Source organism: Manis javanica, chromosome 5, assembly GCF_040802235.1.
Source record: "Manis javanica isolate MJ-LG chromosome 5, MJ_LKY, whole genome shotgun sequence".
NCBI classification, from domain to species: domain Eukaryota; kingdom Metazoa; phylum Chordata; class Mammalia; order Pholidota; family Manidae; genus Manis; species Manis javanica.
In genome coordinates this window covers 125,917,983-125,990,071 of record NC_133160.1, presented here as the reverse complement: position 1 = coordinate 125,990,071, position 72,089 = coordinate 125,917,983, and positions in this window count along the sequence as shown.

The following is a 72,089-nucleotide window of genomic DNA, read 5'->3' as shown; positions in this document are numbered from 1 at the left end:
TTTTAGAAAAACATATGGCATAAAAATTAAGATCTCCTATATCATGAGTGAGAGGTAAATCTAAGTATATATATCAAGTTAAATAATTGGTAATAATAAAAATAAGACAATTATTTTATATGAAGTATACTTCCATAGGGAGGTCCAAAATAGATATTTATGTCTCTTTGTGGTATGACTTGCTCAATTTGGGGAAGTTTTCATTGTATAGAAGATTGGACTAAGAGATCTGATTTTATGGTTTTGTTAATAAATGATATAAGAAAACTCCAATTACAAAAAGACAACATATAAAAGAGATGAAAAGGGGTAGATCATAAAACTCTTTACCTAACAGCTTGGTTCACTGGAGAATTACTTCAAGCATTCTATTCACTTAAAATATATTATTCAGTTTATAAAATGAGACTCATGGAGAGCTCTATGAAACACACACGTTTCATAGAATGATCTTCTGTATACTAAAGATCCTTTTTGAATATAGACAGAAAGTGGCCCAAGGTAAACTTGTTGGCTATAAAAGGATATTTCAAAGGTCTACAATTGATTAATATTGGACATATGTAATTTGTAACCAAATACCTGTTTAGGGTTAAATACAGGTTATTCAAGTGTTTACACACTGTGTTTGGATTGCAAATACAGTTAAAGGGGAAAGAAATAACACTTAGAATCAATGGCTAGTTCAGTTAAAGGTCATGGAGTTTGTGTTACAAGTGGGGAACTGATACAATAGGCACATTCTTTGTGCAAGAACAACCTGTTGGTTAACAGAGCTGCTACATTTAGCTTTTCTATGAGGGTCTAAGACAATACAAGTTTAATTAATTTTTAAATACTTTGCACTTTCATTCATTTTATAAATTTGTGATAATTTGTGGTATTTGCCTCTTACTTCTTGAAAGGTTTGCATTTTCAAAAATTCCATTATAATGTCTCTTCATCAGTTTTCCTTTCAAGTACTTCAAATGTTATTTCTGTTCCTTTAAAACCTTACATTTCCTGGGGCTTTTTAGACTATTCATCTCTATTACTGGTAAAGTTCATAAACCTAATGTAAGTCTATCTTAATCTCCCAGAAACTGCTTATTCTTCTGACATCAACACCAACAGCCATATTTGATTCTTCCCACTCTCTGGTGATCCTAAGTAGTTACAAAATGCTACAAATTCCACCAAAACAATGTCCTTAAAGCCAATCTGTATTAACCACCTTGTTCTAATAGACCCACATTATTAGAATTGCTTTCTAAATAAACCTGTAATCTCCCTGTGATAATTCTGTCTTCACATAACAAACATATTTAGCCTACATATAATTTATAAATAAAATTATTTTTATCCATATGAAAATACAAGACTATATTTCATTAGAGGTTAGTATTCTAATTTAAAAAATGCCTATTTTAAAATATTGAGTCCTATTTCCCTGCCTAGTATTATTAAAGCAGAATCTGTGGGTGAGGAACCTGGAAATTGTTTTCTACCAGTTTTTCAGGTGATTGTCATGAACAATGACCTCTGAGAAATAACATTAGAGTTCAGAACCCTGCTCATTGGAATCACCAGGCAGGTTAGTTAGCAGGCAGATTACCATACCCCAGTGTAGGAAATTCTGACTCAGGAAGTCTTGGGATACTTCTGAGGATATATAACCCCGGTTACTCCGGTGCAGTGTGTTGGGAGCCTGACACTTGGGAATTCTTCATCTTCAGGATTTACTCCATATTTTGAAGGTAAATACTCAGTTTCTTCATCGGGGTTGCCTAAGCATGTTGATGCTGTGCTCAGAAACTAACGATTATTCAGTGCTGTCTGATGTATTATTAGAGCTCTTTTCCAGGATTTCTAAATCTCCATAGTGTTCCCCAATTCAAAGCAGCACAGTCTTCATGTGGATAGCAGACATCAACTGACATGTTTTTGTCTTTAGAAGCAATAATATTAATAATAACAGCTGACACTTAATAACTAAATACCAGAGTGTTTGTGCATTTTACATGCATAACTTATTTTAATTCTCCTAAGAAGACCATGAAGGAACTGAGGCACAGAATGTTAAATGATTTGCCCAAAATACTAAAGCTAGGAAGTGGGGGAGCCATGTTTGAACCCACTAAGTTTGCTTAGTTTGCTGACCCATCCTGGTAGTTTCTGCCTATTGTGTAATTATATTAAAGCAAGTTCCTTTCATACGAATTTATTCAGAGATTTTAATGTGCTATTGAAAAGTATGAGTGTCCATAAAATAATAACTGACTGCTAGGCAAAAAGTTTAAAAACTCTTATGTGGTTTTTGCAATGAAATACACAGAATGTATGATCAAATATTTTAGTTGAAAGAGCAACTGATACTGTTTCTAAGAATACAGTACAAAATTACAAATGAGTGGAAAGTGACAAAGAAAAGTTTAAAGATGTGGCAGGTGAAGCCAGAAATGTTAACAATTCGTATCTTTGGATTTCTAAATAGGGAAAAGTGAAAACATTGACAAAAATATAGAATCAGTAAAATATTAAAGATAATTTCGCACACCTGAAGACAAAACATAGTATTCAGATTTAAACAACCAACAATAAGAAGTAAGAATAATAAAGAACGGTATCATTCAGATATATCCTTTAAAAAAAAATCTAGAGGTATGGAGAAAACTAAAAGCTTCCAGCATAAATGAGCAGATTAATTCCATAGGAGGATCTTACTGGCATTATACTTTACAATGAAAACACTTTTGATGCTGCACTTTTGCAAATGTGCAAAGAAACATTTAATTATGAAAATAAAATAGACGTTTTGTTTTTGTTTAATATTATGGGCAATAGGCTGCAAATGGAAATATTTAAAAATAATTGCTAGAGGGAAATTCCCATTTTTTAAACTTTTATTAAAAAGTAACAAAAGAATGCAATAACACAAACCATAAGTCAATTATTTTTAATATACATATAAACACTATGTTGAAACATTTTCAAATTAAATTCATGAGTATTTTAAAAGAATATTACATTTTAATGAGAAATTCAAGATTGCAAGATTAGATCTACATCAGGAAAGCTATTCACTATTATCAGAGCAGCAGCAAAAACTGTTTTTTTGCTGTAGTTTTGAGAAACCTAACTGATAAACACAATAATCATTCCTTTTAAGCCACAGCAAGCCAAGAATGAAACAGAAGTCATTGTGAGGATCTCAGGTATTTCCTAAATATCTAATACAAATATTAAACTTCTTTGGTAAAAAGCTAGAAATATTCTTATTAAATTCCAAGATAACAGAAAGATATCTGTTATCACTGTAAGTTTCAATTCTTTTCATTTGCCAAATAATTTTGGAAACATATCAGCAGTATTCTATCCCACAGTAAACTCAAGAAAAATAAACAGTTGAAAGTGTACATACTTGCATACAAACACAAAAATGTCTAAAGAAAGCTAACCAAATTGTTAAGTCTAGTTACCCCCAGAGATGGGAGGAAATACTGAGTTAGTTTAATATTTACCAAGAAGACATCTTTTTGTAATTTAAAAAGATGTTAAGTAGCTATTTTAACCAAAGAAAAATGCTCTTTTAAAAATGCAAATGTGAAAACTATACACAAGTCTAGACAACAATGTTGCTTTCTATTTTCTTAGCAGCAATTTTGGGGGATTCTTAATCTAAGTTTTCATCATGTTGTCTTACTTAGAAAGAAAAGGAATCTATGTTACTAACTCACACTGACCTGATTTCTGTGTTCTAGAAGGAGCCATTAGAGTAAATTTAATAACCAACAGAAAGTGTGCAGCTTCATATAGCTAATGGGAGAAAAAAAAAATTCTTTATAAAAATGATGTAAAATGTTATTAAAATGTAATTTGCATGTAATATTAAACATAAAACATCTAAAATTTAAGTAGAATGAAGTATCATTGTAAGATGGAAAGGATATAAGGAATGGAAAGAAATAATTAATATATATAATTCTGAGTAATTATAAAAATCTCAGATTTGAGAAAGCTAATCTGACACAACAGTGAAAGAAACTGGGAGAAGAAAAAAATACAAATGCAAAAAAATATTTTCCATTCATAAAAAAGCACAAAAATCTTTAAAATTATTCTGAATTGACTGTCAGATAACCATACATGAAAAAAATAAGCCCAAGTCCTCCAGCTTCACCAATATGATCAATTATTTTTTAGAGGTAAACTATTTCTAAATATTTGATTTTATTTTGGCACTTTTTTTAAAGAAGTATTTACCAAACTTCCCTAAATGGTGTGTATCATCTGGGCACTTTGTTATAAATATAGCTTCTGCAGATTCCTTCTTACCTAGGATTTATGAGGCCTAGGATTTCTCCCAGCTATTATTTTTAGTAAGTTACCCAGGCAATTCCTATTTTTAGGGAATTTTAAGAAATATTGTTTAAAAACAGTTTTGCAATTAGTCAAATGAAGCAACATATGCAGTTAAAACAATAAAGAAAAAAATGTCAAAAATTCAACTCTCCTCCCTCCAAAGTAGAGTCAAGGTCACAAAAAACTAGCCAGTCAAGGTCACAAAAACTAGCTCTAAGTCAAATAAATGAGTCTTAATACTTTTAGGTGACAACCTAAATCTACTTTTCCTACTTTAAAATATTTGAAAGCTCAGAGGTAGGAATGTTGACCTTTATTTTCTAGAATTTTGTTTCATATTTTAATACTCAATTTAAAATTTTCTTCTAGATATTATTCCAGTTATGGAAGCTAAAGATTAAAATATATCTAAAGTAACTTTTTGTCTGGTACAGACAACATTCCTTCCGAAATATCTCTCTGGAATATATAAACGTTAAGAGAGCACTGAATTGAAAGTCTGCTTAAAAGAAAAATAATTCAGATTTTTACTGATCAACATAGCTTAATTAATCTCTAAAAACCTACCTGGTAAATAGCTTTGACAGGGTATTCAACCTATTTCCAATCTTTGGGGAATCTGCTTCAAAGCTGCCATCCTAAAAGAGTGTCTACTCCTAACTTCAGAAGTTTCCAGAAAAAAATTGCATAGTCCTTCAATAACTCATACTAACAGGCAGCAACTTTTCCTCCAGAAAAAATGATCTTTGCCCAATTTTTACTTCTCTTCACGACTCTCCTATGATTCCTTTCCAAAATCCACACGGAACATCCACAGTCACCTGATTGGGCCTATACTTAGCGCCCTAGTGTGGTAGGCAGGGTTTGGCTCCCGTGATGTACACCGGCGAATATATTATGCAACTTGGCAAGAGGATTTTGTAGACAGAGTGAAGAATGCTAATAAGCTGACATTAACATAGAAGTTTGTTTTGCGTTGTTGAGGTGGGCCCAATCCCAACACATGGATGCTTAAATGCAGAAGAGGAAGGCAGCACAGTCAGCTGTGGTGTAAGCAGCGGATCCCTCAGAGAACAAATAGCTCAGGCTGGCTGGAACCTTGGTTTTTGACCTTGTGGGTACTGGCACATAGAAATAAGCTGAGCCTACAGGACTTCTGAGCTATAGAACTGTGAGGTTATATGTTTGTGTTGTTTTAAGCAGCAAAGTTCAAGGTGATTTGTTATGGCAACAGTTCATATTCCTAGTAGGGTCTAATCAACCAATGGTTATTTACTGATCAACTCCTATAAATCTTAAAAATAGCAGTTCAAGTTTAAGAAATATACCCGGCTCACAGAGACTATTGGATGAGACCCATAATATGTGCTCCAGTTCTTTGCACCAAAGAATTTTCCAACTCTTTTTTTACTGAAGTTCAAGTTAGCTAAGCTGATGACCATATTTCTCTAGGTATGTATATGAAGTGTCCGATATTTTACCTTACTTACAAGCTAATTAGTTATTCTGTCATAGTTTCATGGACGCTGGCAGAATATACAGACACAAACACTTGGGTTAGAGACCAAGACAGTTTATTACTTACAGCTGTCAAAGTAGCCAATGTTCCAATTCCCACAGGGTGATGTGAAGGAAGGCAGGTGGTGTCTACCCAACTGGGAATTGTGTTACAGGAGAGCATCAATCATAGGAAATTTGAATCTTTTATGGTGATAAGCCTGCTTGATTTTTGTCTTGGAGGGAGAAAGTATACTTATTGTACTGCATAGTCAATATACCTGCCCTTTGCCCCATAGAAAGACAGTATCTCTATCTTCTAAAGCTGTTTTCCATACAAACATCCTTGAAAGGGTAATCTGAATAAGAAAGACAGGCTTCCACTCATTTGCAGTCACCTTGGTCAGCATCTTTTTCTCCCCACTCTTTAGTGAATTTGTTTCATACATTTGTAATATAGTTAGATTGCTTTGTCACATTCTGCATTTTTATCCTGGCATTTCCCCAATCTCCTAAATGATATTTTTATTAGCATAAATTAAAATCCTCTCTATGTGCTATGAAGTTTTATACCTAATGTCATGGATCCACCATTGCAGGGTCATATAGAATAGTTTCACTGTCTCCAAAATTCTCTGCATCACTATTCAACCTTCCACCCCACCTCCTTCAGCCTCTGAAAACTATTTATAAGTAATATGTTTCTAAGTATTATCTTTGCTAGAATGTCCCATAATTAGAGTCATACCATGTGCAGCCTCTTTAGACTAGCCACTTTCACACAGAAATATGTATTTAAGATCCAGCAGTATCTTTTTGTGGATTGATAGCTCTTTTTATCACTGAGTAATATTCCATCATATGAATGTCCACTGTTTCTTTATCCATGCATCTATTGAAGGACTTCCTGGTTGCTTCCTGGTTTATTCCAATCATGAATAAAGTTTCTGTAAACATTCACATGCAAGTTTTTTCTGAAGATATAAAATTTCAAATAAATTGGATAAAAATCTGGGAGTGTGATTGTTGGATCAAATGATAAGACTATGTTTAGTTTTGTAGAAAACTGCAATGTGACTCCATCAATTTGTATTCCCACCAGTGATGAATAAGATTTTCTGTTGCTTTTGTCTTTTTGTAAGCAATTATATTGTCCGGTTCTTTGTTGTTGTTGTTTTTTAATTCTAGCCATTTTACTGTGTGTTATGTCACATAACCATTTTAACTTGCATTTCCTAGTGACAAAGGATGTTGGTCATATTTTCATATGCTTATTTTGTCTTTCTATATATTCTTTGGTGAATGTTCATATCTTTTGCCATGTTTCAAGTTGGGTTGTTTTCTTATTATTGAGTTTAAAAATTCCATGTATGTTTTAGAAACCGTGTATTATTTGTTTCTGTAAATATATTCTCCAGTACTGTGGATTCACTTTTAATTCCCTCAAAAGTATCTTTAGCAAAGCAGAAATTTTTAATTTTAAAAAAGTTCAACCTACCCATTTTTTGTCTTTCATGGATCATGTTTTGGCATTAATTATATTTAAAAATCATCATTAAATCCAAGTTTACACAAATTTCCTCCTATATTTTCTTTTAGAAGTTTTATAGTCTTGCATTTTATACTTAAACATATCCATTTTGAGTGAATTTTGGTGAAAGATGTAAGGTCTGTGTCTAGATTCTTCTTTTTTGTATGTATGAATGCATATGGGTACCCCACTCTTCCAGTTCCACTTGTTGAAAGACTGTATTTTCTCCACTGAACTTCATTGGCTCCTGTGTCAAAAACCAATTGACTATAATTTAGAGGGTCTATTTCTGTGCTCTCAATTCTGGACCATTAGACTATATGGGTATTCTTACATCAGTACCATGCTGTCTTGCTTACTGTAGTTTCATAATCTAGAAATCATGTATTCTGAGTCACCCAACCTTTGTTTTCCTTCAGTTTTGTGTTGGCTATTGTAGCACTTTTGCCTTTCCATATGAACTTCAGAAACAATTTGTCAGTGCCTATAAATTGCTTTCTAGGATTTTGAATATGATTGCAATGAATCTGTAGATCAATATGGTAAGAACTGTCCTCTTAACAATTTTCCCATTCATACATGCAAAACATTTCTTTATATATTCAGATCTACTTTGGTTCCTTTCACCAGAGTTTTGAAGATCTCCCCATAAAGATTCTGTAGATATTTTGTTACATTTATAACTAAATATTTGGTGCTATGGTAAGTGCTACTTTTAAATTTTTAATTTCAATTGTTTTATCCTGGTACACAGAAAAGTGAGTGACTTAAATATCCTTGTCTTTGCTATACTTGTTATTCATTTTAAGAGTTTATTGTTGAGACTTCAAGATTTCTCCATAGTCATGTTGCATGTTATAGTTTCATTTCTTCTGTAAAACTTTGTTTACTCTTCTTGTCACAGTGCTTCAACTGAACTTCCAGTGTAATGTTGAATGGGAGTAGTTGGAGAGGGCATTCTTTTTCTTACTCCCAGTCTTAAAGTGACCAATTTCTCATTATTAAATGTCAGTTTAGTTACAGACTTTTGTAAATGTTCTTTATCATATGAAGGAAGTTCCCCCTATATAGCTGATATTTCTGATGGTTTTAATCCTGAATGGGTTTAGGGTTTTGTTAAATACTTTCTTCTATATTAATCGATATGATCATATGATTTTCTTCTTTAGGCTATTGATGTGGTACATTATATTATTTTTCAAATCTTGCAGTACCTTGCATACCTGAAATAAATCATACTTGTCTGTTGTATATAATTATTTTTATACATTATTAGATTTGATTTGTTGATATTTTGTTTAGAAATTTTGCACCTGTATCATTAAATTGATCTTCACTTTTTTCTTCTGGAGGTTCCATGATGTTGGTCTCCTAGAATGAGTTAGAAAGTGTTCACTTTTTATCTGTTTCCTGGAAGACATTGTAGATAATTGGAATAATTTCTTCCTTACATATTTAGGAAAATTCACCAGTGAGATCATCTGAGTATGGACATTTCTCTGTTGAGAGACTCAATTTCTTTAATATATGCCAACTCATAGTATATATTTCTCAGTGTTTAAGTTTTGGTAGTGTCCTCGAAGAAATTAGTCCATTTCACCTATGTTATCAAAGTTGTGACCACAGTTTTCTCCTCATGTTCCTTTATTGTTATAATACACATGGGATTGGTGGTGGTAATCCCTATTTAATTTCTTTTTTTTAATTAATTTTATTTTGGTATCATTAATCTACAACTACATGAAGGACATTATGTTTACTAGGCTCCCCCTTCACCAAGTCCCCCCCACAACCCCGTTCACAGTCACTGTCCATCAACAGAGTAAGATGCTGTAAAATCACTACTTGTCTTCTCTGTGTTGCACAGCCCGCCCTGTGCCCCCCCCACACTATACATGCTAATTGTAATGCCCCCCCTTTTTTTTCCCACCCTTATCCCTCCCTTCCCACCCATCCTCCCCAGTCCCTTTCCCTTTGGTTACTATTAGTCCATTCTTGGGTTCTGTGCTTCTGCTGCTGTTTTGTTCCTTCAGTTTTCTTTTGTTCTTATACTCCACATATGAGTGAAATCATTTGGTACTTGACTTTCTCCGCCTGGCTTATTTCACTGAGCATAATACCCTCTAGCTCCATCCATGTTGTTGCGAATGGTAGGATTTGTTTTTTTCTTATGGCTGAATAATTTTCCATTGTGTATATGTACCACATCTTCTTTATCCATTCATCTACTGATGGACATTTAGGTTGCTTCCGTATCTTGGCTATTGTAAATAGTGCAGCGAAAAACATAGGGGTGCATCTGTCTTTTTCAAACTTGAGTGCTGCATTCTTGGGGTTCATTCCTAGAAGTGGAATTCCTGGGTCAAATGGTATTTCTATTTTGAGCATTTTGAGGAACCTCCATACTGCTTTCCACAATGGATGAACTAATTTACATTCCCACCAGCAGTGTAGGAGGGTTCCCCTTTCTCCACAACCTCGCCAACATTTGTTGTTGTTTGTCTTTTGGATGGTAGCCATACTTACTGGTGTGAGATGATATCTTATTGTGGTTTTAATTGGCATTTCTCCAATGATAAGCAATGTGGAGCATCTTTTCATGTGTCTGTTGGCCATCTGAATTTCTTCTTTAAAGAACTGTCCAGCTCCTCTGTCCATTTTTTAATTGGATTATTTGCTTTTTGTTTGTTGAGGTGTGTGAGCTCTTTATATATTTTGGATGTCAACCCTTTATCGGATCTGTCATTTACAAATATATTCTTCCATACAGTAGGATACCTTCCTGTTCTATTGATGGTGTCCTTTGCTGTACAGAAGATTTTCAGCTTAATATAGTCCCACTTGTTCATTTTTACCTTTGTTTCCCTTGCCTGGGAAGATATGGTTCATGAAGAAGTCACTCATGTTTATGTCCATGAGATTTTTGCCTATGTTTTTTTCTAAGAGTTTTATGGTTTCATGACTTACATTCAGGTCTTTGATCCATTTCAAATTTACTTTTGTGTATGGGGTTAGACAGTGATCCAGTTTCATTCTCTTACATGTTGCTGTCCAGTTTTGCCAGCACCATCTGTTGAAGAGACTGTCATTTCCCCATTGTATGTCCATGGCCCCTTTATCGAATATTAGTTGACCATATATGTTAGGGTTAATGTTAGGAGTCTCTATTCTGTTCCATTGGTCTGTGGCTCTGTTCTTGTGCCTGTACCAAATTGTCTTGATTACTGTGGCTTTGTAGTAGAGCTTGAAGTTGGGGAGTGAGATCCCCCCCCACTTTATTCTTCCTTCTCAGGATTGCTTTAGCTATTCAGGGTCTTTGGTGTTTCCATGTGAATTTTTGAACTATTTGTTCCAGTTCATTGAAGAATGCTGTTGGTAGTTTGATAGGGATTGCATTGAATCTGTATAATGCTTTGGGCAGGATGGCCATTTTGACTATATTAATTCTTCCTAGTCAGGAGTATGGGATGAGTTTCCATTTGTTAGTGACCTCTCTAATTTCTCTTAAGAGTGTCTTATAGTTTTCAGGGTATAGATCTGTCAGTTCCTTGGTTAGGTTTATTCCTAGGTATTTTATTCTTTTTGATGCTATTGTGAATGGAATTGTCTTCCTGATTTCTCTTTCTATTAGTTTATTGTTAATGTATAGGAAAGCCACAGATTTCTGTGTGTTAATTTTGTATCCTGCAACTGTGCTGAATTCCGATATTAGCTCTACTGGTTTCAGAGTGGAGTTTTTAGGCTATTTTATGTACAATATTATGTCACCTGCAAATAGTGACAGTTTAACTTATTCTTTACCAATCTGGATTCCTTTTATTTCTTTGTTTTGTCTAAGTGACATGGCTAGGACCTCCAGTACTATGTTGAATAACAGTGGGGAGAGTGGGCATCCCTGTCTTGTTCCCAATCTCAGAGGAAAAGCTTTCAGCTTCTCACTGTTAAGTAGTATGTTGGCTGTGGGTTTATCATATATGGCCTTTATTATGTTGAGGTACTTGCCCTCTATACTCATTTTGTTGAGAGTTTTTATCATGAGTGGATGTTGAATTTTATCAAATTCTTTTTCAGCATCTATGGAGATGATCATGTGGTTTTCATCTTTCTTTTTCTTGATGTGGTGGATGATATTGATGGATTTTCGAATGTTGTACCACCCTTGCATCCCTGGGATGAATCCCACTTGGTCATGGTGTATGATCCTTTTGATGTATTTTTGAATTCGGTTTGCTAAAATTTCGTTGAGTATTTTTGCATCTACATTCATCAGGGATATTGGTTTGTAGTTTTCTTTTTTGGTGGGGTCTTTGCCTGGTTTTGGTATTAGGGTGATGTTGGCTTCATAAAATGAGTTTGGGAGTATTCCCTCCTCTTCTATTTTTTCGAAAACTTTAAGGAGAATGGGCATTATGTCTTCTCTGTATGTCTGATAATATTCCGATGTAAATCCATCTGGCCTGGGTGTTTTGTTCTTTGGTAGTTTTTTGATTACCGCTTCAATATCGTTGCTGGTAATTGGTCTGTTTAGATTTTCTGTTTCTTTCTGGGTCAGTCTTGGAAGGTTGTATTTTTCTAGGAAGTTGTGCATTTCTACTAGGCTTCCCAGCTTTTTAGCACATAGGTTTTCATAGTACTCTCTAATAATTCTTTGTTCTGTGGGGTCCGTCGTGATTTTTCCTTTCTTGTTTCTGTTTCTGTTATGTGTGTTGACTCTCTTTTCCTCTTAATAAGTCTGGCTAGAGACTTATCTATTTTGTTTATTTTCTCGGAGAACCAGCTCTTGGTCTCATTGATTTTTGTTATTGTTTTTTTCTTCTCAATTTTATTTATTTCTTCTCTGATCTTTATTATGTCCCTCCGTCTACTGACCTCAGGCCTCATTTGTTCTTCTTTTTTGAATTCAGATAATTGTGACATTAGACCATTCATTTGGGATTGTTCTTCCTTATTTAAATATGCCTGGATTGCTATATACTTTCCTCTTAAGACTGCTTTTGCTGTATACCATGGTAGTCGGGGCTTTGTGTTGTTGTTGTTGTTTGTTTCCATATATTGCTGGATCTCCACTTTGAATTGGTCATTGATCCATTGATTATTTAGGAGCGTGTTGTTAAGCCTCCATGTGTTTGTGAGTCTTTCTGCTTTCTTTGTACAGTTTATTTCTAGTTTCATGCCTTTGTGGTCTGAAAAGTTGGTTGGTAGGATTTCAATCTTTTGGAATTTACTGAGGCTCTTTTTGTGGTCTAGTATGTGTTCTATTCTGGAGAATGTTCCATGTGCACTTGAGAAGAATGTGTATCCTGTTGCTTTTGGATGTAGAGTTCTGTATATGTCTATTAGGTCCATCTGTTCTAGTGTGTTGTTCAGTGCCTCTGTGTCCTTATTTTCTGTCTGGTGGATCTGTCCTTTGGAGTGAGTGGTGTGTTGAAGTCTCCCAAAATGAATGCACTGCATTCTATTTCCTCCTTTAATTCTGTTAGTATTTGTTTCAGATATGTTGGTGCTCCTGTATTTGCTGCATATATATTGAGAATGGTTATATCTTCTTGTTGGACTGAGCCCTTTTTCATTACATAGTGTCCTTCTTTATCTCTTGTTACTTTCTTTGTTTTGAAGTCTATTTTGTCTGATATTAGTACTGCAACCCCTGCTTTCTTCTCACTGTTGTTTGCCTGAAATATGTTTTTCCATCCCTTGACTTTTAGTCTGTGCTTGTCTTTGGGTTTGAGGTGAGTCTCTTGTAAGCAGCATATAGATGGGTCTTGCTTTTTTATCCATTCTATTACTCTGTGTCTTTTGATTGGTGCATTCAGTCCATTTACATTTAGGGTGATTATTGAAAGGTATGTACTTATTGCCATTGCAGGCTTTAAGTTTGGTTACCAAAGGTTCAAGGTTAGCTTCTTTACTATCTTACTGTCTAACTTAACTTGCTTATTGAGCTATTATAAACATGGTCTGATGATTCTTTATTTCTCTCCCTTCTTATTCCTCCTCCTCCCTTCTTCATATGTTGGGTGTTTTGTTCTGTGCTCTTTTTAGGAGTGCTCCCATCTAGAGCATTCCCTGTAAGATGCCCTATAGAGGTGGTTTGTGGGAGGCAAATTCCCTCAATTTTTGCTTGTCTGGGAATTGTTTAATCCCTCCTTCATATTTAAATGATAATCGTGCTGGATACATTATTCTTGGTTCGAGGCTCTTCTGTTTCATTGCATTAAGTATAACTGTCCTGTAGTGTTTCTGTTGAGAAGTCTGATGATAGCCTGATGGGTTTTCCTTTGTAGGTGACCTTTTTTTTCTCTCCGGCTGCCTTTAATACTTTGTCCTTGTCTTTGATCTTTGTCATTTTAATTATTATATGTCTTGGTGTTGCCCTCCTTGGATCCCTTGTCATGGGAGTTCTGTGTACCTCTGTGGTCTGAGAGGCCATTTCCTCCCCTAGCTTGGGGAAGTTTTCAGCAATTATTTCTTCAAAGACACTTTGTATCCCTTTTTCTCTCTCTTCTTCTTCTGGTACCCCTATAATGTGGATATTGTTCCATTTCAATTGGTCACACAGTTTTCTTAGAATTCTTTCATTCCTGGAGATCCTTTTATCTCTCTCTGCATCAGGTTCTCTGCGTTCCTGTTTTCTGTTTTCTAGTCCATTAGTGGTCTCTTGCATCTCGTCCATTCTGTTTTGAAGTCCTTCCAGAGCTTGTTTTATTTCTGTATTCTCCCTCCTTAGAAGTCCCTAAGCATGGTTATGACTTTTGTTTTGAACTCTTTTTCAGGAAGACTAGTTAAATCTACTTCCCCAGGTTCCTTCTCAGGGGAAGATGTAGAAGATGCCGAAGCTGTCTGGGTTAGTCTTGTCTGGATCAAATTTTTTGGCTTTTTCATGTTGATAGGTGCAATGGTGAGCTATTGACTTGTCTGTCAGCTGGCAGAGCCAAGACTTTCCACTTGCTCCTGGCCTTTCTTTACTGGGACAACTGCGACCCCTAGTGGCTTGCGTTGGACAGTTGCGTGTAGACTGGGTCTCTGTATCTTGCCTGCCGGTATGGGAGAAGCTCCCTTGCTGTGGGCTTGGCCAGCCTCAGGCTGCTGCTCTGCTATGGCGGGGCCCCGGAGGGGTAATGGATGGGGGCTGTTTGGCTGTTTTCCTCCATGAGGGGTCTCAGAGCTGTTGCCCAGGGGGTTAGTGTGCCCGGAGTTCCCTGGAATTTCCAGCTTCTGGACTATGACCCTGGATGCTTCCATCCTGCTTTGAGGTCCCTGTCCCTTTAAGACTTCCAAAAAGCACTCACTTTTCTTTGTCACAGAGGCGCCGGCTTCGGGACCCACTCAAAGATCTTACTGTCCTGTTTCCCTAGTGTCCAGGACCCCACGCATACACTGTGTGTGCACTCTGGTGTTGATGGCTGGGGCTGGGTGTTTAGAAGTCCTGGGCTCCCTCTCCCTCCCCGCTCTGACTCCTCTCCTCCCGCTGGGAGCTGGGGTGAGGGGCGCTCGGGTCCCACTGGACTGCAGCTTGTATCTTACCCCTTTCACCAGGCACTGGGTTCTCGCAGGTGTGGATGTAGTCTGGCTGTTGTCCTGTGTCTTCTGGTCTCTCTTTTAGGGATAGTTGTATTTGTTGTATTTTCAAAAATATATATGTTTTTGGGAGGAGATTCCCACTGTCCTACTCACGCCACCATCTTGGCTCTGCCTCCTATTCAATTTCTAATATTGGTAATTTACATTTTCTCTTTTGTTCTTATTTGGCCTGTCTAGAAGTTTATCAATTTTGTTACTCTTTTCAAACACCCATCTTTTGTATCCATTGATTTCCCCCACCCCCCATTTTACAGTTTTCAACTTTATTAGGTTTTCTCTTATTACATTCTTTGATTTCTTATACTTGTTTTAGCCTTAAACTACCCTTCTTTCTCTAGTTCCCTAAGATGGAAGCACAGGTTATTAATTTTTACATTTTTTTGGATTCTAATATATAAATGCTGTAAATTTTCCTCCAGGTGTTATTTTTTGCTGCATTCAATAAATTTTGACAAGCTGCATTTTCATTTTCACTTAGTTAAAAATATTTTAAATTTATCCTGTGACTTCTCTCTTTATCTTCATGTTATATAGTAGTTTGTTTGATATCTAAATCTGGGATCAGTTGTTTTTCTTTCAATATTCCATTATGGTATGAGAATTTTGTATGGTCTGTATGCTTTCAATTTGTTAAGGTGTTATTTCTGGCACAGAATGTAGTATGTCCTGGGGATTGTTCCATGTCAGTTTAAGAATGTGCATTCTGCTGTCCTTAGAAGAAATGTTCTAGAAATGTCAATTAGATCAAGTTGATTTATTTGTTGTTCAGTCAACTGTATCTTTATGGACATTCTGCCTTCTTGATACAGCAATTACTGAAAGAGGTATGTTGAAGTCCCAAATTATATTTGTCTATTTCTATGTCAGTTTCATTGGTTTTTGCTTAATCTATTTTGATGCTCTGTTCTTAGGTGCATACAGATTTAGAATTATGTCTTGTTGGAGAGTTTGTCCCTTTATTATGTAATATCCCTCTTTATCTCTGATAATCTTACTTTTTTGGATATCTGCTTTATTTGAAATTAGTATAGCTAAATCTGCTCTCTTCATTCTAAATGATAGGTTTACTTGCATATAACACTATACCACTTTATGAGTACTGAAGGTATTTGATAATAGAGTATTCCCAATTCTTCTTCCCAACCTTTGTAAAATTGCTGTCATTCACTTCACTTATCCATGTCTATAATTATATGATACATGATTGTTACCTTAAAAAGTTATCTGTCACAGCAATTAAAAGTAAGAAAAAAAAATTTTTTATACAGGCTATTGTGCCAGGGAATAAAGAGATGTAGTATAAAGCTCAGGATTTGAGTAGAACAGATGATAACATTATTTTTAGAACCTTAAATAATAGAATATGTATGCTCTTTAAGGTATTAAATTTAAGACCCTCTTTTATTAATAGAAATTGTATTTATTGAAGGATAATTAATTTGGTTTAATTTTGTTTTCGTATAGATTCTGTTCTAATAGTTGTCAAAATGTTTTTATAAGGAATTAACTGGGTAATATATAGTAAAGTTCTCCAAGGAATTTAAATTTAAAATGTTACATGACTTTGTGTGTATGTGTATATACATATATATATGTGTGTGTGTGTGTGTGTGTGTGTGTATACACATAGATTTATATATATATATTAATGTAACACGTTAAGTATGTGTGTTGGTTTGGAAATATTCAAGGCTAGGACTTAGAGTCCCAAAGTACTATCAAGTGTCAGCTTTAATCAGAAGTTTTGTTACTTCAGTGACTAGGGTTTAACATTTGGTATTAATACCTTATTAGAATTTTTTTATTCTAGAAACTTCAATGTAGCATATATAAAGAATGTTGCAGGAATTACTGCCACTGCTGTTTCTATGGCAGTTACTGTCATATTCTTGATAAGCATGTAATTAAATGCTGTCACACTGTATCACTTAGAAATCAGGTACTTCAACCTTTGGAAAACACATGAACATGCAAATAGAATGCATAAAGTTAACTTCCTGATAGTGACCTGCTGCTAGATATTCAACAAAAGTCATCTTGCAGAGTTAAGACCTCAAGAGCATAAGGCATTAAAGAGCTTTTCTACTCAGCACATTGGAAAGCATAATTATTACCAAGCCTTTGCCATTAAAACATAACCAAATTATGTTTATAGAATATTTTTCACTGAGAACTTCATAGCTGTTTCCCAACAATATGCCTGACCATATTAGTGCACAGGGAATGCTAGTATTGACTTCTTCAAACTAATAAAAAACCAGTGTAATAAATTATGACCCTAGAGTGAACAAAATAACCCTTATTGGCCATATGATGTTAATGTAGCCATAAAAGATTTCCTCCCTACTCAGCAATAGATGCTAAACCGCAAACCATGAAGAAAATACAAGATAGGAATTCCTTTGTAGAATAAAACAGCACTAAAACATTGAAAAACACGGAAACCTTTTTTTTTTCTATGTTTCTGGTTACTAAGCATTTGCGCAAATGTTTTATAGATGTGTCTCTTAGAAAAGAATTACGAAAATAATGATTAAGTGATAATACAATTTCTGTGTCAGTCATTGTACATACTATTGACTTATTTATCACACCAAACCTTCAAGGAATGTATAAACAACCCATCTCCATCTTTTTAAAGATGAGAAAACTGAGGCTTAGAGTAAAAATATCACCTGTCTAAAGTCATATTGCTGGAAGTGAAAAAGCCAGTTTTGCCTTATATTTTTGGTTTAGTTAATTTATTGTTTTATTGTTGCTTTTATTGGATATTGTCTTGGAATTTTTCATCATTGTGCTTACTTGATACTGAATGTCTCATCTATTGTGACCTAAGAGAAGAAAGTTTGCAGAAAATTTGTACATTTAGGCTACTAACTTCTTAACCTTATTGTGTTTCAGAGAGGGTAAAAGAGCAAGGGAAGATAATTTAGGCTAAATTGGGTCTCCCAAAAGACATCTAGCTGGAAATGTGGAGGAGACAGGAATCTTAGTGGAAAATGGGCACATTATCCCAGGATTTATAAACTGAATCATCAAAGAGAGATTCACAGGGATTTTCAGACATATCCTAGGTACTGACAACATACTTGCCTTCTTATATATAACTGAGATATAGCAAAATACCAGGGCTCAATGATAACTTAACAACTGTTATCAACCTTAATAGACTTGTATTCATTGTCTCTCTAGTCTAAGATATAAAAAAAATGTTTGCTGCCTAAAGTGGTAGTTCCTATTTAAAGTTAGAAAACTCTGTTCCCATAGCTTTCTTTTATTATTTCCTATATGGGATGTTCAGTTTTGTTTTGTTTTTAATGGAGAGATAATTGCCATATAACGATGGTGTAAGTTTAAGGCATACAACATATGGTTCATTTATATTGCAATATGATTGCCATTGTAACGTTAACACATCTGTCAGATTACATAATTGTCATTTCTTGTAGTGGTGGGAAAAACTCAGGTCTAGTCTTCCAGCAAGTTTAAAATTTACAGTACAATTTTATTGTCTATGGTTTCTGCTATTTATTATATCTCTAGGACTTAGCTATTAGCTGCAAATAGGTACCCCTATATATGAGATGTTCAGGTTTTAACCCAGTTAGTGATTTTGAAGTTTCAATCGACAAAGAAATAAAATTCTATTTCATTAGTGCCTAAAATTATTGTCTTTAATATACAAAGAAGTCCCTATAGCATAATAATGACACTAACTTTTTAAATATTTATTATTGAGAATTATGAAGAAAATAATTAGTTATGAATTAAGAAAATGTTAGCTCACTACTATTTGGAGTTTCTGTAGTTTCTATAATATCTCAATGTACATATTATAAATCTAAGGAAAAAAACTTCAGAGACTTGGACCAAAGTTTTTAATTATTATGTATATCATGAAAATATTTTGTAAATAAATAGAAAAGTAATATCTAAGCCATTTTTACTATTAATAATACTAAGGCATCCAGTGCAGTTTATTTAAATATCTACTTAACTGCCACAATTTTTCCTTGAGGTATGCTTTTTTAGATACTGCTTATACTTGTGTATAGTCTGTAGTTATTGTTCAAGCAAAGTTATGGGAGAACAAAAATATCAATAAAGTGAGGTTGGTGTATCATCTCTTGTATCTTCTTGATTCAAAGAAAAAGCCTAAAATTGTTACTGATCTTTACTTTTAATACCTACTAAGATTTAATCCCAATGTAGTTAACCGTATAACAGAAATATTTTAAAACCGCTTTTTGTTAATCAGAAAAGATAAACTGTAATATGCACTATGGGGGAAAATACTTCCTTCCAGAATGAATGTGTGCCCTACCTTTAGGATATCGACTGAAATGAAAACAAAGAAATGTTATAGAGAAATAAACATTTCCCTTTTGAAACACCAAAGCCTAATATTCAGCACACTGACTTTTGTTTTGAAGTTTATCTGAATAACAATTATAATTCTTAATGAAATTTAGATGGTGGATCTTTGCTGCTTCTGGGTATTCTTGTTGGTAAACTGAAAAATAGAAGAATAACTTTAAAAGGTATGAAATACTTATGAAGCCTATTTCCAAATTATTCCAAATCCTAAAATTAGTAACCTGAAATTCTAAATATGTGTTTATTTTTCTTTTCAAAAATGATATTGGGGTCTCTTCCCTATGGGTTGAATCTCACACTAACTTATGGCATAACAGCATGTACAATCTGGCCTTACCAATTTAGATTGATACTTATTAAGTTTGCAAAAACATATTTGATATGTTTGCAGAAATAGTTTGAAAAATATATAAATTAATAATAAATATGATAACCAAAAAGCTTGAGATGTAGATTGATAAAGTTACAGAACAAAACAAGAAAGAATTCCACCTTGGAGACCCAGTTAGTTAAATGTAGTGGTCTTAGTGAAATAACAAAGGTATAAAGAAGCCAAACTAAATTATCTAGATTGTGAGCACTGCATTCTGCTGTACTGTTGTATAATCAAAGTAGAGCGAATTGGAACAAATGAGAGGAAAAGAAATTACATTGCAGAAGCCAGGATTGTAGAGATGACAAAGTTACAAAAGAAGTGTGATATTATTAAAAGCATATTGTATTGGGAAACCAAAAAAACTCATATTTATTACTAGCTATGTCACCATTACACAGTTTTGTGTGACATTTTACCAATTACCTAAAAAAATAGATTAGAATCTATTATATTAGAAGCACTATGAAGAGTTAAACTAGAAATGAAAATGTAAAATATCTACTTTGGAGATAGGATGTGTAGTGTGTGTGTATGCACACACATATATTTTGTGTAATATTTCAAAGCTTATATGCAGATATATATGTGTGTGTACATGCATACACATATGCTTTTTTAGACATGGTTTCCTTACATCTTTGGACATATTTAAAATAGAATATCTAATGTCTTTGCCTAATAAGTCCAACATTTGGGCCTCTTGAATGACAGTATTGGTTGTTTTTTTTTTTTCCTGTGTATGGACCATATAGTCTTGTTTCTTTGCATGCCTCATAATTTTTTGTTGAAAACTGAACATTTTGAATATTCTAATGTAGCCACTCTGAAAAAAGATTCTTCCCCAGGATTTGTTGTTATTGCTGTTTGTCATTGTTTTTCTTTTATAGTTTTATAAAACTGTAAAAGAACTAATTTTATAAAATCTGTATTCTTTGTCATGTGTTGCCACTGAACTCTCTGCTCTATTAGCTTCATGGTCAGTTAATGATTGGACAGAGATTTTCTTATATACCTGAAACCAAAAATTTCCCAGTCTTTGTAGAGGGATCTGTGAATATTGGGGCCACACCTTCAACTCAGGCAGGCAGTTTGCCCCTCTGCCTTAGTGTTCAGTTCATGCTGCAAAAGGCCTCAGTGTCAGGCAGAGGAGCAGCTCAGCATCTTCTCACGGCTTTCCTGAGCATCCACACAATGCTGGGCATGCATATGGCTTTCTCAGTTCCAGGAATATGCCAGAGCTTTTCAAATACCCTATACTCCCAAAACTTCTCATTCCCCAGGCTTTTCTCCCAAGATCGTTGCCCAAATTTCAATTCATTGCCTCACTAAAACATCTACCTGCAAAGATTTTTGACAAATGCCTGCCACAATAAAGGCTTTAGTGCAGGGTGACTTCTGAATCAGGGAAGATAAAGATAAGCCTTTTGAGTCTCCACACAGTTCAAATAAGGATAATTATTTTGGAATAAGGCCAATTCTGCTCCCTCCAGAACTGTTGTAAGAACTGTTTTCTGTTATTTTCAACTGTACTGTTGAGTCGGGAAGTGGGGGAAGGGGCTATTGTAAGTTATAATGCCAACAAGTCTTCCTGTTCTTACAGAGACTCAGCTATTTTTCTTGAATAGGTACTTCCCAAATTCACGCTAGATTTTGATTAGTTTCCAGTATTTCAAAAAAAATCGACTCTGGCAGTTTTTGCCTTTTTTTTCCCCATTGCTTTTATCAAGTGGCATATATTTCTATTTTTTTAGTCTGCCATTTTCCCTGACATCCTTCACTCTAATTTTTTTTTCTATTTGCTCATTCTCAAGTATGGCTCTAAGTTTTCCAACAGAGAATATGTATGAAATATTCTTTAACCTTCTTGTATTTTTCATCATTTGATTAAAGCTTTTCTCAAATTAATGTTATATGCATCTTAATTGCATGAATGTTGCATACTCTAATGAATGAGTATGCATACTCTAATGTTGAGTATTCATCTGTTATAGAAGCACTGACTTCATATGTGATAGTAACATTTTCTTAATTTCATAGTATAGCTTTTGACATTCTGAAATAAAATCTGCATTTCAATGAGAATCCATCCTTTCTTCCACATTCACCACTTACCCTGTATTAAAGTTAATCTGTAGTTAATATGACTTTCCAAGTTGCAATATATTACTACTTAGTTTCCCTGACTGAGTCACAACTTAATGCCTTTTTACTTGCTAAAAGTTGAAGTCGCTAAATAAGTTAAAGGTAGGGGATGAATAACTGGCAGAAGAAAAATTCTGTGGTAACCAGAAAAAGTAATGATGTGAGAGGATATTCAAGGAGCATCTAACTAAATGATTCCATTTTATCTCTTGTTCTGCTTTGTTTTTGTTTTTTAACTTTTTTTTGCAATCACTATTTCATTAAGAAGAATGTCCATGGATCCTAATTTGTATTTTTCCATCCAGCTCCATCAGTTTTTGCATTTTGCATATTTCTCATGAAGATTTTGTTAATAGGCGGATTTCATATATAAAGTATTTCATTTCCTCTGGATGATTTAGAAATGATTTAGGAAGAAATTAAAGAGACTGTTAGTCATATGAAATTTACTAACAAATTTTAAAAATGGAAAGTAGCCTGGTAAATCTCTAATTAGCACAGAGCTGGAATGGAAAGTAAAAATGCAACAGGATAACAACTTGGTAGGACATTACGGCAGTCGTCCAAAAGAAAGATTGTTAACGATGATGTATTTTAGAAACCAGGATCTTAGGAGACATATATGAGACAAAATGTAGGGGTGTACTCACATGATTATGTGCTGAATAATTGTAAGTAGAAAGATAAAGAGCTCAAGATAGTGTTGCAATTTATAATCTAGGTAACTGCATAAAAAATGGCAATCTCATTAGTCAAGAGAAGAAATCAGAAATGAACAATATGTTTGAATGGTAAAGAAGGAAATTGATGATTTTCTTTGGGAACATATGATTTTTCTTTTGGAGTATCAGCTAGCAGAGAATCCAGATCTGGAGGTGAACATGCAGTAGTTGAAGTAATGAGGGAGAAATATATAGTCCACTAAGCAAGGGAAAGAAGAGCTGCCTAATGTAAGTTACAATACTGATATACTTAACATCAAATTACTGATTCCCCCAAAATAAGCTTCACCTGATTTCTTTATCCTTCACTAAATAACTCCATCCTTCTAGTGAATGTGACTACAAACATGAATTTATCCATGACTCTTTTATTTCTTTTATATTCCACAGCCAATCGGTTAGTAAACACCTTTTGGTCTACTTTAAAAATATATCTAAAAAGTGACCCTCTCAGCATCTCCACTGCTACTATCCCTGTCCCTTTTTTCTGCCCCTGGGTTCCATTATTCTTACTTAGGTAATTGTAATAGCCTTTTAACTAATTTCCCTAATACTGTATTTATACCCTTTCAAACTAGTGTATTCTTAGCACAGCACCTATATCATCACACATGGCTTCTCTGTACATGACCGTCCAACAGCTTGCATCCCATTCTGTAGCATCACCTACCAGAAACCCTGTGCCACAGCGTCAGGCATCCGACTACGTCACCAACCTTCCTTGCCTCTGCCTTCACTCATACTGTCCCACCACACTGTTGTCCTTGCTGCTCCTTCAATGCATAGCTATGCCCTATTCCCTTGTTCTTTGCACTTGAAAAATCTTCCCCTAGATTTCTGCATTGCCCAATCCCTTTTCAAGTCTTGGCCAAAAGTCATACTCACTGATATGCTTAAATTTGCAATTTATTATGTATCTCCTAATCTCTAACTTTCTTCTCTATTTAATTCAATAGTACAAATCAACATCTTAACTCTGTCAGTTTTCTAGGATTGTCATGATAAATTACCACAAACTTGGTAGCTATAAACATAAAATTATAATTTCGCAGTTCTGGAGGCCAAAGGTCCAAAATCAAGGTGTCAGCAGAATTGGTTCCCTCAGAAGGCTCTGAGAGAGGATACTTTCCTTGCCTCTCTCCTAGCTTCTGGGGGCTGCTGGCCATCTTTGCCATTCCTTGGCTTGCAATGCAAAACTCCAGTCTCTGCCTCTGGGCTCACATGGTCTCTCTGCATCTGTGTCTTTCATCTTCTTATAAAGACAACTGTTATTGAATTTAGGCCGTCTCCTCACCCCCAATCCACACGAACTCATCTCGACCTTCATAAATTAATTAAATCTGCAGAGAATATTTTTCCAAATAATTTCACATCCATAGGTACTAGGGGCTCAGATTTAGACATATCTTTGTGAGCAGACACAAATCAACCCACTACATTGACTTAGTATGAATTTAATGTTTATTAATTCTCAGTCTCCCCATACAAGAATGTCAGGTCCATAAGAAAGATTAAATGTGTTCTGTTTATATTGGTGCTTTGATCAATTTCTGGCATACAGTTGGAGCTTCAGAAATATGTTCAATAAATTAAAGAAAATGTAGACAAGCCATAGGAGTTATCAATATAATTGGAACCGAAAATAGACCAGGGAAGAAGAATTTGAAGAAAGGTCAGATTTGTATGATTACAGAAAAGGGTGGTACCCACTGAAGTCAAGAGTATTTGCATAATTAGGGAATGGTTGCTACTATCAAATGTCAGGTTGAAAGAGACATGAAAAGAGATTCCTGAGTGATTTGAATATCTGAACTGTGTTGGTACCTATAAAGATCTTCATATAACTTAGAAGTGTGCCCAAATATTAGAAAGGTTTTTACTCTGATATCTTAGCGTTGCTATGTCACTACCTTGTTAAAAATGACAAGATAACAACATATCAGGAAGGAAGTAATCTGTCACTGGATTAGAACATATTAACCTTGATTTTCAGTGATATTGCTGTGAAATCTTCTACCTTCTAGACCCATTGAATTACCAGTTTACCTATTCAGTATATATTTGGTGTTTAATTATTATTGGGACCTATCAGTAAGTGTGTTATCTCCAGACTTTACCTTTTAAACTGGACAGAAGTTTTAGCCTTATGAGTTCTATTCTGCTAAATCCAATGCACACATCCTGTTGTAATAATTGTAACATTTTTCCATTGACAATAAGCAACAGGATTTAAAACAAAAAATAAATATAGCTTATTCTTAGTAGAAGCATAAAGTTACTTACATAAAAAGGGCACTTACATATGAAAAGTCATACAGAGGTATGTTTTTTATTCAATAATTATAAGAATTTATTAAATATTGAAAAATAGTCCAATGTGACCACAGGGTGTCATTTGCCTTTATGTTCTCGTTTTTCTAGTAAAGAGAAATATCTGCAATGTAAGTACTTCACCCCTGACCACATGGAGATGAGTTTATTACATGCAAATACATCAAATATATTACCTGAAAACATCTTCTGATTATTGGTTTTATTTTAAATACACTCATGGTGGGTGCATAATTTACATAATCTACATTTTACCTGGCACAACTTAACAAATGAGAATCATCCATCTCTGAAAACAGTTTGGTCCTATAATATGTAGATATTATATACTTAGGAAAGTACATTTTTTTTGTTTTTAAGACTTTGCTTAAATTGTGTTTTAATTTAATACCTACTAGTGGTAATTTATAATAATGTGTCATTACAATAATTAGGTCCTAAAAGAAATAACTGTCGATCTATGATTTTCTTCCTTTTCCCCCTAAGTTCAGGTTTCTTATCTCTTCAGGAAATATTCTAATTTCCCATGAAAATGTAGGTGGAAATGCTTTGGATCACCTGGTTGGTACAGAGAACTTCAGTGCCTAATCTGATGCTGAAGGACAAAGTCACTATAAAGGAGAAAACCAATTAGACTAATACAGGAATTGAAAAATCGCTTCAGACACTTGTTGATTTAAGTCAATATATATAATTTTACTCTAGGATTTGGAATTTGATTAGAAGGGACACAATTCTTATTTAATTATGAAAGACTTGGCAGAAAAGAGGACAGAACTCAAAAACTGAAAGCAGTGAGAGGTTGAACTTCCTCAACCAAAGGGAAGAGAGAAGGGTGTATTACTGGGAGAGTGAAATATAACAAAATGTTCTTTAAGCAGTGGAAGAAGACCAAGGAGGAAGGCAGAAAACTGATCTCAAACACAAAAAACCTCAACTAAGTTGATATAAAGTTTAGAACTACTGACTTTGCAATGTTTTATAGTCCCACCCAAAATTTGCTTCGATGATCAGAGTATTCTGTTTTATTTTTCACTCCTTGAAACATTTATTGGTGTTGGGTAAAACTGATACCAACAGTGCTATTGTAAAATAGACTTTTGTATTTGTAGCTGATGTATCTGGATATCTTTGTGAATACTAATTTTGCAAATATTACTATTCTCTCTCTTTATATTCAACTGCTTCCAGAAATGACTGGAGATGAGCTAATAACATTTATGACTTATGATTTTATTCATAAAACGTCCTTGAAACTAAGAAACAGCCCTCTTAAATATCCCCCAACCTGAGAGCTGGGTTTTTCTTCAAACAATTTTAAAAACATACTGATTACATTGTGAAAAATTAAGCCACATTGAGATGCAGAAGTCAGGTAGATTCAATAGGTAGTTAGGTGACTCCTTTCTTCACATTAGCTTAAAATTGGATTTGCCTCCAATTCATTCCCCAGCCAATGTACATGTTACTTTACTTCATTAATCTTCCCTTAGGTCAGCCATCATTGTAGAATCTGCCAGTGTTAAACCTATGAATTCTAAGGTTCTACTGTATTTGTTTCAATATGTGATCCTAATGCCTAACTTGCATGACAGATTTCTGATTTATAGATCATCCTAAGAATGAAATTGTCAAATCATAAGATTTGACATGATAACAAGTTAAAAATTATAAGAGTTTAGTAATAAACTAGGGTTGAGTAGGAACATCATAATTTGTTCAAAGAATACTAATTCAGCATCTATTTTAGGTATTGTCAGACATTAAGGATATAACTGAAAAAGGTCTAGGAGAAGATTCAGTAATGCAGTAATATAAGTGAAGAATTAAAAACATTAAGGGAAATACCATAAGGTAGTACAATTTATGGGAGCCTTTGAAGAAAATACCTAACCTGGATTTAAGTTAGGTTGTGATCAAGAAAGAGCTTCCAGAAGATATTACATAAGTGAGATTTGAAGAGTCCAGTCATGGAAATGAATAGGAAGAATAAAATCTCTGCTCCAGACAAAGAAAATGACATATAGGAAAATCTGGAGACCAGAAAAGCATGTAGTTTAAAAAATAAAAACAGTGGGGACAGCATGTTTATCCGGCAGGGACTGTGAGAGAAGAAGCTGGAGAAGTGATCTGGAGCCCATGCTACTGAGGTTGGGCTATCTGAGGGCAAAGAAGGACCAAGCAACGAAGAGACTTGACAAGATTTAGGATTTAATAAAATCATTCTGGCTTTGGTGCCAGGTTCATATAGTACTTAGTAAATTCAAAAAATTTGTCTTCCTTCAAAAATTAAGAAGATTAGAGATAAACTATATCCCCAAATAGTTTACAATACAAAGTAGAAGGAGCATTGAGTTAGAAATCTGAAGATATGGGTTAGGTGTGAATTCCGCCATTTATGAATTGTGAGGGTTTGGCCAAATTATTTAATATTGATTTAAATGTAAATCTATAAATTAAAAATGTAAAAGAGCACATGAAAGTGATTTGAAAATCAATAACAAAATATTGTATATATTTAGAAATATGTTTTGAATAAAATATCAAAAATACCCACCAAGAAAAAATTAGTCTGTTAAAACTCAAAAGCTATAACAAAATGAAGAAAGAAAATACTTTTGCACTTATGATCTGAATGAAAGCTCTTTGAAATAAAGCTATATAAATGAAAACAATTTATAAATTATAATACATAGGTTAGAACCAACCTGTTACATGACCTATAACTATTGGCATTTTTCATTTAACAATCATTTGTACAATCCTCCATTCAAAAGTGAAACTAGAGATCTCTCAATTACAATTTTGCTTGCTATTATATCAAACATTTGGCTATGGTGGCATTTATGTAACAAAATTAGAATTATAATGAGATTAGTACCATAGTCCCAGGACATGTTCACGGCAGCATGACAATTTTCCTCACATTTCTGTTTGTGATTTTTTAAATTTAATCTTACTCTATCACGGTACTTCGTAGATCCTTTTAAATATTAGCATAAGTGGGTGATAAATATATAAGAACATTATGATCATTATCATTTATTAAGTAAGAAAATGGCATTATCACTTATTGAATGATCAAATTATATACTTTTAGTCAGGTATAAACAAGTTATGATTTTTAAGAACATACAAAATAAAATGCAGGATAGAGTGGAATAAAATGTCATTAAATATCACAATATAGGGAATAGGATAATAGGTGTAATAAAGGGTGGGTTAGAAATGAGCTCAATCCTATTTGGATAACTTTAGCTTGAAATGCTTGAATGATATCAATGGCATATATGGGAAAAGGTTTAGAAATATAGGTATGGGACAGAATGGGGCAAGGGATAGAGGCATAGATTGTGGTGGCATCAGCTACCTAAAGGTGACATTTGAAGTTTGGGATTAAAAGAGTCTACAAATGAAGGGAGTCTTCCATTCAAATTTTGAGAAGAGGAAAGTAGACCAAGTATATACAGTTGAAAAGGAATATCTGACAAACAGGAGAACCTAAGGAACCCAATGTCATAGAGACTAAAGAAAATTTCAGGAAGGATGAAGTAGCTTAGTGTAAAAAGTAGGTTAAAAATGAAAAATTAAAAATGGACTATGAAATTTCAACAAATGACTTTTTAAAAGTGGACTTTTAGAGGCTAAGGCCAACACAAAACAAGTGTACTGAAAAGAGGATTAAGTAAATTTTAGAATGTGCAAAGCAAAACTAGAAGAGGAAGAAATCTCCTTTTGTATCAAAGCCACAGAAAAATCCATTAAGTCTAGTAACATTTTAGAGAAAGTGTTGAAGGAAAAAAAGAGGACTCTAAAGCTTGGCTGGAAGAATGTTCCAGTAATAAGAATGACATAAGAGTGTACTTATCCTATATTTCCATATGTCTACTATAAATATATCTATAAAGTTACACTCTTCTCTAGTAAAAATAATAGCTAATTTTCAGAAACATTATATTCTGTAGTAAGCACTGAGTAAATATTAGGTATTTTAATGTAAATTTATTAGCTATTTTATTTTTCTGGAAGTGATACATGTATTACCTATTTAATCTTCACAAAACTCTGGGGGACATTCCAATTTCATAGTTGAGGAAACAGGCTTGAAGAGCCTAGTATGCTCCAACAATTAATAACAGAGGCATTCAGGAATCAAGGCTTGAACTGCTAATGGCTAATTCTCTGCTGCCTTCCTAATATATTCTTTGAGGAATTTACTGAGCTTTTTTTAAAGAAAAAATCATATCAGAAGAGTCTGGAATTAAGGAGCATTGATGCTTTTAGAATCTCATCCTTACTTTATAGTTGAAGATACCAAGGCCTAGAGTAGCTTTGACTTAACCCAGAGTAGCAAATACCTAGCCTGGGAGCCCAGTCCCACTGCTATTAATTTTCATCTCTTTTACAACTATTTGAATTTCCTCTAAATGATTGCTGAACTTTAAATCTTATGTGAAGATTCCACTGTTTAATAGAATGTGAGAAAAGTTTATATTACTAATTATGCTATAATCTGTAGAGCTTATCATTTTCCCTAATATTTCATTTTACAGTTTGTGTTTACCAATTTGCTTATTTTCTGCATTGGTTTTTCCAGTGTTTCTGGAGTTTGTGCATATGCTTTACTTATATCAGCAATGGCACTGAGATTTCAATTTTCAAAAAGACAGAAATTATACAAAGTAATAAACCTCATTCACCTCCAAGTTTATAGCGACAACAGATGAATATGGTTTGAAGGTTTAAAACGGATGACCTAGATCAACACTATGTTCTGTTCCTGCTATTAACTGGACAGTTTTAGGCAATTCCCTAACTTTTCAATTGCCTTCTCTCTATAAGAATACTACTAATAATTATAATGACATCATAATACTAATATTTGCTGTACATATTTTTTTAGACTTTGCTGTCAGAGGATAAGAAAATGCACAGTAAAAATTTTGTGGAATGGAAAACACATTTTAATTCAAAATGTCAAGATAGAAGGATCAAAGAATGACGAGGGCATCAACTGTGAGGCATTTAAATATGGTGTTTTCTGTTCAAAAGACATGTAGCTATGAGTTAACAAATTTGGCTTAATGTCAAAGGAAAGGAAAATCATATACTCTCAGAAATCAAAGGGTCTAGGAGATTATTTCGTCATCTTCCTTCTTTTATAATTCAAGAAATTTTGAGAAATAAAGCCATTAGCCAAAGTCTCACAAAATTAGAACTAAAACTGTATTCTGATTGTGTGCGTATGTGTGTGTGTGTGTGTCTATGTACCCCTAATGTACTCTGTTATCTCACAGAGACAAATAACATTTAGTCTTGGTGTGTAGAAAGAAAAATAGTCAATGGTACATCCCATTCAGTCATCAATTGAAATGACTGACATGTTCAAAATCTACTCTAGGCAATACACTAACAATGTCAGAGAAGACGCATCACCCAGTGCTCACTAAAAATTGCTGAGAATTGTGGATTCCCTTAATAATGCAACATACAGCAATGTGCATGCTTGCTCAGTAACAGTTCCGATAACCAAAACACTACAATTCCAGATTTGAGTAACCAGTATCTACTTTGCTCAGACCCTCAGCAATTTATGAAAAAGCACTTTTCCAGAGTTGACAGCATTCTTTCCTCTGACACAAAACAAAGAAAAAATGTGTTTCTCAGATGTATTAACAACATCTGGTCCTATCAATGCAGGAAAGAAACATAATCCTCAGAAAAGCAAATGCATAATATGCAACCCAAGACTAGTACCTATATTGCATTTCAATATGACACAAGTTTTTGTTCTCCTATGATTTGGCTTTAGTCTCTGACTTAAAGGTTGTCTGCTGCAACGAAAAGGTTTGGAGGAGTTAACCTGGGACCACAGATAAGTCATCCTGGTATAAATGTTTGCTCTCCCTGAACATGAGAATGTTACAAGCCAATTCAAAGTGAGAGAAAATGTCACGATGCTTAACAAAGTTCAATTATAGATTCAAATGAATTTGCTATTCATCACTTCTAATCACTGTCATTGTCTGATAAGAGAACCCAAGAAAGCAAGCTCAGCTGGTACTAACAGGTCTCAGTCTCCAAAAACATTCAAATATTGGTCAACGTTTTTCAGAGGGAAAAAAAATAGATTGGCATCTTCCATGCCTTTTAAGAATTTAGGCTGACTGAGAAATATATATCACATAATGCTAAAAATAAAAGAAATTCTGTCTTTTTTATTTTAAGTTATTTATTTGTTTTCACAAAAAGAATTCACAGATCCTCAAAATGAACCCCTATGAACTTTAGGTTGAAGTTCAATGTAAGGGTTGCAAAATAAATTTTATATAAAATAGTGATCTCAAAACCATCTCAGAAGTGCAATGCCCCCTGACCCATTTTTATCTTGAAAAACTGGTGAAGGGACCAAAAATAATAAGGTGAACCAGTTAGTTTCCATGAACATGTTTTCCACAGGTAGCTTTCATTGACTTTATTAGGTTTAAATTATTTCTCCTTCAAAATGCATTTCCCTGGGTAGGAGAGGATTTAACATCTTAGCATATCTTACTTTGACCATTTGTACAGGTTACCATCTTCTTTTTATCTACCTGGGATCGTGCTTACACTAGAAATAAGAATTTTAATTGGGGAAAAGAAGGAAAAGTTAAGATAAGTCTAATGTAGAATATCTGAAGCTCTAGTAAAGTATTCACCAAACAACTATAAGAGTATATATTAAAACAAAATGAAACAATAAAATCACTGAACCAAAAATATTTTAAATATTTATTTACTTTTAATTAGGTCATGTCATTGATTAAGAACATGAAGTTTGCCCAAGACTTCATTGTTAAAACATGTTTAAATCAGCTTTCTTTTTTCCCCAGAAATCCCAAGAAAAAGAATAGGAAAATCCCAGAAGAGGATTTACTATCTTAGTAAGTAAAGCACCAGGTTCAGTGCACCAGGCCACTTATGCACACACACTAGAAACTCACACGATAAAAAGAGGATGATGATTGTGAAAGACAGGCTTTTTTTTCCCTAAAAGATAACTAATTTTTCAATAGCTTTTTCAGACTCTGTAAAACCTGATATGTAAAGCTATCTATAAAATAGTGCCACATAATCTGGACAAAACATTGAGTTGTAGTTAAGTTCATCAGTCTGGAATAGAAATTAGAAATAAGATAAAAATCACTAAATGGCTTGCTCGCAGTTGTAGTGATTAGCATTAGAATTATAAACCATTTGAGACTATTTCACTTATTAATGTGATATCTAGGAAAAGAGAACAATCTAACATATTGTTCTAATGTAATAAATTTCTACAATATTAATAGTTGCTGATTACGTTTCAGACACTATGTTAGACCTCTCCCATTCATGGATGAGGGTATGGGAATAAAATATATTCAATTACTTGGTCGCTGTTATATAGGTATTAAGTACCCTTTCCAGGATTCAAATAACTGTCTAAAATCTAACTCTTTACGAAACTCACTTGTCTTCACTAGGGATCATCTTTGAGTACTATCAATCCATAAGACAATTTTTCTAGATATTTCACAGAGCATTGTTTTGCCCATCAAGGTAATGTTCACATCAACAATATTTCATTCTTTCATTCAAAATATTGTCTCCAGGTTGAATATTCAAAGCCATGGTGAAACCAAACATCATGGAACTTGTCCACATGGACCTGTTTATGTTTCATTGGCTTTTATTTTTTAATAAAAGAAACCGAGTAGTTGGAGATACAATTATAAATAGTAGCAAGTGATAATAAAGGCAAAGCAGTTTAAGGGTGAATAGCAGGAGAGACTTGATTCAGATCAAGAACCCAGGGGAAGTCACTGAGGAAGTAACCAAATACCCACTGGAAGAGCAGGGCAAGGGCCAAGGCAAAAATGGAGGAGAGGAGTCTAGACAGAGGAAACAGTGGCTATAAAATCCCTGAGTCTGAAAGAAGTGGGCTATAATGCAAAAGAAAACAAAAGGAAGAAACAAAGTGACATTAGATCATCTTGATGGAAAATAATTTATCAGGTGATGAGATAGAAGGGATTGGGGCAGGGGATATAGTAATTATAACTACAGGTAAGAGACTTTAATGCAGCCATCATCCATAAAGAGGTGTTGGAAGAGAGAGCAGGAAGTCCATCCAGAGTGAAAGACCACACATGTGATCATTTAATATTTAAACCATTTTGACCAAACAATACCATAAGGTTATTTTTGGTTAGCAGTCATACTGTTTTACAATGTGCAGTTAAAAAGTCAAAGGCTATTACCAAATTAAGCACTACATAAGTCAAGAATGTGCTATCTACGTCAAGTATGTGCCACTAATAAGTATTTTTCATGGAAATCAATTTTAAATACGTCAAAGCACATGAGCTTGAAATATTTTTAATGAAGAATATAATTACACTGTTTAATGTTTTGCTTAAATATGTGAACATAGTCTTAAAGCACATGCATTTGGTCATAGAGACACAGAATTAATCAAATATAATTTAAATATCACAGAGTCCATTCAAAAGCAATCCTAATAAAAACAAGTATAGTTTTGGTAATAATTACTTATGTCACTGACTATGTGTAAATTCAGACACATAAAAGCAAATAGAGAAAATATGTCCTAGTATTTAAAATCACTACAATATATTCAAAATGTATTGGCCAGAAGAAAAGTCACTCTACTATTTTGTGTATCTAATACGAAAGCAAAACAAAAGACAAACAAACCAAAAAATGTACTCAGAAGATATTGTTAGTGGAAATGTTACAGAAAGCTATGCAAATAACAATGTGTGATTCCAACAGAAAAAATAAGTTAAATGTGACAATTTAACAAAATCAAAGAGTTAACATCTTAATCACTGAAAGTGGATTTAAAAGACCTTTATTTTGTGTCTGTATGAATGAATTCAAAAAGGTGTACCTTAATATAACTATTTGTAAAAGGTCTGTTTTAGCATAGATCAATTACATAAGAATGCCAAGTAAAGCCCATACAAATTTCATTATAAAGACCAAAAATCGATTATAACTCATCACAAGCATTCTGATATTTAGCAGTCATTCTAGCGATAAGAATCTGAAATAATGTTTTTCTTTCAAATGCTACAAAAATCTAATTAAATGGCTATAAATGTTTTATATTTGTTCATTACAATCTCTTACAAAATAGCATGTAGTTTTCAGATTTGTATTTGTAACGGGAATCACAATTTGTCATAACATGACTTCCTTAGTTTTACGGCCTTTAGCAATCTCACTTATAACACATTCATAGCCTGAGTCTCCTTGAGCCCTCATGAATCTTGATTTTACAGCATAAGCACAAATGCAGTAGAACATGGTTCTAATTTAAATTATTTAAACTGATATAGTTTCACTTTCCAATGCTGTAAGAAAGGATCTGGGACTGATGAGGGTGTCAGAGGCAATGGAGACTGAAGCCCTCAGATGGAATGCTCTATCCTTTACTTTCTCCTGAGCTTCAGAAATGTTTCCAAAGAATGCTAACACTGGCAGAGTACTTCTAATGCTGGATTTTATTGCAAGCCATAATGCAGGCTTTTAATGTAAGTTCACAAAACCCAATGAAAGTACACATGTTTTTAAATATAATCTATTCTTTCTAGAGATCAAGAGTGTATTTACATGAGAGTGGCATCAAACTACCTTGTTCTGGTTGTCAGAAAAACCCATTTGCTTCCAACTTATTCTGAATGACATTAATGTATCTATCATTTCACAAGATAGAGAATTGAATTCTGTAAATATGAACAGCTTTCCAAAGATTAACAATGTATACAGTTAATTTAGGAGAAAAAATGCTTGTCGAGAATATCTTTTGAAGTTGTTCAGAATTCTGCAAAAGATCTGGATTCTTCATTGCTGTCTCTCTTCTGCTAAGAGTGAATGATAGTTAGGAATGCTGCTCACTCAGGACAAGCTTTGGTATTTTTATGAATAAGGCCAAAAATGTACTCTGAATTGTTTTCTAGTGACCTTCTCTTCAAGCCCATCCCTGATTCTATTATGTTTAGTTGTTAACATATTAACCATATTACTTTACTAATGTTTAACCCTAGTTGGGCATGTTTCAGTTCTACCTATAAGCATAGTAATTCATCACAGACTGCTTTTAATGTGACAGAAGTTTAGGAATACTTAGGCCTGTAACAGGAATCCAACTAGGGTTTATCAGAATTAAGATATGCCCAAAATATCAATTCTATTTTTTATGAAACAAATACCCACAGTCACAATATCTATAAAAAATATACTATAAATATATAAATATCTGAGTAATATGTATAAGTGTATATGTAAGTACCTGTGTGTATATATATATATATACATATACATATATATATAGATGGATACATACATACATACATAAAATTTGGAGAATATTTGTCAGTGCAAAACAGTGCTCTGTGGAATAACCACATAACTTATTTTATTAACACTATCCCCAGTGAGTGGAATGAGTTGTAAGGAACTGAATTTTATGCAGAGAAGTATCTGAATCCTAGTTATGGTCTTATTATCTATGTGGCAGTGACCAAGTTATTGCACATATTTCATTCCAAATCCCTCATCTATAACACGATAATGAGTTTAGGACCTGACTATCTGGCAGACGTGAGTATGACTGTGCTAGAACAGAATATTCTCTAGCATAGTATGGGTAGTTAATCAGACTTCACCAAGGCCTGGGAAAAATACCTCTCAAAACCAGTAGTTCTCAAACTGAGTATCAGAATCACCTAAGGAGTTTTTCAACCTTTACGTGCTGATTAGGGTATATTAGGTTTCTAAAAAAAACTGTGTATTTATTATCCCTGAATCTCTATCAAGAGTTAGAACTAGAGTGGTAATTATTTCCCCAGCAGAATCTGAAGATTGACCCACCCCTACATCAACTCCACTTAAAACCCATGGAGCCATCTGTATCCCTTTGTTTGGATGCTATGTTCAAACAAAACTGTCTGATTCTGATTCTGAATTTGTTTCCCTGTGATATTGATGACAAAGTGTTGTGGGTTAAGAGAATACAAATCTTCTGGGTACAGATATACCTTCCATAGTTAGGTAATGAATTGGTATTTGCTATGAATCTTGTTAGTTAATTGGCATGGTCAGTATCTTCAGACCTAATCCAGTCTGGCTACACCCACAAACCGAGTTTCAAACAGAAACAATGAGGACCAGATACTAGCCTGTGATTATTCCACATTGATATCACACATTATCTTGCTTTGCCAGGTTAAGCTCTTGGCCTCTCTCCCTTCCAGATCACTTTCATGATATAGTGATTTTTTTTTTCCAGTAAAAAAAAAGGACAACTGAATTTTATATTTAACCAACATCAGCATATACAGTAGATAATACATTTTCTTAGGGGCATATATTCCCATTTAGATGGATCTCAAACATGCTGACTGTTTTAGACTATTTATTTAGAGTTTATTCCAGTTTTAACTTCAGAATTTACCAAGTTTTATCCCAAAGATGGGTCTTCTTGGGTCCATAATTTTTATTTAATTTTAAAGTGATTTCTGCTTTCAAAATAGAAAGGCCAGTTAACACCTATTTTAAAAGATGGTCCATTGTCAACTTTAGTCAAAATTACATTAGCCCATTTAACCAGAGCATTAGAACTATTTCTGTACATTTCACATGTACTAGTTTACATTAAATTTATGTTCAATATTTATACTAATTTAGTCACAGAAATATAGAAAATAATATTTTAAAGCTATAATACTGTATAACAAAATATTCCAAATATAGAATTTATACAAAAACATATATTCTCATGAATAAGGTTGTGCAGGATTGTTTTGGTATTAGGTAGAAGGACATAGATTTAAAAAAATCTCTCTTACCATCACAGTTTTGTTCAGGACAATGTGTTTGGAACCAGCATTAAAGCAAAATAATTTCATTTTTGTTTTTTATTCCGTTTCTTTGAATTCATTGTTATATTTCAGAAACCATTTAAACACTGAAGATTCTAGCCACTTCCCTTATCCTAGGCTTACATAAAGCATAGAGAAAATATCCAACTCTCCTTTCATTCTGCAACTCCAAGCTGAGAGCCGCAATTAGATCTGTTATTTCTTTTCCATATGCCTTGTGAGTAGAGAGTATTCAATATTAGAAGGGTAATATTTGAAAATGGTACAGAGTATGAAAGATTGGGACTCAAAGTCCAACTCTACTTTTACCACCACTGAGTAAGTTTGGATATATGAATTTATCTCTCCATGCTTTCATTTCCTCATGTGAAAAGACAGATTATGACATTTACTGAGTATTTATTGCACGCTAGTATAATGATAAGCAAGTCACATGTGCATCTTTCATTTAATTCACCCCAATGAATACAAGAGAGGGCTTATCTTATTTTTTCTAATTGAAATATAGTTGATATACAATTTTATATTGGTTTCAAGTATACAAGACAGTGGTTAAACACTTACCCATATTATGAAATCCTTACCTCCTCTAGTGCAGTTACTATCTAACAACATAGGAAGGTGTTACAGAATCTTTAGCTATATTCTACATGCTGTACTCCCACCCCTGTGACCAACTTATATTATGATTGAGAATTTTTGTGCCCTTTAACCCCTTCACCCTACCCAACTACCAACCCCAGCCCCTCCCCCATGGTAACCAAGAGTCACTTCTCAGTGTCTATGAGTCTACTGCTGTTTTTTTCATTTTGTTTTGTTTTTAGATTCCACAAACAAGTGAAATCATATGATATTTGTCATTCTCTGCCTGGCTTATTTCACTTTGCATAATATGCTCTAGGTCCATCCATATGTCACAAATCTTTTTTATGGATGAATAATATTCCATTGTGTATATGTACCACCTCTTCTTTATCCATTCATCTAATGATGGACACCTTGATTACTTCCCTATCTTGGCTTTTGTAAATAATGCAGCTATAAACACAGTGGTGCACACATTTTTTAAAATCAGGAATTTTCTTTTCTTCAAGTAAATTCCTAGAAGTGAAATTACTGTGTTGAATGGTATTTCTACTTTTGATTTTTTGAGAAAATCCATATTGCTTTACACAGTGGTTGTACCAATTTACATTACCACCAACCATGGAGGAGGGTTCCCTTTCTACACATTCTCACCAACATTTATTTCTTGTGTTTTGGATGGTGGCCATTCTAATTGGTGTGAAGTGATATCTCATTGTGGTTTTGATTTGCATTTCCCTGATGATTAGCAATGTGTAGCATCTTTTAATGTACCTGTTGGATATTTGTATTTCCTCTTAGGAAAAATATCTATTTAGGTCCTCGACCCATTTTTAATCAGGTTATTTGCTTTGTTGGTGTTGAGGCATGTGAGTTTTCTATTTATTTTAGATGTTAACTCTTATTGGATAAATCATTTTTGAATATATATTCCGATACTGCAGATGTCTTTTCATTCTGCTGATGGTGCCCCTTCCTGTACAGAAGCTTTTTAGTTTGATATAGTCACACTTGTTCATTTTGCTTTTGATTTCCTTGCCCAAGAAAGTGTCCAGAAAAAAATTGCTCATGCTTATGTTCAAGAGATTTTCACCTATATTTACTTCTAAGAGTTCAAGAGATTTTCACCTATGTTTACTTCTAAGAATTAATGGTTTCATGTCTTACATTTAGGTCTTTAATAAATTTCCAGTTGATTTTTGTGTATGGAGTTAGACAGTATTCCAGTTTCATTCTCTTGCATGTAGCTGCCCAGTTTTCCCAACCCAATTATTGAAGAGACTGTCTTTTCTCCATTGTATATTCTTGGCTCCTTTATCATATGTTAATTGACCAAATATGTGTGGGTTTATATCTGGGTTCTCTATTCTGTTCTGTTGATCTATGGATCTGTTCTTGTGCCAGTACCATACTGTTTTGATTACTATAGCTTTGTAGTATTGATTGAGCTCAAGGAGAATAATACTCCCAGTTTGTTGTTCTTTCTTAGGATTGTTTTGGCTATTTGGGGTCTTTTGTGGTTCCATATGAATTTTAGAACTATTTATTCTAGTTCACTGAAGAATGCTGCTGGTATTTTGAAAGGGACTGGATTGTATCTGTAAATTTCTTTGGGCAGGATAGCCAGTCAGGAGCATGGGATAGATTTCCATTTATTTGTGTCTTCTTTAATTTCTCTCATGAATGTCATACTTTTCAGAGTACAGGTCTCTCACATCCTTTGTAAGATTTATTCCCAAGTATTTTATTCTTTCTGATGTAATTGTAAATGGAATTGTGTTTCTGATTTATTTTTCTGCTAGTTTGTTGTTAGCATACAGCAATGTAATATGTTTCCATCTATTAATTTTGTGCCCTACAACTTTGCTGAATCCAGTTATTAGTTCTAATAGATTTTTGGTGGAGTCTTTTGGGTTTTCTATGTGTAATATTATGTTGTGTGCAAATAGTGACAGTTTAACTTCTTCCTTACCAATTTGGATGCCTTTATCTCTTTATCTTGTCTGATTGCCATGGCTAGGACCTCCAGTACTATGTTGAGCAAAAGTTGTGGTAGTGTACATCCTTGTCTTGTTCCTGATCTTAGAGGAAAATCTTTCAGCTTTTACCATTATGATATTAGCTGTATATTTTACATGGCCTTTATTATGTTGAGGTACATTAGTTGTATACCCAGTTTGTTGAGTTTTTATCATGAATGGTTGTTGAATTTTGTCAATTACATTTACAGCTTCTATTTAGATGATTATGTGTTTTTTCTCCTTTTTTTGTCAATGAGGAGTATAACATTGATTGATTTATGAATATTATGCCATCCTTGCATCCCTGGAATAAATGCTACTTGGTCATGATGGATGATGCCTTTGATGTATTTTTAATTTGAATGCTGTTTTGATGAGAATTTTTGCATCTGTGTTCATCAGGGATTTGGACTATAACTTTCATTTTTTGTAGTGTTTTTTCTGATTTTGTGATTAAAGAGATGCTCGCCTCATATAATGAGTTTGGAAGTCTCTCCTCTTCTACTTTTTGGAATACTTCATGAAGGATGGCTATCAGCTCTTTTTTAAATGTTTGATAGAATTCAGCTGTGAAGCCTACCCAAGCCTACCATTTGGTCATTGACTTTTGTTTGTTGGGAATTTTTGATTACCAATTAAACTTTGTTAATGCTAATTATGCTGTTCAGATTTTCTGTTTCATACTGGGTCAGTATTCAAAGGTTGTGCTTTTCTAGGAATCTGTCCATTTCTTCTAATTGTCCAATTTTTTTGGCTCATAATTTTTCATAGAATTCTCTAATCTTTTTATTTTTGTGGTGTCAGTTGTGGTTATTCCTTTTTCTTTTCTGATTTTATTTGTGTCTTCTATATTTTTCTTGATAACTCTGGCTATGGTTTGTTTATTTTTATCTTCTCAAAGAACCAGCTCTTGGCTTCACTGATTTTTTTTCTATTGTTATCTTTTTTATTTCATTTATGTCTGTTCCAGTCTTCAGTGTGTCCCTTCTATAAACTTTGAGTTTCATCTTTTCTTCCTTTTCTAGTTCATTTAGTTGTGAGTATAGAGTGTTTATTTGGGATTGTTCTTATTTCTTGAGGGAGACATGTATTGCTATGTACTTCCTCTTAGTACTACTTTTATAGTGCTTCACAAATTTTAAACTGTTGTATTTTTGTTTTCATTTTTCTCTATGCATTGCTTGATTTCTACTTTGATTTATTCATTAATTCATTGATTATTTAGGAGTATGTTGTTTAGCCTCCATGTGTTTGTGTGTGTTTTTTGTTTTCTTCATGTAATTTATTTCTAGTTTTATACCATTGTTGCTGAGAAGCTGCTTGATACAATTTGAATCTTTTTAATTTATTGAGGCTCTTTTTGTGTGGCCTACCATGTGATCTAATCTGGATAATGTTTCATGTGCACTTGAGAAAAATGTGTATCCTGTTGCTTTGGGGTGGAATGTTCTGTAAATATCTCTTAAGTTGGTCTAACTTGATGTTAAGTTCCTGTTTTATTATTTATTTTCTATCTGGATAATCTATCTATTGATGTGAGAGGTGTGTTAAAGTCTACTATATGACTGAGTTGCAGTCTATTTCTCCCTTTAGTTCTGTGGTTGCCTAAAGTTAATGGGCAGTTTCCAAAACATATAACAGTCTATATTATGTTGATAGTCACTCTATTTCAAGCACAGTCTAAAGGCACTTCTTTTTTATTCTTCTTCCTCCTCCACATTTATGTGTTCATGTCATAATCTGCATTTTGCATGTATTTGTGGATTTTGTGGATAGTTGGTTTTACCACTTTTGGTTTGTTTTTAACTTTATACTTGCTTGATAAGTAATTGGTCTACTACCTTTTGTGGGTTTATTTTCACTGGTGAAAAACATTTAGCTTTAAGAGTGTTTGTGTCTACCAAAGTCCCTTTAACATATTCTGTAACACTGGTTTAGTGGTGGTGAAAATGTTCAACTTTTGTTTATCTGAGAAACTCTTAATTTCTCCTTCAAATTTGAATGATAACTTTTCTGGGAAGAGTATTCTTGGTTGAAGTTCCTTTTGTTTCAGTACATTTAATATTTTAGGCCACTCCTTTCTGGCCTGCCAAGTTTCTGCTGAAAACTCTGTGATAGCCTGATCGGGTTTCCTTCATAAGAAATTTTTTGTCTCTCTCTAGCTTCTTTCAATACCCTCTTTTTATCCTTTATTTTTGTCATCTTAATTATTACGTATCTTGGTGTTGTCTTCCTGAGGGTTCTATCTCCTCCCCAGATTGGGTAAGATTTCAGCAATTATTTCTTCAAGGAGACTTTCTACCCCTTTGTTTTACTCTTCTCCTTCTGTTTCCCCTATCATGCAAATATTGTTTCATTTGGAGTTGTCACACATCTCTCTTAACATCCTCTTATTTTTAGATTCTTTTTTCTTTTTGTCCATCAGCTTCATTGTTTTCCTGTTCTCTAATTTCTATCTCATTGTCTCCTCTACTTCTTGCAATCTGTTATTCATTCCTTCCATTGTATATTTCATTTCAGTTACTGTAGTCTTTAGTTCTGAGTAGCTCTTTTTCAGCTCTCCTATCTCTTTGTTGAAGTAATCCCTGGGATCAATACTTTTTGCAGATCAGTAAGCATATTTATGACTGTTACTCTGAATACTTTATCAAGGAGATTGATGATTTCCATTTTATTTAGCCCTCTTTCTGGTGTCTTATCCTGTTGTTTTGTTTAGAAGATATACCTCTACTTCCTCTTTTTGACAGCATTTCAGTGTTTATTCCTTTTTATTAGACAGATCTGCTATGCTTCCTGGTCCAGAGAGTAATAGCTTTATGAAGAAGGCCTGTTGTGATTCCCAGAAGCTCAAGACTCTTTGCTCACCAAAGCATGGTTATTCTTGTGGTGGAGACCCAGTTGTCATTGGTGGGCTATGGGTCATGTCACCTTCCTGCCCGTCTGCTGGCAGTGGCTGATCTTTATCAGCAGAGGCTCTTTGTAAACCTTGCAGCTGGTGCTTCTGCTGGTATAATTGTGGGTGGGGCCACCTTTCTGCCTGTCTGTCAGAATTGGCTGATCTCAGTCTACCACAGCTGGCAACTCCCCTAGCTGGCCTTTTGTGAGCTGAGCAGCAGTGCTTGTACTGGGATTGTTGTGGGCAGGGCTAGAGCTAACCTCAGCCTGCCCTGCAGTGGTGGTGGTGCTGATGGGCTGAGTGGGTGGGCAGTGAAGGTACACAGGGGAGCACTTTGCAGCTGAGTTGCCAGGGGGATGGAGCTTTCTGTGCTCCCATGAATGCAGTTGGGCTGAGGGAAGGCTGAGGAAGGGTCATCCACCTGCCCTTTCTCCCTGTGCAGATAGCTCCATCCAACCCCTGCCCCTCTGGTACTATTCCTGCTCCTGGTAAATTTTTTATACTGCCCCACCTCTATTGGGTCTCAGTGGGACCAATGGAATGTACCTGTCCTCTACAAGCAATAGAGTTTCAGCCTCTCAGAGTGTTCCAACTGTCCCTTGTGTAAATCCCTGTTAATCACCAGAACCCAATGCAATGTGGACTTGTATTCACAGAGCAGATCTCCAGGGCCAGATGTGCAAAGTTCCTGAGCACTTTTCCCATTCCTGCTCTGTTCCTCTTCCTTCAACTTGTGGGCTGGGATGGGGGAAGGTCTTAGGTCCTGCTCCACTGTGGCTCTGTCACTTTACCTTTCTCTTGTGGTCTTCTCTTCTTCCCCAGCTGTAGGTTGTCTGTTTTGCACTCTTCAAGGCATTTTCATGGTTAATTGCACTTGCTGTAGTTGCTTCCTCGGTATTTATGTGGGAGGAGGTTTCTGCCTTGCCTTTCGACTCTGCCATCCCACCCACCGCACACTCACACTCAGGGTTATCTGCTTTTAAAAGAGGGACAAACTGAGGATCTGAGATATTAATAAACTTATCAGATTGTAGTACTAGAGGGTGCATTGCTTATTTCAAGCAGATCTGTTTCTATCCTAAATCTATACAGTTCTTCTTCTACTGTTTACCTCAGAGATATTATTAAATAGTTAATGTAAATTGTTTTTCTATGAAACATAAAATGATAAAAAAAAAGTGGTAGCTATTACTGGAACATAGAGTACTCTGACTTTGCTTAGTCTCTCAAGTTGTATGTATGTGAATTCGACATTCATTAAGTGCCCAAGTTTCAAGTATAAATATAAGATGAAAATTCTCTCTCCAGAATACAGTACCTTTGGGAGATTTGAATTATTTATAACAGGGGACAGTATAAAATGTGTAAATCATTTGAAGTAGGTAGGAAGATACTATGATCATATAAAATTATGTAGTTTAAAACATACAAAATTAAAGGGTAATTATATTTATGTATTTGCTAATGCTTATCAAAATATCCAGAGAACAACTGCATGAACTGTGTATTCAGAATACGTGTGCATTTTTAAAAAGAAAGTTACAAATTATATAAGTTCTGAGTTATAGGTTTTGCAAGGGATGTTTATTTCCATTATATATGTATATGTATTATAGATTTTATACATATAATAAAGAGAGAGAGAGAGAGAGAGAGGGAGAGAGGGAGAGAGAGAGAGAGAGAAGGTTTAGAAGGATCTGTGCCAAAGAAATGATTCTTGTTGGATATTGGCATTTTAGGTCATTTTTTAGTTCTTTCATCGAGACATTCTCAGTTTTCGTTACATTCTAAATCAAGCAGAATTACTGCATTTAATAGAAAAATGCTTTAAATGTTATTAATAAAAGTCTATTAGCCAATTGTGCAGAATTTTTCTTACACTTAACATAAATAGGGAAACAGCTGACAATTCATGAAAATGAGCCTTTTTATCTAATATGATTTATAGCACTCTAAAAGGCAAGAAAGCATATTTCTTATTTTTGTTCATTTGCTAGTTTGTTTTTTATATTGGTCCTATGTCAAACTTTTGCTAATATGGATTTTTATGTTTTACTTGTGAAGAGAAGTAAAGAGTTTGCTTAGTTATTAACTATAACATTATTTCAGTTAAATTCAAGATGGCCTAAAGAAAGCATTTTGTAAAATGGTACATTTTGATAACACCTCACATATTAGAATATTGAAATCATACTTAAAGTGTAGAGCAATATCTGCTTTATTCATCTACAGTAAGAATTGTTAAATATAATACTGTGATTATACTATATAGAGCAGATCTAATATTTCAAAAGGTATTTTATACAGTATACTAAAATAGAAGTTAGAGTACTGTAGGGAATTACTTTAATGACTACAATAGACTATTATAAACAATCCATTTCATGTGTAATTATAGTCACGCTAATTTAAAAAATAGTGTTCTGTGAATGGTTTGAAACAGATTTTGCCAATTGTCTTTGTATTTATAATTTTGCTTCATATGGTGAGATTATTGATCTTACACCAAATTATTTAACTGAAATTAACTGTAAACATCAGGAGGTTGGATATGGCTTTATATTTTTTTAATTAAAGGAGGGGAACAAGGATGCTGTTTACATGCCCTTATTCACCAATGCACTCAATTAGTCACTTCAGATATTCTACTTGGTGCCTGACTAAAACCTCATGATTTTGACAGTTTGAAACAAATACATTTAATAAAGTATACCTCATCCAAGATATGTGTTAATTATTATGTTTAGTATTCAGATAGAGAGAAACAAATACCTGAGATTAATTTACTGGAGAGAGAAAAGTTCCCTTAAGGAAATCCTACATATGAGGTCATGTGACCTCAAAGTGAGAATATAAAATAATTAAAAGTTGGTAATGCATCTATATATTATTAAAACAAAGCAAACACATTTTTATTTCTAAGGCAAAGGCAGTAATCTTCAACAGGAGCTTTTAGGAATCTCTAGAAATAAAGCTTCAGGAGTAATAAAAGCTCAGTGGGAAAAAAAAACAATAACAACAAGAAAATAAAACACAGACTATGATAAATACAAAGATAAAAAGACAAGATGATGTGCACAAAGACTTCAGATATTGAAATTATCAAACATAACATTAGAGTATACTTAAAGCAATAGGAAATTGAAATCATGAGTAGAGAATTAAATAGGCATGTGTGGCCAGAACATGAATGCAAATAAAATCCTAGAAATTAATAATATAGTAATAACACAATTCTAATTGTGTTTAATAGTGAACTAAAAGAAACTGAAGGGAATTTGTATCCTGAAAAAATGTCACAGATAAACAAAGATTAAAAATATGAAAACGTTGAATACAGACATATAGAACAGAGGTAGAATGTCTAATATACATCCAGTTGGGTTTTCTGGAGGAGATGAGAATCAAAATGAAGGGAATACAAAATTCAACCAGAAAATAGAAAAGAAGTTTCTTTTATAAATGATTAAGTATAATATTCCACAGATTTGAGAAGGTTGCTGAATCCCATCAAAAATGTACAATGAACTCTACACCTAGATACAACAAATTAAAATATAGAACACCTAAGACAAAATGTCCTAAGGTTATCCAGAAAGGAAAAGATAATAACTCCAGTAGAACTGATATTAAAGTAACTGCTGAACATCCCAGTAGAAATAGTGAAAGCCAGTGGAATAGCATCAATTCACTAAAAAAAAGGTTAACCTCATATACTGTAGGAAGTCAAAATCTTTCAAAAGTTAGGACAAAATAATGTTTTAAACAAACAAAACATTTTAAAACTAACAAAAACTGAGCATAAATTACTAAAATATAGACATAAGATATAAGGAATATTATTCTAAACAAAAGGTCTGAGATGTATTAAGGAATACTTTGTCATCAAAGTTACCGATGTGGGAATTAATACAGGCTCCTAGGCTTCTTACTTATTTATACTGTTGACATTTGGTAAAACTCCAAACACTGAAAGAAAGTGATCACTGTGAGCAAGACCATGAATTTATTTTGAGACCTGTTGAGCCTTAGGTGCCTTTGAATGACCCATGTGTATATGCAAGGGCACAGTTGTATCCATGAACACAAAACTCATAAGGTATCCATGGGCTAGAGATAAAATGTGTGATTAGTGTGCAGGTAAGTAGTTACTTGTATACTGGGCATGAATGAGGTTACTCCAGGAGAAGATATAAAATTAAATAGAAATTGGTGAGGACTTAGCATTGACAAACTCCAACATTTAGTAAAGTATGTTGCCTGTGAATTGAAAACTTAAATTTAGTTTTCTAAAATAATTTGCGCTTCTAAGAGATTCGGGTCTAATAATAATAAGCAATAATGTATTTCTCTATCCAAATGTTAATCCCAATTTCTTTCCCTCAACATGATGTTGAGTTTAACAATGCTGTAGAGTCCATAGAGCTCCTTAAGTTAGTCACAATTATGAAGTATTACATTATTGGAAATCATTAGTCAAATCAATGAGCCTTAATTGTATTAATAAAACACATTAAAGAACTGATCCATGGTTCATTTATCACTTCTTCAAGGAAAATTGCCAAGACTGTATCTCATGATTCTATCCAAAGTTACTGATAAACATCAGCACCCCTGGAATTCCCAAATCCCCATTCCAGAGAGGCAAGAGTAATCTCGCATTTAGAGGCTATTTTATAGCCTTGACTACCCAAATTCAGGGTGTGTCAACTATGAGATGGTCTGACTGAAAACTCTACAACAGGATATCAAATTTTTAAACCATGTAGATGTTGTAAAATTTGTTTTTTCTTTATAAAAAGAAGCATGTTCTTGACATCATTTTCAAACTCTTTTAGTATCTCTTTTCAAGTGTATGCCATCTGTTTTTTTTTACCCTGTCTCATCTAATTACACTTACCTTTCATTACTGTCTATGCAGAAGTCCCATTCCAGACTAGCTAATGTGGTTGCTTAGCCATTGGCACATTTTGAATATTTATTCCTGAACTTTGTATAAATCTTTGTTTTAGACTAGAATCAACTCTATCTCTACCCCAACCATCCTTTCTTCCAAAAAGTAAAATACATATTTAAAATCTGTGGTTGGTTCACTCATTTTAACTCTTTTTTTATTCCACTTTAGAAAGCATCATTTTAATTGAGAGAGACCGGGCTAGAAAAGGGGCAAGTTATGGGGATGAGGTTTACATCATGTAGCCTATGGTGGATTTGAGGAGATATACTGTGGTCATAGTCTCACCCTGGGGGCAGATAATCTATGGAAACTAAAAAGAGCATAGAGCCTCTGTATGTTCCAATCACAATACAATTATTAGATTTAGGAATAAATTCAATGTCTCTTTTAGAGCTTAAGTACATAATTTCTTCTACTTGTGTTTTAACAAATTTTATGACATATATTTTAACATGCATTTGCCCTGTATTTAACACTTGTGTATATATTTCAATTACTCAATATTCCCCTTAATATTCCTCTTAATAGGACTTAATACAATGTCATTCACAAATCAGGAAACGGCAAAATATCAATCATTCAATTTTCTGGTTGATCTTTCTATAGTAGCATATTTTTCTAACTAATCTGTTAACTTTTGCTAACAAGCAGATTTGTAAAACCTGATAGCATTTTTTTATATCGTTAATGTACAATTACTTGAACAACATTATGGTTACTAGACTATCCCTATTAAAACCTGATAGCATTTTATACATTTTTTTCCTAGCCATCTGGTGGGGAAAAGCTACATTTATACAAAAATACTTTTATCAGTGATAACAGTAAGACAGGTTCACTAAACACTTGCCAAAATAAAGAATCTTAAAATAAATGTGCAGCAACAGAAGGTATCTGACTGAAAACACTTCAGCATCATACTTGAGAGTGACAGGCTTGAATATGTGCAAATTGTTTAGGAAGGTAAATCCCTACGTATTCAGTAGGGCTCTCAATACATTCCTTGGAAAGAGGCATCATAAATAAAGATATGCCTTTTTGATCTATCAGTGAATATTTCCACCCTTTCTCTTGAATAGTAAATCATGTTGACTCACCTATAATTGTGTCAGACATATTCTGGGATGACAGCAGAGTGTCAGCACTTTCACAGGCGCCCTTATGAGGCTAAGTGGATGATTGATGAAAAGAGGCACTGACCTAGAGTTTAAAAAACTTTTTAAAGAAGTTGTGCCAAACTCTAGGCAACTACATTCAATACTCATAGGACCATTGTGGTTAGAAGCTGTTATCTACTGTGAAATGTAATGGCATTTTATAGATGTCATGAGATTTTTAGTACAGTAGCATAGCTAATAAGGGAGCTTATTACTAATATCTTTAAAAACTTATAAATTGCTCAATTTAAACTGTCACTAATTGCAACTGTATAATAAATAGTACTGAGGTGATACATGATCACCTGACAAGTACTTCATACTATTCTAAAGGAAGATACTATACATTTCAAAAACTTTCGCATCAATGGTATCAAATATGTTGTATCACGGAAAGGTAAAATAATGAACTATACCAAATTCTAATGTAAAACCACAAAACAAATTAACCATTTCCACTTATTATTATTGATTAAATTAAAAATTAACTTGGTATTGAATGCATACTTACTTTAACTCAAGTTCGACTGTTCAGCAATGCAATGTATAAATATCCTCAACACAAATACAATGAAATCTATAAATTTGTGCTATTGGTATAGAGCAAAGAGACTTTGTTTTAACTAATACTCCTTTGCAACTAATTAAGAGAGAAAACAGGGAAATGAAATTCCACTAGGGCTAGTAGCTGCTGATGTTGCCTATTTTTGTATTTGATTTTCTTTGTTCCTGAATGGCATTGACATTTTGATATTGTACTAAACAGATTTTCCCTTCCTGGGAAAAAAAGATTTTCCAAAATAAATACAATCTTATTAAAAAAGATGAAAAAAATTCATTCTTAAATGTTGGATTGCACTTCTGTGTTAATAGGGATTATTTCTAGACCTAATCTCTTTTCTTTAATATTTTGCTTTCCCTTTCTTTTTATCATTATTTTATTAGTTTTATATGTTAGGGTAAATATGTACATGTGCATATATCAGTAAGAGGAAGGATGGATTCTTAAGTTGCAGAAAAACATCCTTTATTTTCTATTTCATTGTCCATTGTCTTCTACCTTAGCAGTAAAAAACTAGTTAAATTTCCCATTTATCCCTCAATCGTTTGCCATAAAATATTTGTAATATTCTATTTGTGTTCTAAATAATTACTCATGTAGAAATTTTGTCGTTTCCCAGTAAGATCATTGCAATAGCATTTAAAGGCTGCTAATGCGTGTTTTAAAGCTCTTATCATACTCATCTTAATCCTGTCTCTTTATTCATTCCCTGTTTCTTTAATGATTTGATCATGCTCATGAAATAACATCTGGAATTTTTTAGAGCACTTGCAAACAGTTTATTTCCTTCTCTTTCATCTGTTAAATGCACATCACATTATGAAGACTACCTACCTAACAGCATAACTGACTCAATATTAAAACTTCAGGGCAAACTTATTTTATGCAAGAAAAAAATTAGTCACAAAGTAACATATTTAAACATATGAAATAAAGGGGGGAAACAACAGGCTAAAAGAGGACTTTAAATGATAAGTACTGTATTTTCCCTTTGGGATTTATATTAGCAAAGGGTAAAAAAAAATTGAAAACCAAAAGCCAAAGTCATATATGCAGACGTCTAGCATAGTGTTATATATATACTAAATACTTAATAAATGTTTATTATTGATTATGATTCCTAGTCTTCCAAATGTTTTTAAAATTTTAAGTTGTTTTCTGTACTGTCTACAAAATTGTTTTATTTCAGCATACTGTAGATTAAAAAAAAACAATTCTTTAGTGTTTGGTACCCTGAAATTTATCTCTGAAAGCTTTCCCATACAGAGGCAAATCTTTATTGATTTTGTGATTTAAGCATAGGCCGATGTACTCAGTACAATTTCCCAATGGCTTTGTTGAGATGTACGATACATTATGTCTTTCACATTGTTGCTACATATTACTTTTCCTAGAGGAATACATCAGCTTGTAGACTTTCAATTACTTCCTATTATCTATAAAATACCTTCGCAAGTTTTTCATTCCTTTCAAGAAAAACTACTTGAAGTACAGCTCAATAATGTCTCTGTAACTTTCTCAAACTTCTCTTTCTTGCCATCTTCTCTGTCTCTGTAGGTGGCTTCACTATGTTCCCAGTCTTGACAGTTCAAAATTTATTAATCCATTCTACACTTTTTCTTTCAAACAGCACGTGCTATTGATATCAACAATGCTTTTGAAAGGAGCAAATGCCCTTGAAAGGAGAATTACATGCAATGTGTTTGAAAGTTCCATATATATTTATCTGAATTCCTTGTACTATTTTTAATAATTTAATTACAAATCAGGAAATTAATTTTGTTGACATAATTTTTCCTAAGTCAACTCAAAAATATTTTTTTAAATGCACAAGATACCTGTATCATTTTAACAATAAGTACAGGAATTTAAGAATTGTAAAATAAAATTAGAAGAGAATAATAATGAAACTTGTAGAGGCTAATATATTAAACAATGCTACAGTACTCTTCAATGTGCAAAGTAGACATCATCAAGAAAAGTATTGCAAAAGCAATAAAATGATTTTTAGATTTCTTTTCCAGGGTTATTGAGATGTAATTGACATATATCACTGTAAAGGTTTTTATGGTATACAGCATAATGACTTGACAAAAAAAAAGTATTTTTCTTTGTAATGAATATTTATTCTCATAACAACTTTTAAGTTACCACACAACCATGCTAGCTATAGTCATCATATTGTACATTATATCTCTAGTATTTATTTATCTTCTAACTGGAAATTTGTACTTTTTAACTATCTTCATCTAAGCCCTTCTCCCTCAACACCTCACCTCTAGTAACCACAAATATGATCTCTTTTTCAATGAGTTTGTTTTTGTTTTGTGTTAGATTCTATATGTAAGTGAGATCATTCAGTATTTGGGTTTCTTGGACTTATTTCACTTAGCATAATTCCTTCAAAGCTTATTCATGTTGTCATAAATGTCAAGATTTCTTCCTTTTTATGGCTGAATAATATACCTATGTGTGTGTGTGTGTATTCATTGTCAACATTTAGGTTTTTTCTATGTCATGGCTATTCTAAATAATGCGACTGTGAACATGGGGGAGCATTTATGTCTTCTGTGTTTTTGGTTATTCAGATGTATTCCCAACAGCAGAAATTTTTGGATCATATGGTATTACTATTTTAATTTTCTGAGGAACCTTCATATTGGTTTTTATACTAGCTATTCCACTTTACATTCCCTCCTAAAATGAATGAGGGTTCCTTTTTCTTAAACATTCTCACCAACACTTGTTATGAAAAAATTTTTTTTAAGAATGGACATCTTAGGGGAGGATTAAAGACGGTGGCATGAGAGGTTAGACAGAGGCACCCCCCTATAACCACATATAATATGAAAATATAATTAATACAACTAATCCTGAAAGAGCAACAGGACAGAGCACTGCACCAGACTGCATACACCTGGAGAAAAGAGCAGAACTCATGGAACAGGGTAATGTACCAAAGCTGCGGCCCGGTGGAACCCTAGCCCTTTTCCCACCCAGCTCACCAGCTCGAGGAAGAGAAACAGAGTGGGGGAGGGGGTGGAGGCTTGGGCCTGCTAAATACCTAACTCTGGAGATTGGCTCTGGGAGCACAAACCTACATTTCATGGTGCTTTCATGATACTCTCATGATTAGGGGATTGGAAAGCTAACACAGACAGAATTCCTGGAGAGACTGAAATTCCAGCCACTTGTGGAAAGCAGGGATCCATATCCGGCTGCTCTGGGACAAAAGCTTATACCTGTGTGCTCTGCCCACAGGTTCAGGCAGTGGAGACAGGCATAGCAGCCAGGAACCAAGAAATATCTCTTTTCTCCCTCCAGGCACCAGTGCCACTCTGCTGTGACCCCAGACATTGCTTCAGGGTCTGAGCAGCTCCAGGAGTAGAGCTTCTGGACACAAGAGGGCACCATATACACATATGAAACACCAAAGGAACCTGGTCCAAAGTAAAATTAATATAACTCCTGAGAAAGATGATATAGACCTCATGACTCTTCCTGAACTTCCTGAAATGGAGTTCAAATTAAAAATCATTAACATGCTAATGGAGGTACAAAAAGATATTCAAGATCTCAGAAATGAATTCTGGTTGGAGATCCAATTGTTGAAGAGCACAATGGGGGGTATTAAAAACAGATTGGATACAGTGGAGGAGATGATAAATGAAATAGAAACTAGAGAAGAAGAATACAAAGAATCTGAGGCACAAAGAAAAAAGATCTCTAAGAATGAAAGAATATAGAGGGAGATGGATAGGAAGGGAGGGATAAGGGCACAGAAAAAGAGAGAGGGCATTATGATTAGCATGTATAATGTGGGGGGGAGGCATGGGGAGGGCAGTACAACACAGAGAAGATAGGTAGTGATTCTATAGCATCTTACTATGCTGATGGACAGTGACTGTAATGGGGATTGTGAGGGGGACTTGGGGGAAGCCTAGTAAACATAATGTTCTGCATGTACTTGTAGATTTATGATAACAGAAAAAAAAGAATCTTGAGAGAACTGTGTGACCAATCCAAAAGGAACAATATTAACAATATTAACAATATCCCTAACAATATAGGGATACCAGAAGAAGAAGAAGAAGAGAAAAGGGATAGAAAGTGTCTTTGAGGAGGTAATTGCTGAAAACTTCCCCAATCTGGGGAAGGAGATAGTCTCTCAGGCCATGGAGATCCACAGATTTCCCAACACAAGGGACCCAAAGAAGACACCACCATGACATACAGTAATGAAAATGGCAAAGATCAAGGATAAGGACAGAATATTAAAAGCATCCAGAGAGAGAAATAAGATCACATACAAAGGAAAGGCCATCAGGCTAACATCAGACTTCTCAGCAGAAACCTTACAGGCCAGAAGGGAGTGGCATGATGTATTTAAAGCAATGAAGCAGAAGGGCCTAGAACCAGGATTACTTTATCCAGCAAGATTATCATTTAAATTTGAAGGAGGGATTAAACAATTTCCAGAGAAGCAAAAGCTGAGAGAATTTATCTCCCACAAACCATTGCTACAATTTGTTTTGGAGGGACTGCTATAGATGGAAGTGTTCCTAAGGTTTAGTAGCTGTCATTAGAGGGAATAAAACCACAGTAAAGAAAGTAGAACAGCTAATTACTAAGCAAATGCAAAATTAAATTAACTATCCCCAAAGTCAATAAAGGGAAATACAAATAATGCAGAATATGATACCTAATATATAAAGAATGGAGGAGGAATAAAAAGGAGGAGAAAAAGAAAAGAAACTTTAGAATGTGTTTGTAATAGTATATTAAGTGAGTTGTTAGACTCTTAGTAAGGAAATTAACCTTGAACCTTTGGTATCCATGAATCTAAAGTCTGCAATGGCAATAAGTACATGCCTACGGATAATCACCCTAAATGTAAATGGACTGAATGCATCAATCAAAAGACATAGAGTCACTGAATGGATAAAAAAACAAGACCCATCTATATGCTGCCTACAAGAGACTCACTTTAAACCCAAAGACATACACAGACTAAAAGGGAAGGGATGGAAAAAGATATTTCATGCAACTAACAGAGAGAAAAGAGCAGGAGTTGCAGTACTTGTATCAGACAAATTAGACTTCAAAACAAAGAAAGTAACAAGAGATAAAAAAGAGCATTACATAATGATAAAGGGGTCAATCCAACAGGAAGATATAACCATTATAAACATCTATGCTCCCAAAATAGGAGCACCCACATATGTGAAAGAAATATTTAAAAGGGGAAATAGAATGCAATGCATTCATTCTAAGAGACTTCAACACTCCACTCACTCTGAAGGACAGATCAACCGGACAGAAAATAAGTAAGGAGACAGAGGCACTGAACAACACTTTAGAATAGATAGACCTAACAGACATCTACAGAACTCTACACCCAAAAACAACAGAATACACATTCTTCTCAAGTGCACATGGAACAATTTCAAGAATAGATCATATACTAGGCCACAAAAAGAGCCTCAGTAAATTCAAAAAGATTGAAGTTATACCAACCAGTTTCTCAGACTACAAAAGTATGAAACTAGAAATAAATTACACAAAGAAATGAAAAGTCCCACAAACACATGGAGGCTTCACAACATGCTCCTAAATAACCAATGAATCAAAGACTAAATAAAAAGAGAGATCAAGCAATATATGGAGACAAATGACAACAATAATTCAACACTGCAAAATCTGTGGGATACAGCAAAGGCCGTGCTAAGAGGGAAGTATATTGCAATACAGGCCTACCTCAGGAAAGAAGAGCAATCCCATATAAGCAGTCTGAACTCACAATTAATGAAACTAGAAAAAGAAGAACAAATGAGGCCCAAAGTCAGTAGAAGGAGGGACATAATAAAGATTAGAGCAAAAATAAATAAAATTGAGAAGAATAAAACAATAGAATCAATGAAAGCAAGAGCTGTTTCTTCAAGAAAATAAAATAGATAAACCCCTAGCCAGACTTATCAAGAAAAAAAGAGTCTGCACATATAAACAGAATCAGAAAGGAGAAAGAAAAAATCACTAAGGACACCACAGATACACAAAGTATTATTAGAGAATACTATGAAAAATTATATGCTAACAAAGTGGATAACCTAGAAGAATTGGACAACTTTCTAGAAAAATACAACATTCCAAGGATGACCAAAGAAGAAAAAAAAAATCTGAACAGACCAATTACCGGCAACAAAATTGAACAGGTAATCAAAATACTACCAAAGAACAAAACGCCTGGACCAGATGGCTTCATCACTGAATTTTATCAAACATCTAGTGAAAACCTAATAACCATCCTCCTTAAAGTTTTTCAAAAATGGAAGAGGAGGGAGCACTTCCAAACTCATTCTATGAAGCCAGATTCACTCCAATACCAAAACCAGGCAAAGAAACCACAAAAATAGAAAATTACAGACCAATATCCCTTATGAACATAGATGCAAAAATACTCAACAAAATATTAGAAAACTGAATTCCAAAGTACATTGAAAAGATCATCCATCATGATCAAGTAGTATTTATTCCAGGGATGCAAGGATGATACAACATTTGAAAATACATCAACATCATCCACCACATCAAGAAAAAGAAGGACAAAAATCACATGATCATCTCCATAGATGCTGAAAAAGCATTTGACAAAATTCAACATCTGTTCATGATAAAAACTCTCAACAAGATGGGTATAGAGGGCAAGTACCTCAACATAATAAAGGCCATTTATGACAAACCCACAGCCAACATTATACTTAACAGCAAGAAGCTGAAAGCTTTTCCTTTAAGATTGGAAACAAGACAAGGATACCGCCTCACCCCACTTCTATTCAGCATAGTACTGGAGGTCCCAGCCACGGCAGTCAGACAACACAAAGAAATAAAAGGCATCCAGATTGGCAAGGAAGAAATTAAACTGTCCCTGTTTTCAGATGACATGATATTATACATTAAAAAACCCTAAAGAATCCACTCCCAAACTACTTGATCAAATATTTGAATTCAGCAAATACAAAATTAATACACAGAAGTCTGTGGCTTTCCTATAAACTAATGATGAACTAGCCAAAAGAGAAATCAGGAGAACAATTCCATTCACATTTGCAACAAAAAAGAATAAAGTACCTAGGAATAAACCTAACCAAGGAAATGAAAGACCTATACTCTGAAAACTACAAGACACTCATGAGAGAAATTAAAGAAGATACCAATAAATAGAAACACATCCAATGCTCATGGATAGGAAGAATTAATATTGTCAAAATGGCCATCCTGCCTAAAGCAATCTATAGATTCAATGCAATTTCTATCAAAATACCAACAGCATTCTTCAATGAAATACAGAAAATCATTCTAAAATTCATAAGGAACCACAAACGACCTCGAATAGCCAAAGCAATCCTGGGAAGGAATAATAAAGCAGGGGGAATTGTGCTCCCCAACTTCAAGCTCTACTACAAAGCCACAGTAATTGAGACAATTTGGTACAGGCACAAGAACAGACCTACAGACCAATGGAATGGACTAGAGAGCCCAGATATAAACCCAAGCATAAATGGTTATGATATATAATATAAATTAATATATGATAAAGGAGCCATTTACATTCAATGGAGAAATGACATCCTCTTCAACAGCTGGTGTTGGCAAAACTGGACAGCTACATGCAAGAGAATGAAACTGGATTATTTTTTTAACACTGTACAAAAAAGTAAACTTGAACTGGATTAAAGATTTGAATATAAGTCATGAAACCATAAAACTCTTAGAAGACAACATAGGCAAACATCTCCTGAACTCATCTCCTCAAGAAGGGGAAACAAAAGCAAAAATGAACTCACAGGACTGCATCAAACTAAAAAGTTTCTGTATGACTAAGGACAACATCAACAGAACAAAAAGGCATCCTACAGTATGGGAGAATATATTTGTAAATGACATATCTGACAAGGGGTTAACATCCAAAATATATACAGAACTTACACGCCTCAACACCCCAAAAGCAAATAATCCAATTCACAAATGGGCAGAGGATATGAATAGACAGTTCTCCAAAGAAGAAATATAGATGCCCAACAGACACTTGAAAATATGCTCCACATCACTAATCATCAGGGAAATGCAAATTAAAACCACAATGAGACATCACCTCACACCAGTAAGGATGACCAGCATCAAAAAGACTAAGAACAACAAATGTTGGCAAGGGTGCAGAGAAAGGGGAACCCTCCTACAACTGCTGGTGGGAATGTCAGCTAGTTTACCCATTGTGGAAAGCAATATGGAGGTTCCTCAGAAAACTAAAAATATAAATAACATTTGACCCAGGAATCCCACTCCTTGGCATATACCTAAAGAGTACAACTTCTCAGGTTCAAAAAGACACATGCACCCCTCTGTTTATCACAGCACTTTTTACAATAGCTAAGATATGGAAGCAACCTAAGTGTCCATCAGTAAATGAATGGATAAAGAAGATGTGGTACATATATAGAATGGAATACTATTCAGCCATAAGAAAGGAAAAAATCCTACCATTTGCAACAACATGGATGGAGCTGGAGGACATTATGCTCAGTGAAATAAGCCAGGCAGAGAAAGACAAATGCCAAATGATTTCCCTCATTTGTGGAGTAAAACAATGAAGCAAAACTGAAGGAACAAAATGGCAGCAGACTCAGAGGGTCCAAGAATGAACTAGTGGTTACCAAAGGGGAGGGTTTTCAGAGTGCAGGTGGGGAGGGAGGGAGAAAGGAATTGAGGGGTATTATGTTTAGTACACATGGTCTTGGGGGATCACGGGGAGAACAGTGTAGTACAGAGAAGTTCCATAATGGATCTGTGGCATATTGCTGCACTGATGGACAATGACTGCAATAGGGTATGGGTGTGGACTTGATAATCTGGGAAAATGTAATAAACACATGTTTTTACACTTGAGACTTTCATAAGAGTGTATATTAATCATACCTTAATAGAAAATTTTTTAAAAAATGGACATCCTAAAAGTGGTGAGGTGATACATTGTTTTTGTTTCTATTTCCCTGATAATTAATGATGTTGAACATCTTTTCATATACCTTTTGGCCATGTGTATGTATTCTTTGGAGAAATCTCTATTCAACTTCCTTGCCTATCTTTTTAATCCAGTTATTTATTTTGGAGTTTTTGTTTTGTTATTGAGTTGCAACTGTCCCTTATATACTTTGGATACTAAACTTTTATCAGATATATGACCTGCAAATATTTTCTCCCATAGATTGTCACTTCACTCAATTGTTTCTTTTGCTGTGCTAAGCATTTGAGTTTGATGTAGTCCCACTTGTCTGTTTTTACTTTTGTGGCCTGTGCTTTGTGTAAATGTAATTACAATCCATTGGTTCTTTTGGTGCCGTCTACAAGAAATCATTGCCAAGTCCAATGCCGTGAAATTTTTCTGCTTTTTTACTCTAGGAATTCTATAGTCTCAAATCTTACATTTAAGTCTTTAATTCATTTTCAGTTAATTTTTTTATGTATGTTGTAAAATAAAGATCCAATTGTTTTGCAAGTGGATATCCAGCTTTGCCAAAACAATTTATTGATGAGACTATCTGTTCCCCTTTTTGTATTCTTGACACCCTTGTCAAAGATCAGTTGACCATATATGCATGGTTTATTTCTGGGATGTCCATTCTGTTCCCTTAGTTGATATGTTTTCCTTTATATCAGTACCATGCTTTTTCAATTAGCATAGTTCTGTATTTTGAAATACAGTTGAAATCAGGAAGTGTGATGCCTCCAGCTTTGTTCTTTTTTTTCTTCAATATTATTTTGCCTATTTATTTGGGGTTCTTTGTGGTTCCATATGCATTTTAGAATGATTTTTCTATTTCTGTAAAAGATGCCATTGGGATTTTGATAGAGATTGCATGGAATTCATAGATAACTTTGTTTAGTATAGGTATTTTAACAATATTAAGTCTTCTAAACCATGAACATAGGATGTCTTTCCATTTATTTGAGTCTTCTTTAACTTCTTTATTCAGTGTTTTGTAGTTTCCAGTGTACAAGTCTTTTATCCTCTTAGTTAAGTTTATTGCTAAGCATTTCATCGATTTTATGCTGTAACAAATGGAGTTGTTTTCATAATTTCTTTTTCAGAGAGTTCATTGTTCATGTATAGAAAAGAAACTGATTTTTTATGTTTATTTTGTATTTGCAGCTTTACTGAAATTTTTTATCAATTCTAATTTTTCTACTTAGTTTTCTACATACAAGATCATGTCATCTGCAAACAAAACTGTTTATTCCAATTTGGAAGCCATTTCTCTCTCTCTCTCTCTCTCTCTCTCTCTCTCTCTCTCTCTCTCTCTCTCTCTCTCTCTTTTAATAATTGTTCTGGATAAAACTTTAAGTTTTATGTTGAATAAAAGTAGCAAATGTGAGTATCCTTGTCTTGTTCCTGTTCTTAAATCCTTTGATTTCATGCGTTCTCATGGTAAATTACCATCTTGCTTACCACTTCACCATCCTTGTCTTCTTTTTCCTTCCAGTGTACTTTGATTTTGAGATTATTTGTTACGTGATTACTATATCTTCCAGAGCTATTATTCATAGTGATTCTTTCTAATGACAGTTTAGTTCATACCACTTCCTTACTAAAATAACCAATGGATTTAAATTATATTTACAATAAAATGCAAAATACAACACACGGACAATGAAACCAACACAATCTGTTCCTTAGTTTCCCTTTGTCTTTACCTCCTGTGGATCTCTCCTTACTGGCCTTTTTACTCATCTTTGAAAATATGATACTGGCTCTTCCTTCAGAACTTTCACCATTCTGTTCTCTCTTCTTGGACCATTCTCTTCCAGATTTTTGTATGCTCACTCCTTCTGTGATTTATATTGCTGCTCAAATGAAGCTGTCTTAAGAAGACTTTCTCTAAACACTATTTAAAATTGCACCTGCTCTCCATTCTGTTTTCTATTTTGCTATGTGGGTTTTTTCATGGCATTTTTTACTTCTTGACATTCTATTACATATCTATATATTCAATGTATTTTTTTCTAGTGCATTAGAATTTAAGCTACAAATAGGTCTAGATTATATGTTTTATATCCACTGCTGGATTACTAATGACTAGCAGAGGGTCTGGCATTTAGTAAGTATTCATAACTATTTTCTGAATTAATAGCATAGGAACGGTATGGATGAGACATGACACCAAGAGAAGAATAGGAGTAAATATATTTCATGTACTTTGAAGAACACACACTTGAAGTTAAGAAACATATGGAGATTTTTGAGTAACTGAAGGACCTCCACGTAGACAGGATGTGTGGTGAGGAAAGGAAAGGTGCACATGGAAAAGGGTTCTTAGAGAATCCATAATAGTTAAGGTCTAGATATGCTAATAGTCATAGTCCATACTATGGCCTTCATCTCTGAATTTCATCTTAAATGCATCAGGAAGCCATTGAAGGATTTAAGCATGAGAGTGACATGAACCTATTATATTTTAAAATATTGTGAAGGACTGAATAAAGTTATTTGTATCGGAGCATTGTTTTTATAACTGGAGTTTAGGAGAGAAAAAGAAAATCTCTGCTGTGATACATAGCTGTGCTAAAAAATAACAGTCTTATGGATTATGCATAGATAGCAGGGATTTCAGTTGAAGATTATAAAACCAATATGATAACAGGTAAGACTATGAACAATGAAATTTCTATATCATTACAAAATATAGAACATTTAATTTAGCTTACTGTCCTCAGGGGTTTGTATTCTAAAAAATTGTTCCCAGAGTAATATGCCCACATGAAAAATGACTGTTCATCTGTGAGGTTTTTTTTTTTAGTGATTAAGATGGCATCTTTCATATCTCTTCTAAATGTAAAAGTCAGTAATCAGGAAAGGCAGAAAACATAATTTCACATAAAAATTAACATATTAGAAAATTCCTTCCATCTCTATTTGTATGTGATTATAGCCCATTATTGTATATTAACATGTGTTTGTAGTGCCTAAACACTAATGAAAGAGTAATTCAATCTTGTGAGCTTATCTGACATAAATGGAAATACATGCCATCAATAAATCATAAAAAATTCTTTAGCATGTGCCACTCATCTCAGCGCACAAAGAGTGCACCAACAGTACCAGAGTTTGAATTCTGGTTCTCTAAAAAAATATCAATATTGTCATTAAAGGATTAAATGCTGCTCTCCTCTTGCCCCTTTCTACTTTGGGAAAGGTCAACATTTAAAAACCATTTAAAAGGGTCAGCTGTTTGGACTTGGAGATAAACACATATATCTGCATCTCATAGACATATAGACAATGATACCTTCAGATTATATCACCTCCTAATTAATATAATTAATTCCCATTAGAATTCCAGAATGCTGACATTTTACCACACCTGCTAAAGAAATCATCCCTAAAGCACATTTATTGAAATAGAGTGGAAGAAGCAGGCTAGAAACTGCCAGAAATAAGGTAGCTCCTAAAGGTCATAGAAACTACTTGACATTGGGCTCTGCTGATAAAGTGAATTATGCAACTTTTTATCTTTGCAAGTCTTATTCTAGATTTTCATTCTCTAGGTAGAATAAATCTAATGCTTAAGCATTCCTTGGCAATGAAAACATGAATCCAGCGGGAAAATCACCTATTCTTTGATTTTTATAGTGAGAGATTAAAAAACATTGTTCAAAGCAAAAATAAACAAGTGGTACTATGTCAAACTATAAAGCTTCTGAACAGCAAAGGAAACCATCAACAAAACAAAAAGGCAACCTATGATATGGGAGAATATATTCAGAATTGACATATCCAATAAGGGGCTAACATCCAAATATATAAAGGACTCATATGATCCAACAGCAAAAAACTAATAACCCAATTTAAAAATGGGCAGAAAATAAAGAGACAAAATCTGATTCAAAAAAATATATTCACTCCTATATTTATTGTCACATAATTTTCAATAGCCAAGATATGGAAGCAACTAAAGTGTCCATCAATAGATGAATGGATAAAGAAGATATGTTACATATATACAATGAAATACTATTCAGCCTTAAAGATACTTTGTCATTTGCAACAACATGGATGGACCTAGAAGATGTTATCCTAAATGAAATAAGCCAGGCAGAGAAAGAATATGTGGCCATGACAATTACATATGATTTCCCACTTCCAGTTAGCCCACCTCCTGCTTCCCCCTGCCAGCAACATCCAATAAGGGCATATCCGAATCCTTCCTTTTTTCCACTGTTAAAGTTTTCCACCCTCTACCTGCCTGTGAGTCTCTTCTGAAAGACAATTGATGGTGGCTGTCTCCTCTGCGATGGCAAGCTCTCAATAGCCTTTGCTTCTTCTCATCTGGTTGGTCTTCCACACAATTACTGACTAATATCTACCCATAGTCTGGATACTTCCAATCGATTTCACTTTAAACTAGTGATATTCCAAAATTCATAACTTTAATTGTCATCAATCTGCATATTTTCAATGGCTCTTCATTGCCTTGGGGAATGAACCAATATTTTTAAGCTGAACACACAAGTCCCCAACTTAAACTCTTACCATTTGCACAAGTAAAACATCTTGCTGATTTCATGATATACCAAGCACTACCATTCTACTGTTTGAACAGTCTGGTGTCATTGCCTTCAATGAGTCTGTCTGCTTTATCTATTTTTAACTCCTTTCTTATCCTTGGAGACTGTGTAACTATCTCCTCCTTAAAGAATTGTGTGCTATCTCCAAGCTTTATTTTATTTTTTTCCCTTCTATATTCCAATAATATCCAGAGGTTACTTCTACTTAGCATTTACTGAGATCACTTTCTTTTTATTTACTTCTATCTATCTTCTATTAAACAGTGAATCTTGAGTATGAAGTTTTAGTCTTAATTTTCTATCCACAAAAATCAGACCAATTCCTAGAACACAGAATTATTTTTTGGGGAAAAAATAATATTGGCTATTTCATTTCTGGCCCTGACTTGTCAGCCATATAATGTATGTACTGACTGATACCCAGTGAATATAACATTTTAATACTTTTAATTATAAAAATACTTAGTCTTTGATCATAATCATCAGTAATCATGTACCTCCTTCCTGATGGGCAGAATCAAAAAGAGCAAAGAGAAACAACGCAGTAACTATGTCCTGTAAGGTTTATTGGATATTAGACATACCTCATGTACCTCCCACTGCTCAGAACCATTGTTTTCCATACCCTTAGCCACATACCCTGGCTTGGCTGCCAAGGAGCATAGCTTGGGCCCAGAAGGTTTTGCTGACTGGAATGTACTACAGATTTGCCTAGTTGGACTGGGCCATCTTGATTTGCTGTCTTAATACAATCAAGACAATAATGCACATAGCCTCATTTTTTTACTGCTTCCACCCTTCCCAGTTGAGTGAAGCCCCCACTAAAGGGCATGTGATCTGCCTTCTAGAATAACTAAAAAGATCTAGAACATACATATAAAAAATGAAGTGTATTGTTCCCACCTCCCTCCCTGAAGAAACTTCAAGCATTGAGAAAGAAGTTTAGAGTGTTAGGCAAATAACTCTACCTTGTTCCTCCCTCTCACTGGCTATAACATGTTGCTGAGGTATGTCCTGTGTTACAGAGTATGTGACCCTGAGTAACTAGCTGGGTCCCTCTGTAGTTACTGCTGCATTTGGTAAAGTATCAGTTGCATTGCTTTGCACCCTGTCCTGTTTTACCTTCCATTTCCCTCGTTCTTGTTGCCCCTGTATTGTACCTCCGAAATCAAATACTAGCAATAAGCTTTGCCACAGCTTTGTTTTCTAGGGAATAGACTTAAAGTAGGATGACTAGAAATGCTAGCATGCAAGAAGACCTTATGATTTAAGTGAAGAAACAATACTGTATAAGCAATAGTGCCAGAAAACTTGTCTTTGTCTATGTGGAGTTTTTAGCCACTTTGTATTGTTATATATGGATGCAACACAACACTAAAGATAAAATCCCAAGCATCTGTGTGTGTGTGTATTATTCTAAGCATAGCCTGTGCTGGGACACTGGAAAATGACAACAGGTATCTGCTAAGAAAAGTTAAGCCAATACTACGTTTATGTTAAGTAACCAATTTAGAGGCTATTTTATTCCAAACATATTTGGAATGGGTTCAAAAGATAGAAATCCGGTGATCTCTGATCTGTCTGCCACGTCAGTGTCCCAGACAGGGTCTGAGAATGTGAGCCACGTGCTCATCTTGCTTCCGACTTGCCCTTTTCTGTATTAGTGCTTAAGAACCTCTGACTTAAAGGCTTTGAGGAAAAGCATGAACAAAAGGTATAATCAAATACAGAGAAGCAGACATTTCCTGCAATTGATGCCTGGAGAAGCCATAAACCGTATGTAAACATTGGAGACATATGCTTGCCATAGTGGGAGTAAATGGGCCTGCTAGCACAGAGGCAGGGAAGCCAAGGATCCTGTGGAGTCTTTCTAAAGGTCTTTACAGAAAGAGAGGTGTTGGTTACATCCAAAAATGTGCCCTGGTTGCATTTTATTTTTCTTAAATAGAAAACCCATCATCTCTACAAGAGTGGGCTCTTTATCAATATTGGCACTCTGGAGGCACCTCAATCTCTTGAAAATGACATTGAATTTGATGTCATGATATGCTTCAAAAAGAATATCTCTGTACACAGAGAAAGGTTTCCAGCTCAGCAATCCTAGCTTCATGGGCCAGGGGAAGCATTTGCCGAGAGTGTGGCTATGGGGTTGTGCATGGCTAGCAGAGTGCTCCCTGGTATCAGCATCAAGTGAGCCAACTGAAGAGAAGAAACAAAGGGTCATTGCTAGATGTTAATAAAGACTTCAAAATGGTGATGAACTGGTAACTTTTTAAGGCACTGGTCCATGGGGTTTAAGCCATTTTTCAAAGTGAAAAAAATTCTAAGAGATTCTTAAATACAAATTTAAGAATGAGTATTTTAATACAGCATTTCTATTTACAGTACTAGTGTGCTTTTAAAATATATTTGTAAAAACAATAGGACTTTTTAAAATTATTTTTACAGCTCCTGGTATCATATGAAGTCTAAAGTCCTATAAGTAGATATTACAAAATAATCAGCTGTACAATAGGTATTAAAATGACCAGTGAACATCTATGTACTTATTTTGAAAAAGAGCGTTCACAGTATGGATGTCAAGTTCATGGCTAGTTCTTCTCTGATACAGGTCTTCATAGGGGCCTTAACTGAAGGATTTTTAAAATTCATTCCTCTGGCATCTTGTAAAAAACATAGTATAGGAACTCTATCTGAACAAAACATCTCTAGAAATTAACTGAAAGTCTATAGCTTAAAAAAAAAAAAAGATAAAATCACTTACATGCTTTTTTTGAAAGTATAGATAAGGACTTTTTAATGTTCTACAACTATTCTTATTTAACCCTCCACTTTAAAGTGGTTTTACTTTTAAAAGTTAATTTATAAATGTTTTGCTTTCTTCTAAGGAAAGTCATGTTTAGGGCCAAGTGCGATGCCAGACATATCCTTTCCTTACATATTCACACTAAATTCTGATAACAACCCTATAAGGAAGGTACATTTCATTTTCTGGCAAAGAAAAATAAAATTAACGTCCTTGTCGTTTAGCTACTAAGTAGCGAATGTGCAATCAAGATGGACTTGTTTCCAGAGGCCTGTTTTTCATATTCTCATTGTAAGAACCCTTTTCCCATTATGTATTTTACCTCAAGATAGCAAAAAGGTGGGTACCAGGGGTGGGAAAAAGTACCCTTTCAGGCTAGAAAAGTTCTAATAAATATTTTCAAACCTAGAAATCAGACAAGAATTTTGATTGACACATTAAGTCATTCAATAAAATTAAATTTGTTGATGACCTATTGAATTTCTACATCAATTAAACAATATGCAATTACTCAATATAACCAAGTATGCTTTATTGAAGAGATGCATGATGGTAAAACATTAGAAAAATTTTACATCTATTACTAACTTTCAGTTTTTATAAAACTGGGGATAGGAAAGGTGAGTGATTGTCAGACCATTGTTCAATTGTTTATTAATTTATTACATAATTTTGTTTTGAAGGACAATTATAGGCAAAACACTGAGGTGAGCATTTTGCTATCCAGAAAAAAAATTTACAAATCATCCTAAACCCTCCAAATTCATATTGTTCCTACAGGGAATTTATTTTAAGTAGAGATATATGGTAAAGAAAAATTTATTTGTTTAAAGAAATCTATAGTTGAAGAATGTGACTGGAATTATTTAATGAGAACATAATAGAAATGATTGATGCACAGAGAGGCACATCAGAGTGCACTGTGGCCAAGTGAATGGCAAGAATAAAGTATTTAGGTTGCAAAGTGACATTTAAAAAAAAAAGATACTGGTTTAAAGTGATAAGAACAATGTTTGCCTTTAATTTCATTTGGTAATCAGAAAAAGATATTGTTATATGCAGAAATTTGAAGGAAAAAATTATAACCTGAAAGCATATTTTCAATTAAGCCATCATTTATATGAGAACTAAAAATCTCAGAAATGCCAGACCATTACAACCATTACAACTACAACTTAAAATTAACAGGCTTTTGAGGAGGCAGAGTCAACATGGTGGCGTGAGTAGGACAGTGGGAATTTCCTCCCAAAAACATATATTTTTGAAAATACAACAAATACAACTATTCCTAAAAGAGAGACCAGAAGACACAGGACAACAGCCAGACTACATCCACCCGTGCGAGAGCCCAGCGCCTGGTGAAAGGGGTAAGATACAAGCCGAAGCTCAGAGGGACCCGAGCATACCTCCCCCCAGCTCCCAGTGGGAGGAGAGGAGTCGGAGCGGGGAGGGAGAGGCAGCCCAGGACTGCAAAACAACCAGCCCCAGCCATCTGCACCAGAGTGCAGACACAGTGCACACATGGGGTCCTGTATACTAGGGAAACAGGGCATCAGGACCGGTGAGTGGGTCCCAAAGCTGATGCCCCTGTGACAAAGAAAAGCAAGTGCTTTTTGAAAGTCTTAAAGGGACAAGGACACAACAGCTGGACAGAAACAACACAGGTCACAGTCCAGTAGCTGGAAATTACAGGGAAAACCAGGCACACTAACCCCCTGGGCAACAGCTCTGAGACCCCTCAGGGAGGTAAACAGCCAAACAGCCCCCATCCATGACCCCTCCAGGCGCGGCGAAAGCAGAGAAGAAGCCTAAGGCTGGCCACACCCTCAGAAAGGGAGCTTCCTCCATACAGGCCAGGCAAGACACGAAGTCCCAGTCTACATGCAATTACCAAACACAAGCCACTAGGGGGCGCAGTTATCACACTAAAGAAAGGCCAATAGCAAGTGGAAAGTTTGGCACCGGCAGCTGACAGTCAATAGCACCTATCAACATGAAAAGGCAAAAAAATTTGATCCAGACAAGACTAACCCAGATAGCTTCGGCATCTACTACATATTCCCCTGAGAAGGAACCTGGGGAGATAGATTTAACCAGTCTTCCTGAAAAAGAATTCAAAACAAAACTCATAACCATCCTGATGGACGTGCAGAGAAATATGCAAGAACAAGGGAAGGAGAATACAGAAATAAAACAAGCTCTGGAAGGACTTCAAAACAGAATGGACGAGATGCAAGAGACCATTAATGGACTAGAAAACAGAGAACAGGAACGCAGAGAAGCTGATGCAGAGAGAGATAAAAGGATCTCCAGGAATGAAAGAATTCTAAGAGAGCTGAGTGACCAATCGAAAAGGAACAATATACACATTATAGGGGTACCAGAAGAAGAAGAGAGAGAAAAAGGGATACAAAGTGTCTTTGAAGAAATAATTGCTGAAAACTTCCCCAAGCTAGGGGAGGACATGGCCTCTCAGACCACAGAGGTACATAGAACTCCCATGACAAGGGATCCAAGGAGGGCAACACCAAGACACATAATAATTAAAATGGCAAAGATCAAAGACAAGGACAAAGTATTAAAGGCAGCCGGAGAGAAAAAAAGGTTACCTACAAAGGAAAACCCATCAGGCTTTCATCAGACTTCTCAACAGAAACCCTACAGGCCAAAAGAGAATGGCATGATATACTTAATGCAATGAAACAGAAGGGCCTCGAACCAAGAATACTGTATTAAGCACGATTGTCATTTAAATATAAGGAGGGATTAAACAATTACCAGACAAGCAAAAGTTGAGAGAATTTGCCTCCCACAAACCACCTCTTCAGGGCATCTTACAGGGACTGCTCTAGATGGGAGCACTCCTAAAAAGGGGACAGAACAAAACACCCAATATATGAAGAAGGGAGGAGAAGGAATAAGAAGGGAGAGAAATAAAGAATCATCAGACCGTGTTTATAATAGCTCAAAAAGCAACGTAAGTTAGACAGTAAGATAGTAAAGAAGCTAACCCTGAACCTTTGGTAACCACAAACTTAAATCCTGCAATGGCAATAAGTACATACCTTTCAATAATCACCCTAAATGTAAATGGACTGAATGCACCAATCAAAAGACACAGAGTAATAGAATGGATAAAAAAGCAAGATCCATCCATATGCTGCTTGCAAGAGACTCACCTCAAACCCAAAGACATGCACAGACTTAAAGTCAAGGGCTGGAAAAAGATATTTCATGCAAACAACAGAGAGAAAAAAGCAGGTGTTGCAATTCTAGTATCAGACAAAACAGACTTCAAAATAAAGAAAGTAACAAAAGATAAAGTAGGACATTATATAATGATAAAGGGCTCAGTCCAACAAGAGTATATAACCATTATAAATATATATGCACCCAATACAGGAGCACCAACATATCTGAAACAAATACTAAGAGAACCAAAGGAAGAAATAGAATGCAATGCATTCATTCCAGGAGACTTCAACATACCACTCACTGCAAAGGACAGATCCAACAGACAGAAAATAAGTAAGGACACAGAGGCACTGAACAACACACTAGAAAAGATGGACCTAATAGACATATACAGAACTCTACATCCAAAAGAAAACAGGATACACATTCTTCTCAAGTGCACATGCAACATTCTCAAGAATAGACCACATACTAGGCCACAAAAAGAGCCTCAGTAAATTTCAAAAGATTGAAATCCTACCAACCAACCTTTCAGACCACAAAGGCATAAAACTAGAAATAAAATGTACAAAGAGAGCAAAAAGGCTCACAAACACATGGAGGCTTAACAACACGCTCCTAAAAAATCAATGGATCAATGACCAAATCAAAATGGAGATCCAGTAATATATGGAAACAAATGACAACAACAACACAAAGCCCTAACTACTGTGGGATACAGCAAAAGCAGTCTTAAGAGGAAAGTATATAGCAATCCAGGCATATTTAAAGAAGGAATAACAATCCCAAATGAATGGGCTAATGTCACAATTATTAAAATTGGAAAAAGAAGAACAAATGAGGCCTAACGTCAGCAGAAGGAGGGACAAAATAAAGATCAGAGAAGAAATAAATAAAATTGAGAAGAATAAAACAATAGCAAAAATCAATGAAACCAAGAGCTGGTTCTTCAAGAAAATAAATAAAATAGATAAGCCTCTAGCCAGACTTATTAACAGGAAAAGAGAGTCAACACAAATAAACAGAATCAGAAACAAGAAAGGAAAAATCACGACGGACCCCACAGAAATACAAAGAATTATTAGAGAGTACTATGAAAACCTACATGCTAACAAGCTGGGAAACCTAGGAGAAATGGACAACTTCCTAGAAAAGTACAACCTTCCAAGCCTGACCCAGAAAGAAACGGAAAATCTAAACAGACCAATTAGAAGTAACAAAATTGAAGCGGTAATCAAAAAACTACCAAAGAACAAAACCCCCGGGCCAGATGGATTCACCTCGGAATTTTATCAGACATACAGGGAAGACATAATACCCATTCTCCTTAAAGTTTTCCAAAAAATAGAAGAGGAGGGAATACTCCCAAACTCATTCTATGAAGCCAACATCACCCTAATAAGAAAACCAGGCAAAGACACCACCAAAAAAGAAAACTACAGACCAATATCACTGATGAACATAGATGCAAAAATACCCAACAAAGTATTAGCAAATCGAATTCAAAAATACATCAAAAGGATCGTACACCATGACCAAGTGGGATTCATCCCAGGGATGCAAGGATGGTACAACATTCAAAAATCCATCAACATCATCCACCACATCAACAAAAAGAAAGACAAAAACCACATGATCATCTCCATAGATGCTGAAAAAGCATTTGACAAATTCAACATCCATTCATGAAAAAAACTCTCAGAAAAATGGGAATAGAGAGCAAGTTCCTCAACATAATAAAGGCCATTTATGATAAACCCACAACCAACATTATACTGAACAGCGAGAAGCTGCAAGCTTTTCCTCTAAGATCAGAAACTAGATTGGGATGCCCACTTTTCCCACTGTTATTTAACATAGTACTGGAGGTCCTAGCCATGGCAATCAGACAAAACAAAAAATACAAGGAATCCAGATTGGTAAAGAAGAAGTCAAACTGTCACTATTTGCAGATGACATGATATTGTACATAAAAAACCCTAAAGACTTCACCCCAAAACTACTAGAACTGATATCGGAATACAGCAAAGTTGCAGGACACAAAATGAATACACAGAAATCTGTAGCTTTCCTATACAGTAACAATGAAACAACAGAAAGAGAAATCAGGAAAACAAATCTATTCACAATTGCATCAAAAAGAATAAAATACCTAGGAATAAATCTAACAAAAGAAGTGAAAGACTTATACTCTGAAAACTACAAGTCACTCTTAAGAGAAATTAAAGAGGACACTAACAGATGGAAACTCATCACATGCTCGTGGCAAGGAAGAATTAATATCGTCAAAATGGCCATCCCGCCAAAGCAATATACAGATTTGATGCAATCCCTATGAAACTACCAGCAACATTCTTCAATGAACTGGAACAAATAATTCAAAAATTCATATGGAAACACCAAAGACCCTGAATAGCCGAAGAAATCCTGAGAAAGAAGAATAAAGTAGGGGGGATCTCAGTCCGCAACTTTAAGCTCTACTACAAAGCCATAGTAATCAAGACAATTTGATACTGGCACAAGAACAGAGCCACAGACCACTGGAACAGACTAGAGACTCCAGACATATATGGTCAATTAATATTTGATAAAGGAGCCATGGACATATAATGATGAAATGACAGTCTCTTCAACAGATGGTGCTAGCAAAACTGGACAGCTACATGTAGGAGAATGAAACTGGACCATTGTCTAACCCCATATAAAAAAGTAAACTCAAAATGGATCAAAGACCTGAATGTAAGTCATGAAACCATTAAACTCTTGGAAAAAAACATAGGCAAAAACCTCTTAGACAAAGACATGAGTGACCTCTTCTTGAACATATCTCCCCGGGCAAGGAAAACAACAGCAAAAATGAACAAGTGGGACTATATCAAGCTGAAAAGCTTCTGTACAGCCAAAGACACCATCAACAGAAACAAAAAGGAACCCTACAGTATGGGAGAATATATTTGCAAAAGACAGATCTGATAAAGGCTTGATGTCCAAAATATATAAAGAGCTCACACACCTCAACAAACAAAACACAATAACCCAATTAAAAAATGGGGAGAGGAACTGAACAGACAGTTCTCCAAAAAAGAAATACAGATGGCCAACAGACACATGAAAAGATGCTCCACATCGCTAATTATCAGAGAAATGCAAATTAAAACTACAATGAGGTATCACCTCACACCAGTAAGGATGGCTACCATCCAAAAGACAAACAACAACAAATGTTGGTGAGACTGTGGAGAAAGGGCAACCATCCTACACTGCTGGTGGGAATGTAAATTAGTTCAACCTTTGTGGAAAGCAGTATGGAGATTCATCAAAATGCTCAAAACAGACTTATCATTTGACCCAGGAATTCCACTCCTAGGAATTTACCCTAAGAACGCAGCAATCAAAGTTTGAGAAAGACAGATGCACCCCTGTTTATCGCAGCACTATTTACAATAGCCAAGAATTGGAAGCAAC